The 72,089-nt window shown below is 40.9% G+C and overlaps 1 long non-coding RNA gene across 1 annotated transcript; it reads left to right on the top strand.

The window, feature by feature from the left end:
• The first annotated feature begins 16,894 nt into the window (after positions 1-16,894).
• LOC132534737 (uncharacterized) lies at positions 16,895-37,623 on the top strand. The gene is made up of 3 exons (XR_009546445.1): positions 16,895-16,952; positions 28,033-28,142; positions 37,382-37,623. It is a non-coding gene; the product is annotated as an uncharacterized LOC132534737 (long non-coding RNA).
• Positions 37,624-72,089: the final 34,466 nt, after the last annotated feature.

Here is a 72,089-nt window from a genome sequence, read left to right as displayed (position 1 = left end):
GTGCCAAATCCAAACAAAGGCAGTCTGCTGGATCAACAGAAGGTAAGCATGATTATAATATTGAAGCTGTTTTATAATCATATATGACTTAAATTACAAGTCTTTTAAGTTAACTGCCTTCATTTTTTATTCTATTTTAGGTGATAATTGTAGTACTATTGTTAACAAATATGTATGAAATAAACATTCCTTTTAGAAGACCCTGAATGACTTCAGTCAGTGACTGCCCCACCCCCAACACACACACAGGAAATACTATTCTAACAGCACAGTTTTCTATCAACTTTCATTGCTGATTAAGGGAAGTCCCTGAGAAGAATAGGAATTGATGGGAAATAGGGAAGCACTTCTATTAAGTGATTAATAAAATAGCTATGAATCTACCATTGTTTACAACCCATTTAAAGAGATAGGGAGATAGCATAGTGGTTATGGAAAAGCCTTTCATGCCTGAGGCTCTGAGGTCCCAGGTTTATCCAGCATCACCCTCAGTCAGAGCTGAGCAGTGTGCTGCTGCTTCCCTTTCTCTCTCTCTCTCTCTCTCTCTCTCTCTCTCTTTCTCTCTCTCTCTCCCTCTATCTCTCTCTTTCTCTCTCTTTCTTTCTCCCTTCCTTTATATTTCTAATTAAAATACATTAAAAACAAGGAAAGAAAGAAATAAAACAACCCAATCAAAAAAGGGGCGAAAGACCTGAACAGACAGTTGTCCGAGAAGACCTATGATGGCTAACAAAGATATAAAAAAAAAAGTTCAGTTGAAAAAAACAAGAAGAGAATGGAAAAACACAAAGTAAAACTTGGCCTGGAGTTGGTGCACTGCACCAAAGTAAAAGACTCGGATTGTGGGGAAGGTTCAGGTCCTGGAACATATGTCAGAGGAGGACCTAGTGGGGGCTGAATTGCTATGTGGAAAACTGAGAAATGTTATGCATGTACAAACTATTGTATTTTACTGTTAACTGTAAATCATTAATCCCCCAATAAAGAAATTAAAATAACTAAGGACCCCACCAATGTGTCCTGGAGCTCCGCTTCCCCAGAGACCCACCCTACTAGGGAAAGAGAGAGGCAGACTGGGAGTATGGATCGACCAGTCAATGCCCATGTTCAGTGGGGAAGCAATTACAGAAGCCAGACCTTCTACCTTCTGCAACCCACAATGACCCTGGGTCCATAATCCCAGAGGGATAAAAGTGGGAAAGCTATCAAGGGAGGGGATGGGATGTAGAGATCTGGTGGTGGAAATTGTTTGGAGTTGTACCCCTCCTATCCTACGTTTTTGTCAATGTCTCCTTTTTAAAATAAATAAATAAATGAAATTAAAATAAATAAATAAATAAAGTTAAACTTGAGAACCATGATAGTCTCATAACCCTTGAGAAAGGTCTATATCAAAAAGACTGGAAACAACAAATTTTGGCAAGCATGTGAGACAAAGGACCTTTTATACACTATTTGCAGGACTATAAGTTGGTGCATTCTCTACAAAATATTATGGAGAGGGGATTGGGCGGTAGCGCAGTGGGTTAAGCGCACGTGGCACAAAGCTCAAGGACCTGCGTAATGATCCCGGTTCAAGCCCCCGGCTCCCCACCTGTAGGAGAGTAGCTTCACAGGTGGTGAAGCAGATCTGCAGGTGTTTATCTTTCTTTCCCCCTCTCTGTCTTCCCCTCCTCTCTCCATTTCTCTCTGTCCTATCCAACAACAATGACATCAATAACAACAATAATAATAGCCACAAGAATGGTAAAACAACCAGGGTAACAAAAGGAACAAAAGGCCTCCAGGAGCAGTGGATTCGTGGTGCAGGCACTGAGCCCCAGCAATAACCCTGGAGGCAAAAAAAAAAAAAAAATCATGGAGAGTCTTTAAAAATACAAATATAGGAAGCTGGGTGGTGGTACATAATGCTAAGTGCAAGGACACATGCACAGATGTGCGTTCAAGCCCCTGGCTCCCCATAAGCAGTAAAGAAGGTCTGCAGGTGTCAGTCTTTCTCCCTCTCCTTTCTCAATTTCTCTCTGTTGTATTCAGTAAAATGGAAAAAATTCCCATCAGGAGCAGTGGATTCATTGTGCTAGTACCAAGCCCCAGAGATAACCCTGGAGGCAATAAAAAAAAAATACAACTGTAAATATCACATGATCCACCAATGTCACTCCTAAGCATTTATCTGAAGATTACAAAAACACTAATTTGAAAGAATACACATACCATTGTATGCATTGAAGCATTAGTCCCAATAGCCAAATCATAAAATCAGCCTAAATATCTATAGTCATCAGACTATTTTAAGAAGCTGTGGTATATATACACAACAAAATACTTCTCTATCATTAAAAAAAGATGAGTGGGGCCCAGCCAGTCAAGAAGCTGCCAGGCTAGTGTGAGAGCCAGGAGGAGGAGTCTGGGGGGGGGTCGTGTTGACACCCCCTCTGTGCCACCAGCTACTTGTCCTGCAACTACTCCACAATGACACGAATGATGCAAGATATCTTTGGAAAGAATCCCACCTGCTGTAAAGTCTGTCAACTCAGAGCTGGGCTGAATCTAATACCGGCACTAGGAATCCACTGCTCCCGTCCACCTTTTTTTCCCCCTTTTTTCCTTTCTGCTAGGAAACAGAATTAAAAAAAAATAATTCTTTATTGGAGGAGTCGGGCGGTAGCGCAGAGGGTTAAGCGCAGCCATGCAAAGTGTAAGGACTGGCATAAGGATCCTGGTTCGAGCCCCCGGCTCCCCACCTGCAGGGGAGTCATTTCACAGGTGGTGAAGCAGGTCTGCAGGTGTTTATCTTTCTCTTCCCCTCCTCTCTCCATTTCTCTCTGTCCTATCCAGCAACGACATCAATAACAACAACAATAATAACTACAACAATAAAACAGCAAGGGCAACAAAAGGGAATAAATAAGTAAAAATTTCTTTATTGGGGGATTAATAGTTTACAGTCAACAGTGAATATAATAGTCTTCACATGCATAACATTTCCACATAACAATACAACCCCCCACTAGGTCCTCTGACATGTTTCAGGACCTGAAACCCCCCCCCCCCAGTCTTTTACTTTGGTGCAATATACCAACTCCAGTCCAAATTCTGCTTAGAGTTTTCCCTTCTGATCTTGGTTTTCAACTTCTGTCTATGAGTGAGATCATCCCATAGTCACCCTTTTGTTTCTGATTTATCTCAACATGATATTTTCACACTCCATACAAGATGGGGTAAAGAAGGTGAATTCACCATGAACCTGAGACTTTGGGGCCACAGGAATAAGAGTCTCTTTGTATAACCACTATGCAATCTACCCCGCTTCATATTTCTCTGTTTTCCACATTTCAACAGTTTAACCCCTTTCTATTTCCTCTTCTGCCATCATGTTCCAGGACCTGAACCCTCCTCCACCCAACTCAGAGTCCTATTTTTTCTTTTTTAAATTTATTTATTGGGGGATTAATGTTTTACAGTTGACAGTAAATACAATACTTTGTACATGCTTAACATTTCTCAGTTTTCCACCCACCCCAGAGTCCTTTACTTTGGTGCAATACACCAGATCCAGTCCAAGTTTTGTTTTGTGTTTATTGTTCAACTTTTTTTTTTTGTAATTGGATTCATTTTATTGAAGATGGCTTTAAAATTTAGATGGGAAAGAGTTCTGCCAATATTTTCCTCTAAGTATTTGATAGTTTCTGGTCTAACATCCAAAGGGTGTTGAAATCCCCTACTGTTACTGTGTTGCTGTTAATATATTTCTTTAGCTATTTCAGTAGATGTTTGATATATTTGGATGGTCTCTCATTGGGTGCATAGATGTTAATAATCATTGTTGCCCTGTACTGAGACTGTACTAGTTTGTTCGGCTAGTTGTGCTCTTAGCTCAGCTATTTCAGATTTCAGTTCTCAGATTACCTGGAGGTAGTTAGTGTTTTCTTGTGGAGTTTCATTTGCTATTTCCCCATGTCTGATGATCTTACTTTCAAACTCTTTCCTCACTCCTGTGACTAATGTTTCATTCAGTGTTTGGATCTTGTCCTCAGTCTTATGTGCTTCTATCTTTTTTTTTTTTTGGGGGGGGGGTTATCTGGGCTTTTGTCCTGGTTCATTTCTCCAATCTTTCTTCTTGGTTTAATCATTATATATGTTGTTTTATGAGGCCCCTCTCTCAGTACTATTCACTTCACTAATCACACTTGTCTGGATTGACTTGTGTCTAAGTAGGGTACTTAAAGAGTTCACAATTATGAAAATTAACAGTTGTTTCAACGTTGTCAGTCCTTGAGGTGAAGCATGGTGGCTGTTAAACCCTCTTCTTTTTATAGTTTCTTTCTTGGAGAATTAAGGTCCTACATTCGACAGTAAACACAATAGTTTGTATATATATAACATTTCCCAGTTTTCTTTTTTTTTTAAGAATTTTTTTTTAAATTAAAAAAAAATTTATTTATTCCCTTTTGTTGCCCTTGTTGTTTTATTGTTGTAGTTATTATTGTTGTTGTCGTTGTTGGATAAGACAGAGAGAAATGGAGAGAGGAGGGGAAGACAGAGAGGAGGAGAGAAAGATAGACACCTGCAGACCTGCTTCACCGCTTGTGAAGCGAATCCCCTGCAGGTGGGGAGCCGGGGTTCGAACCGGGATCCTTATGCCGTTCCTTGTGCTTTGCGCCACCTGCGCTTAACCCGCTGCACTACAGCCCGACTCCCATTTCCCAGTTTTCTATATAACAATACAACCCCCACTAGGTCCTCTCTTTTCTTCTGTATCTTTTCTGTAGGCTATGGGAACCTGTGGGCTTTTTTAACTATAAGTAGATTTTTTTAACTTAATTACTCACTCCTAACCTAGAGATAAAACAGGGTGGGGGAGAGATAACACAGTGGTTATACAAAGAGACTCTCATGCCCCAAGTGTCCAAAGCCCCAGGCCCAATTCAGCTTCTCTGACAGCAGTCAGAGCCAAGAAGGGTAGCAAGCAGTACTTGGTCCTGTGAGTTTCTAAACAAATCCTGTTTGTACTCCATGAGTTCTGAGGCAATTATTCAATATGTCTCCAAATTTATTAGGAGAGCAATGTAGAAAGACTGCCACTATACAGCCCCACTTCCAGACCACTGGGAATGTATGTCTTCTCCTAAGTAGCCTAATCAGGTCTCTGCCCCTGATGTCAGCACAGGGCCTATCTGCTGCTGCTCCAGCCTCCAAGGGACAATAGCAGTGAAGAGTCACAATTGTATTCGGTAAGCCTTTAGGGGATCCTCTCCTCCTGTCAACAGTCATCTATTGATAAACCTCAATCTGGAAGTGGTGCCTCAACTGGCAAACTGCTGTAGTTACTAGTCGCTCCTGAGTAGACATGGGGTTTTAGCCCCAGGAATCTCTCTTTAGGCCCCTCTCTGTGTCTTGTCTTGTGTTCTCAGGTATTCTTCTTTGTTATTCTTAGTTGAGTGGGGAGAGGAGAGAGATGCAGCTGCTGCTTAGAAACAGCCTTTTTGAGTCCATTCAATTTGAGCCAATTCCTGAGGTCACAGAATTATGTAGACCAAGGCAGATAACTTTCTGATCCCCTATCAGGGAGACGTTGATGATTCCAGTAAAGTGGGTAGTTGAGGCAGAAAGCTCCAAGGGAACTAAAAAGTTCAGTGGCAACAGTAGAAGCAGTGGTAGCTGGGTTACCCATTAAGTAACCAAGTACAAGAATGATAAGGGGAGGATGAGTGACTGAAGTTGATCAACTCATTGACATAACTTCCTTTTAATAGTTCCTAGATGTACATTTCCCCTTGCTCGTCTCATCGTTGCATCTTTTTAAAAAAATTTTATTGGGGAGGGAGTTAATGGCTTACCGTACAGTCTTTAACACATTAGCACAACCTCTCATCTCCCCTTGATTGGTGTCTAGGAGACACCACAGAATCTCAATGTCTTTTCATCCTGTCTCTTTCCTCCTTCCTCAGAGTCCTTGTTTTGGTGTAATATGCTACTCCCAAGTTGTCTGACTGTTCTTCTTAAATTCTACACCTACAAATGAGATCATTTCTGATTGATCTTTCTCTTTCTGGCTTGTCTCATTCAACATGATGGCTTCAAGTTCTGGTTATAATATTGCAAAGGAGATGAACTCATCAGTTTAAATAGCTTCTTATTCCTTTTTTCCCTGCTACATATAGAAAACTTAATTGATTTAGCAAATTGTTGTGTAGTCCTCACTAAATGTCAGATTACAAAACAAAAACAAACATGTCTCTGTGCTAAACAGATCAGTTTATAGCTCACAGAGATATTAGTCACAAAATATAGAGTTCATAGGAACCTCCAGCCTCTCCCCACCACACACACATGGCCTTCCCTTCTGTCATAACTGTTCTAGGATAGTCTACTTGTTTAAAGTCACTGAACTTACACTGGCATTTCATTATCAACTAAAGTCCACAGTTCATGTTAGGATTCACACTTGATATACATATGATTAACTTGGACAAATATACTCCTTCTCTCTCCTCCTATGTTTCTCATTAATAAATAAATAAAATCTTAAAAAAAGAAAAAGTGGTCTGGGAGGTGGCGCAATGGACAAAGCATCAGACTCTCAAGCATGAAGTCCTGAGTTCAGTCCCCAGCAGCACATGTACCAGAGTGATGTCTGGCTCTTTCTCTCTCCTATGTTTCTCATTAATAAATAAATAAAATCTTCAAAAAAAACTTGAACAAATATGTAATAATATGTATCCAGTCATTTTATAATAGCATTTATAGTAGCTTTTCAGTCCTAGAAATTTTTTGTACTCTCAGAATCCACTCCATCCTCAACCCTTGGCAACAATTGATCTTTTCAGTTTCTACTAGTTTTGCTTTTCCAGAATGTCATAGAGTTAGAATCATATAGTGAGTGGCCCTTTTACTGGGTTTCTTTTACTTTTTATTTAGTAATATATATATACAAATATATTTAAATTTCTTTATTGGGGGATTAATGGTTTACATTCAACAGTAAATACAATAGTTTGTACATAACATTTCTCAGTTTTCCACATAACAATACAACCTCCACTAGGTACTCTGTCATCCTTTTTGGATCTGTGCTTGCCCTGTGATCCACCCTAGAGTCTTTTTAAATTTAATTTAATTCAATTTATTTATTTATTGGGAAATTAATGTTTTACATTGACAGTACATGCATAACATTTCTCAGTTTTCCGCATAACAATACAACCCCCACTAGGTCCTCTGTCATCCTTCTTGGACCTGAATTCTTCTTCGCATCCACCCCAGAGTCTTCTACTTTGGTGCAATACACCAACTCCAGCTCAGGTTCTACTTGTGTTTTCGCTTCTGATCTTGTTTTTCAACTTCTGCCTGAGAGTGACATCATTCCATATTCATCCTTCTGTTTCTGACTTATTTCACTTAACATGAATTTTTCAAGCTCCATCCAAGATGGGCTGAGAACAGTGAAGTCACCATTTTTAATAGCTGAGTAGTAGTCCACTGTGTATATAGACCACAACTTGCTCAGCCACTCATCTGTTCTTAGACACCTGGGTTTCTTCCAGGTTTTGGCTATTACAAATTGTGCTGCTATGAATATATGTATACACAAATCTTTTTGGATGGGTGTGTTGGCTTCTTTAGGATATATTCTCAGGAGAGAAATTGCAGGATTAGTAAGTAATATATTTTTAAGATTTTTATGTGATACATTTGTTTCCAAGTTTTTCTATATTTTCACTTTTTTTTTTTTTGCCACCAGGGTTATTACTTTTTCTTTCTTTTTTGTAGAAGGTAAAAGATACAAAGAGAGATAGAAAGAGAGAAAGAGACAGACAGACAGACACACACACACACACACACACAGAGAGATAAAGGATTGAAGCAGAGATAAAAAGATGGGGAGACATTTGTAGCAATGTTCCACCACATATATGGCTTCCCCCTGTGTGTGGGGGAACCAGAGGCTTAAACCCAGGTCTTCATACAAGGTAATGTGTGCACTCTAAAGGATTTTCCACCACCTAGTTTTGTTAAGTATCCATGTCTTTTCCTGGCCTGGTCATTTCTTTTGGGTTCCACATAATACCCCATAGTTAGATGTAACATAGTTATTAAACTTGTTGCTTTGAAAAGCACATTCTGTATCTATTCATCATAACTGGTGTTTTGTTTTTGACTATAATCCTCAACCTCTGCTTCTTTGGGTCTTGAGTAACATAACAAACAAGTCCTAATTGCTCATCTGAACTTCCTTCAGGCCTGGGCTTTACTGTTGACTTCATTGGCAATCCATTAGCTTCTCTGTGCTTTAAGGTCTCAATCTCTAAAGTGAAGGGTAGTGCTATCACTTTCCTTTTAAGACTTAATATTACATGAAATAATAAATACAAAGTGCTTGGCACAAGACCGACTCCAGCTTGTTAGATATGTTACCACTGATTTGCTTTTAGGAAGTCAAAAGCTGATTTTCCTTTGAGCATTAAAGGCTATTCTATATAAACAAAGTTTACAAAACTCCATGTTTCTATCTAGAAGCATTGTAATGATAGAGAACAGAATAAAAACAACCACCTATTTTGGTAGTCAAAGCATTAAATTTTGTATAGGTTAAGACGAAAATTTCATGCAAGAGCAATATTACTAATAAAAATTAATTCTTGGAAAAAGAGACTGAGCCTAAGTGCATGAAAAATGTGTCAGACTTATGTTGCACTTCAAAAACCAATTACGACCTATTTTTATGTCTTGTAGACATCGGCCAGGTGTTCACATCAAATCAATAATGAATAAATGTTGATTAGGCCTGTCAATGTCTCCCATTGGAGCTCTGATAGCACCAATTTCAAGGAAATGAGTATCCTAAAAATCTTTGCAGCTGGAACATCTCCTCAAAATATGCCTGAGCAAATGTATTTGATAACATTTCCATCGAATAAATAACTAAAAATGTTCGGTGAATGGCATGCCACTTTGAAATCACGGATTAACCCAATTAAAACATCAGCTGTGAGTCATTTGCTATCCACCTTGACAGGAAATGCAGAACTGAATGGTAATAGTCTAATTTGTTGCTATAATTATTTAAAAAAATCTCTAGGGCATTAGGATTCTGAAGTGTTAGTGAATAAAATCATCTAGTCTCTGGTGGTTCAGCAAGTATTTTATGGGCTTAGACATTAAGCACTTTCTGATTCCTTTCGACCAAGTTTGATCCATTCTCAGAGATATATTTTTTTCAAACTGCACATGAAGAAATGGAGTATATCTAGACCACTGAAAGGCATTTATCTCTTCATACAAAGGAAAATTCTTTTGTGACACTAACAAAGCTTATTGAAAGTATGTAAGTAATGTGTAAAATGTCCAGAGGGCAGAATAGACTAAAAAATATACCCTTCTGGTGAATGGATAGGGCCTCAGGGATCAGGGTAGAGTGGCAAGTGAATAGTATATTTAAAACTGGAAAAGAATTACCTAATTTTCAGTGAAATTACTGTTGGCAGGCTCAGGCTTATCTAAAGAACAAACCGCTATAGCATGATTTGAGAAAGGTGACAGCACATCCAGGAAAATGAATATTGGAATCCGCAGCATCTGGTTCACTGAGTTTCATTCTCAAAGAAGGAAACAGTGGCCCTCAGGAAATGAAATCCACTATTTTAGAGGTAATTTTGGAATCTAAAGGATAGTTGCAGCTTTAATTTAAAGGGAATTTGAGTCTTTTTTTAAAAAAAAAAATTCTGAGCCAAATATATACAGATATAGAACAGTGGTAGTCTTCATGACACAGTCATTTTATTTTATTTTTTATTTTGAGGTTAATCTTTACAGTACAATCTTTGACACATAGGCACAAACTCTTAGCTCCCCTTGATAGATATCTGGGAACCATTTTCTCGCACAACCTAGGTTCCCCTCACCCATCATATACCAGGACCCCAATTTCCCTTCATCCCATCCTTCCTCCTTCACTAGAGCCCTTTTCTTTGGTTCAATATTCCATACCCAGTCCAAGTTTTCCCTTACTGTCCTTTTTTTTTTTTTTTTTTTAAGTTCCATCTGTGACTGAGATCATTTAGTAATTTGGTTCTGATCTCATTCAACATAAGATAACTTCAAGTTTTGACCAAGCTGTTGCAAAGGAGGTGACTTCATCATTTAATTTTTTAAAATGTAATTGAATGAGGGAGAGATTCAGAGAGAAAGATACAGAGATATACATCAAAGTTCTGGATTATGGTGGCCCTGGAGATTGAACCAGAGACTTCAGAGTCTCACACATAAGATCCACCTGCATATCAGATTTCAGGCTCAGGGGGAAAAAAAAAAACTAGTATAGCCACAGGCCCTTTGGAATATAACTAAAATATGCCACTGGCTATCTACAAAACGGAGACCCCACAACTCTTTGTCTGCACTATTCCAGCCTTTAGGTTTGTGATTAATCAATAATTTGTTTGGCTTTGTCTGTTAACTCTCTTTTCAGTCACCAGGTTCCAGATGCTAGCATGATGCCAACCAGACTTCCTTGGACAGACAACCCCATCAATGTGTACTGAAGCTCCACTTCCCCAGGACCCCATCCCACTAGGAAAAGAGAGAGGCAGGCTGGGAGTATGGATAGATAGACCAGTCAACGCCCATGTTCAGCGGAGAAGCAATTACAGAAGCCGAGCTTTTCACCTTCTGCATCCCACAATGACCTTGGGTCCATACTCCCAGAGGGTTAAAGAACAGGAAAGCTATCAGGGAAGGGGATGGGATACAGAGTTCTGGTGGTGGGAATTGTGTGGAGTTGTACCCCTCTTATCCTATGGTTTTGTCAGTGTTTCCTTTTTATAAGTAAATTAAAAAAAATAATAATAAAATCATTTTTTCTACCAAATAAATATCTGCTGCGGCTTCACATGATCTTATTTCAAATAACATCTTGAGAGCATGAATCACTTACCTGTAGGTCTCACCTGTCTTCTGCGGAATTAGTTCATTTATAATTAAAACTAGCTAGTATTTCTCTAAGATAAAGTGAATCAAGACAGGATAGATTCTGTGAAGGTAAAATGGAGAACAGGAGATACTTTATGGGGCATGACAAAAACTGAAAATGAGATAGTCTTGGCAACTTACACAATGGAAATTTTAGGCCAACAGATTAGAAGATGAGGTGACACGACAGTGTAGGGATGGGAGAAAAATATCTAAGAGAATTAGTAAGAGAACTCCAGTAAGGAGATTTCTGGATGGCTTCAAAATACATAGCAATGACTTACAACTAAGTCTGTGGTTAGTTCTAAACCCACCTACCTATCTCCAGTCTCTTCCCACCTTCACTGTCTCCTCATGTTCTTTCCATTTTTATCCAATGGTTTCTAGCATTTTTCTTCTCTGCTTGTATGTAGAAAGATGGTAGGTTGGGTTGGTGGTAGAGGAAGAAACACTATGACATTGGAGAAAGATCTACTGCTATGGTCTCTCTCTCTCTGTCTCTATCTTTCCCTCTCTTTCTCATTTTGTCTCTTTGGATGAAAAATTCATCCGCAGAGCAGTGGAATTGTATGTTCATGAAGACCTGTATCCACATAAATAAAGATTCACCTGTCTGAGTGACTAGATGAATCTTACCCTACTGAATCTGGCAACCAAGCCCATTGACAAAGACACACATACACAATAGTTCACACTATTTGGAAGAAACTACGCATGCTCCGTTGTTCTACTGTGGCCATAACATAGTTTTCCTGAGGTCAGATACACTTCCATTGGCAACAAAATTATGTGCCTGGTGTGTATGTGTTTCTACTTTTCTTTCATTTCCAGCATCAAAAATATCTTTATTGGCATTACAGGTAGATGCTGACCCTCTTCTGCCTATAGTACTGCCGGATGGGACAGTAGATAATTCTATCTTTGCTCTTTTAATTTGGATGGGAAATAAAAATTTTGGCTCAAACTTTATATCTTGAATATATTGTTTAATTCATGAACATAATCACTGAGATAGTGATTATGTTTTCAGAAAAAAATTAATGTACTGTTTTAAAAATGAATGCTAGTGTTCGGTGTCTTAACAATGGTGATGATAATAAGACCATTGTGTTTTTTTAAATGTCATAAAGCCTACTCTAAAATAGCTGAAGGTATTTAATAGATTATCTTTCTTTTTACTTATTTTTATTAGTGATTTAATAATGATCATCAAGACTGTAGAACAAGAGGGGTACAATTCCACATAATTCTCACCATCAGGGTTCTGTATCTTATCCCCTATCCACTGGAAGGTTCCCTATTCTTTATCCCTCTGGGAGTATGGACCAGAGAACTTGATGGGGTGAAGACAGTAGAAGTTCTAGTTTCTGTAGCTGCTTCTCTACTGAGCATGGGCACTGGTATATTAATCCATACCCCCACCCTGTTTCTGTCTTTTCCTAATGGGATAGGGCTCTAAGGAGGTGAGGCTTGAGGACACATTGGTGATGTTGTCTGCCCAGGGAAGTCAGGATGTCATCAAAAGCACATTCAGCTCAGGTGAATAGTGCAGAGGTAGCACATACACTCAAATATAAGAAGTCTCAAGTTCGGGGGGACAGGCGGTACTGCAGCAGAGTAAGCGCACATGGCACAAAGCGCAAGGACTGGCATAAGGATCCCAGTTTGAACCCCCGGCTCCCCACCTGCAGAGCGGTCACTTCACAGGTGATGAAGCAGGTCTGCAGGTGTCTGTCTGTCTTCCTTTCTCTGTCTTCCCCATCTCTCTCGATTTCTCTCTGTCTTATCCAACAACAATGGCATCAATAACAATAACAATAATAACTGCAATAATGATAAAAGGACCAGGACAACAAAAAGGAATAAAAAAATGGCCTCCAGCAGTAGTGGATTCGTAGTACAGGCACCAAGCCCCAGCAATAACCCTGGAAGCAAAAAAATAATCTTTATCAAATTCATCTTTTTTTATCTTTCTTATTCTTGCAAATTTTTTTGTTTTGTTTTATTTTCCACTTTGCACACCTGTGTATTTGATGTACTTATTAACAAAATTAGCATGCACCTATAATTTATTCTGTTTAAGAGTATTGACATTTTGAAAGGAATGAAGATACAAGCTGGCTGGATTGTAACTATTCTAAACAACATTTCATTTTTCATGATAAGTCAACAAAATCAATAGTAGATTCTGAAATACAAAATATATATGGGGGCTAGGCAGTAGTGCACGAGGTTAAATGCAAATAGTGCAAAGCACAAGGACCTTCCCAAGGTTCTAGGTGGTCCCCACCTGCAGGAGGGGTTGCTTCATAAGTGGTGAAGCAGGTCTACAGGTGTCTATCTTGCTCTCCTCCTCTCTAGTTTCCTATCCTCTCTCAGTTTCTTTCTGTTCTGTCAAAATGGAAAAAAAAATAGCCACCAGGAGCTGTCAATTCATAGTGTCAAGCCCCATTGATAACCCTGGAGACAAAATAAAACAAAAATATGGAAACAATGGGTTGAAACATGCATAAGAATGAAACTGAATCACTGTATTTCACCAAATACAAAAGTAAATTCCAAGTGGATCAAGGACTTGGATGTTAGGCCACAAACTATCATATACTTAGAGGAAAATATTGGCAGAACTCTTTTCCGCATAAATTTTAAAGACATTTTCAATGAAGACTAAGGCAAGTATAAACCTATGGGACTACATCAAATTAAAAAGCTTCTTCACAGCAAAAGAAACCACTACCCAAACCAAGAGACCCCCTCACAGAATGGGAGAAGATCTTTACATGCCACATATCAGATAAGAGTTTAATAACCAACATATATAAAGAGCTTGCCAAACTCAACAACAAGAAAACAAATAACCCCATCCAAAAATGGGGGGAGGTCTTGGACAGAATATTCACCACAGAAGAGATCCAAAAGGCCGAGAAACACATGAAAAAACGCTCCAAGTCTCTGATTGTCAGAGAAATGCAAATAAAGACAACAATGAGATACCACTTCACTCCTGTGAGAATGTCATACATCAGAAAAGGTAACAGCAGCAAATGCTGGAGAGGGTGTGGGGTCATAGGAACCCTCTTGCACTGCTGGTGGGAATGTAAATTGGTCCAACCTCTGTGGAGAACAGTCTGGAAAACTCTCAGAAGGCTAGAAACGGACCTACCCTATGATCCTGCAATTCCTCTCCTGGGGATAGATCCTAAGGAACCCAACATATCCATCCAAAAAGATCTGTGTACACATATGTTTTTGGCAGCACAATTTGTAATAGCCAAAACCTGGAAGCAACCCAGGTGTCCAACAACAGATGAGTGGCTGAGCAAGTTGTGGTATATATACACAATGGAATACTACTCAGCTGTAAAAAATGGTGACTTCACTGTTTTCAGCCGATCTTGGATGGACCTTGAAAAATTCATGTTAAGTGAAATAAGTCAGAAATGGAAGGATCAATATGGGATGATCTCACTCTCAGGCATAAGTTGAAAAACAAGATCAGAAACGAAAACACAAGTATAACCTGAAATGTAATTGGCATATTGTACCAAAGTAAAAGATTCTGGGGTGGGTGGGTGGGGAGAATACAGGTCCATGAAGGATGATAGATGACATAGTGGGGGTTGTATTGTTAAATGGGAAACTGAGGAATGTTATGCATGTACAAACTATTGCATTTACTGTTGAATGTAAAACATTAATTCCCCAATAAAGAAATAAGTTAAAAATATATATTTCATTACCAAATAAATGTAGTTACAGAAAACCTAGCATACCTTTCCTTTTTTTTTCTTCTTCAATCATTTTGTTTCACGACCTCTACAAGTCTTTAATACATGCACTTTACTATGACTTTTCAACCTTGGTTCAGATTGTCACTTCGTTGTCTTTCCTTTCACATCTAGATGTAGTTCCTATAGTTACTTATAAGATATTTCTCATATTATCCAATTGTACATGATCCACACAAATAAATACATGAACATATTACTGGTATATTGTGACTTTTTTTTTGTATTTCTCCTGTATTTTCCATAACACCATGTAGTGCTATTTCAACAAAGATGTGGTTAACTGTTGTGTCATGCAAGTGTGCTTTTAAAGATATATCTCAAGGTTTTTTTGATTTATGCTATTGGGTTATATGGGGCTTGGTGCTTACACAATGAATCCACCCCTCTCGACATTCTCCCCAACCCCTTTCCTTTCCTTTCTTTTACTTGATAAAGACAGAGAACAATAGAGAGGGAGAGTGGAGAGAAAGAGAGACACATGCAGCACTGCTTTACCACTTGTGAAATTTCTTCCAGTGCAGGTAGAGACCAAGGATTTGACCCCAGGTCCCCTTTCACTCTACCAGATGTGTCATCACTAAGACCCAAGTTGATTTTCTTCTGAAATGAACACTTGAAAGTTAATTAATTCATATTTAAATATGTGCCCTTCAAAATATCAAATACTTTTACATTAAGAAAATATTATAAATTATTTTGATACTTACACTTTCCTGTGAAAGGTCAAATTTTCTTCTTTATATATTTCATTTATTAAGTTATTGAATAGACACAAAAACATTGAGAAGAAAGGGAGAGATAGAGACAAAGAGAGACACCTACAGCATTACTTCACCACTCATGCTTGAAACCAGGTCCTTATGCATGGTAAGCAAATGTACCTCTACTCTATTCCTGAATTTTCTTCTGCATACCAGTGTTATATGATTATTATAAAGCAACTCAGAAGGTTCACAGTGACTAGAGTGCTGGACTTGCAAGAGTGGTCTTGAATTAGGCCCCTGCATTTTCTGTGACAGAGTGATGCTCTGATTCTCTCTCTCTTCCAATCTTTCCTTCTTGTGTTTATTTATTTTTATTGCCACCAAGATTACTTTTCAGGTGTGGTTCCTGCACAAGGAATCCACTGATACCAGAGGCAATTTTTTTCCTTTCTTTTTTATGATAGAGACAGAGAAAAATTGGGAGAAGATAGGAGATACAGAAGAAAAAAGAGAGACACCTACATCACCGCTCCACCATTAGTGAATCTTCCCCTGTCAAAGTGGGGACTGGGGGCTTGAACCCAGGTCCTTGAACATGGTAATGTAAATAAATAAATAATACCTTTTTTCAAAAAAATCCAGAAACAGTAATGCCTGTTAGAGGCAAAAACAAACAAAAAAACAACAATGTTACTGTCTTAGCACAAAAGACCTTCATGCGTGAGGACTCCAAAGCCCCAAATTCAGCACTTTAACAACTCCAGTACCAGAGTTAAGCAGGGCTCTGGTTTATTCTTTATTCCCATTCTCTTTCCCTCTCTGTCTCTTTCTCATAGAAACCAATTAATACATAAATAAATTGTATCTGCAACTTTTAAATAAAGAAAGAAGTGTTATTGTAGAAATGTACTGATGGAGGGTGGGAGGAAATAGCATAATGGTTTTACAAAGAGACTCTCATGCCTGAGACTTTGAAGTCCCAGGTTTAATTCCTTGTACCACCATGAGCCAAAGCTGAGCTATGGTTAAAAAAAAAAAGTAAAGAAAAAGAAATAGAAATGTACTGATGTATGTCATTACTACACAGTTGTAATCATAGAATGGAGCATATCCTTTACCCAAAATCCTGGATGAAAAGAGAATCTGAAAAAAATACTTTGTCTAGTAGTGAAGTCATTGAATTGCCTATTCAGAATTTCATCAACTTTGATCTCGAGATAAAGGTTAGTTGGGCAAGTGTTTGTCTTGAACTTTGAGCATACCAGTTGTGAAACAACTCCTGTTTATAGGGTATGGGTTACGTGTCCCCAGATGCCCTGAGCTAATGGGAGTTCACAGTAGAAGCCAGAGGATAGGGGATTTTTTTCTAAGGTTGTATCACTTTATAGCCATGAGAGACCAAAAGGTCAGATCAATATTCTACTTCAGCTAGCTAAGAAAGTAACTCCAAGTTTGCTTGAGAAGATGGTCCCAGAAACTCTGAATGGTAAAGTACCCTAAGTGCTTTTTCCTGGAAAGATTTAAAATTATTGAGATGGTAAAATAATTCAAACTCAGTGAGCTAGTATATTAGAGAAATTTATGAGTAATTTATAATTTATGCTGGCTTGTTAACATTTCAAAATTTTTTTCTGCTTCCAGGGTTATTGCTGGGACTTGGTCCCAGCACTACGAGTCCACTGATCTCGGCAACCATTTTTTTTATAGGATAAAACAGAGATAAATTGAGAAGGAAGAGGAGATACAGAGGGAGAGACAGAAAGACACCTGCAGACTGGCTTTACTGCTCGTGAAGTGTTCTCCCTGCAGGTGGGGAGTGGGGGCTCAAATCCAAATCCTTGTGTGGGTCCTTGCATTTTGTACTATGTGTGCTTAACCTGGTGTGCCACTGGTTGGCCTCACATTTCACTTTTTTAAGACTATTTTTAGATAGAAAGAGAGACACAAATATGTGTGTGGTAAGTGAAGGAAAGGAGAAACCACAGTACCAGGCTGACAAAATGATTCAAAATAACTTACTTGCATAGTGCTCTGCTTTGCCATGTGTGTTCTGGTTTAGAACCTGACCCCCCACTGCACTGAAGGAAGCTAGATAATATGACCTTTCTCTCTCTCTCTCTCTCTCTCTCTCTCTCTCACCTCTCCTCCCTCCTTCTCTGAAAAAAAAGTCACCCCAGAGTGGTGAAGCCCTACTTATGACAGGATAAAAGAAAAGGAAAAGGAAAAAAGAAAGAAGGAAAAGAAAAAGAGAAATGGGAAGCCACAGCACGGAAGCATCAAAGTGGTGATGTCAAACATGGCAAAGCGAATTTAATTTCCAGTGATTTGAGTGTATCAGTTTCCTATTGCCATTTCAACATACTGAAACACATTTAGTCATTTAAAACAGCATGAAACTACTATCTCACATTTTATATAGGTCAGACATCTGATATTAACCTCACCTGGCTGAAATAAATATACATTTTAGGAAAAATAACGGAATGCAATTAGTAGGGATGCAAGTTTGCATGTCATATGTGACGTTAAAAAAAGACATATGCAGTGTGATATTGAGAGGAATCTTTTTGTTCAGAATGATCTCTGAGAGTAATGCTGCAGACAGGCTGTTAAGTTCCCAATATTGTAGAAAGAGCTCCTGCTAGTGGAGGTGGTGTTCACAAGCCACAGAACCAGCCTCTAGTCAGCTGCCTCCAGAAGACAAAAAGGAGAGGTTTATGAAGAGGAAGAATCAGGCTGTTGCTCAGAGCCTCCAGTAAGACACACCTGCTGCATTTCTTACTATATCATTCTGTCCTAAGTTGAAATCGCAGTCTGATTAGTTCATAAGAAGGAGAGAAAATATACCTAGAAATGTGCTTACAGATGTTGACAACTGCTATCTGACTTTACTACACACTGTGGGTACTGTCTGGACCATACTAATAATTTCTTAGCATTATTTTTTCCTCTTTGTAAAAATCACAAAAATATCATTGACTTCATAGAACATTGTGAAGTAGAGAATAAATAATATGTGCCTAAAACTTTTTGTCTTAATCCTGTCAAACATCTGATCAATAAATATGTGTCCCTTCAATTAAATAGAAGTTCTTATTATTAGCAACTGGGCCTCCCCCCCAAGTTCATTGCGATTTTCATACAGTAAAAGTCCAGCGATTCATTCCAATAAAAGGAAATATGCCAAGCATTTCTAACAATAATAGAATCTTAAAGCTTTTGAAATTGCCCTGAGCTGAAAATAAAGCCCGCAGGATAAGTTTTTGAATATATAATTAAATGGCTCTGTAGAGGAAAAGGCAGTGGACTTCACTGATTCTTATTTAGCAGAGCTGGGTTTCAATAAAAAGGCTAAGCTGCTTAAGAAGCATATCTGTTTAACTCTATTAGAAATTTTAACTTTATTGTAGGTTAATGGGCCATTTTCTGCACTGTTTTACTGCTAATGAAGCTTCCCCTTGCACATGGGAACTGGGGACTTGAACCTGGGTCTTTGCACATTGAAATATGTGCATACAACCAAGTGCACTACCAGCCAGCCTGAATGGGTCATTTTCTCTTACTACTTTTTTTTTTTTTACATTCTCTTTTATCTTTCTATTCTAATTCCACTCTGCTTTTAGGCCTGACTTATATGTCACTCTGTGGAAGTCACCATCAGTAGCAATCTCTCCCCTAATAAGAGGGGCTGGTATTAAGCATCTGTGTCAGAAACCGAGCAGCAATTATCTTCAATAGGAAATGGTAAGATCAGCTGTCTTGCATTGGTGTAAACAGAGTAATTTCATGACTGTAATGTGTGAGGTCATCATTACTTCTCCACTTCACCTGAGAACTTGATTGACAGAAAGAGCTACTGTGGGATGGAGCAGTGGTGTACACATTACCATGCTCAAGGACCCAGGTTCAAGCTCCCAGTTCTCACTTGTAGTGGGGAAGTTTCTTGAGCAGTGAAGCAGTGCTGCAGGTGTCTCTCTTGCTCTCTCCTTCTCTATCTTCCCTTTCCCTCTAAATTTCTTTCTCTAACAGAAAAATAAAATTAAAAAAGGCCACCAGATGCGGTGGTTTCCGTAGTAGTAACTCAGTAATAGCAGAAACAGAACCATTCCAGTGTTTTTGACATGTTGGATTATGTTCAACTGTCTCCAGACTATAGACAGAGGTTTAGAGAAGAAGATATTCCAAGAATACCGTTACATTTAATTGGATGCTAGATGAAACCCTAAAGGCCATCTTTTCTGAACAGCCCTGAGGCATTTCTCACTGACATCACATCTATTTTAAATATTTTCCAACAATCAGGCAAAATTCACTTATTCTCAGAAGGTAATTAAATATACAGAACTAGGAGGTATCAGCTTGAGGGACTCATGGACAGGATGGGGTGATAGGAGGAGCAGGAGGAATAGGTGGAGGTGAAGGGGTAAGTGGAGGAGGAGGAGGAACAGGAGAAGGAAGAGGGCATGCTGCCAATTAAGTTGAACAAAAGCTCAGACCTGTTTTCAGCACATCAGTTTTCTCAAACTTCATATTATTTCCAACTACAAGTTTTTCTAGCCTATAATTTAACTAGTGATCCCTCACACTCTTTGGTTCATAATTAAGTGAGGTTACAGATCATAGAGATGAATGAAAGTGTTTATTTCCTGGGTGGATAGATTACATTCTTCAAGCATTTAGCAAAGTGGATGTAAAATTATTCCCTGCTTTGTCAAGGATCTACCAATAACTTCAAAGCCAGAATCCTAGTGTTCTATGATATTATTTTGTTATCTGCCATTTAAACTACCAGGCATACTGACTAGAACAGAGATTACCTCATCCACCCTACCTGGGAGTTCCTGGATGCCTGAGAAACTTAGTTAACCATCCTATTACATGAATTATAAGTAATCATAGTCTGTGTCTTTAATTTATTCAGGGTTCTGTAATAATAATTAAAAAAACAGAGTGAGTGGCTTAAACAATAGGAATTTATTTATTACAGCTTTGAAGGCATAGAGCCTAAGATCAAGGAACCAGGTGATTTACTGTCTAGTGAGGGCCGTGTACCTGCTTTGTAGATCAGCCTCTTCCTCTTATATCCACACATGAAAGAAGGGTCAAGGCAATTCTCCAGCTTTTTAAATTTCCCATAAAAGTACTAATTCCTCTCATGGAATTTGTCTCATCTTCATGCCCTATCTTCCACAAGTTCTGCCTACAGATACCATTGCACTGGGAATTCAATCTCAAAATGAACTAAAAGACACAAATAGGGAATCGGGCTGTAGCGCAGCGGGTTAAGCGCAGGTGGTGCAAAGCACAAGGACTGGCATAAGGATCCCGGTTCGAACCCTGGCTCCCCACCTGCAGGGGAGTCGCTTCACAGGTGGTGAAGCAGGTCTGCAGGTGTCTATCTTTCTCTCCTCTTCTCTGTCTTCCCCTCCTCTCTCCATTTCTCTCTGTCCTATCCAACAACGACAACAACAATAATAACTACAACAATAAAACAACAAGGGCAACAAAAGGGAATAAATAAATAAAATAAATATTAAAAAAAGACACAAATATCCAGTGTGTAACAATAGGTTAATACATATGACTAGAAAGAGTAACATTTTCTAGTCACTTTGTCTTGGAAGCCTGGAAATCAGCTGTCAGCATCTGTTAGACTAAGGACTGGTAGACTAATAAATGCTATAGGTATTTTATTTGTTTTGTTTTGTTTTTATTGCCACCAGGGTCATTGCTGGAGCTCCATGCCAGCGCTAAGAATCCACTGCTCCTTGGGGGTCGGGCGGTAGCACAGTGGGTTAAGTACACGTGGCACAAAGCACAAGGACCTGCATAAGGATTCCGGTTAGGCCTGGGCTCCCCATCTGCAGGGGAGTCACTTCACAGGCGGTGAAGCAGGTCTGCCCGTGTGTGTCTTTCTCTCCCCTTCTCTGTCTTCCCCTCCTCTCTCCATTTCTCTCTGTCCTACCCAATAATAATGACATCAGTAACAATGATAATAATAACTACAACAATGGTAAAACAATCAGGGTAACAAAAGGAAAAAAAATAGCCTCCAGGAGCAGTGGATTCATGGTGTAGGCACTGAGCTTTGGCAATAACCCTGGAGGCAAAATAATAATAATAATAATAATAAGCAAAAAATCCACTGCTCCTGGTGGCCATTTTTTTTCCTTTTATTTATCTTTTTTTCCAAATTTTCATTAGATAGGAAGAGAGAAATTGAGAGGGGACAGGGAGATAGAGAGAGGAAGGATAGACACCTGCAGAACCGCTTCACCACTCATAAAGTGTACTCCTTGCAAGTGGGAAGCAGGGGCTAGAACCTAGGTTATTATTCTTGGTAATATTACTCTTCTTGCCTCCTGTGAATTCTCTTGACTGGGAAGACAGATCTTGAAGTCTCTATTTGATAGTCCTCAATAATTGCAGGACTTCCAGGGCAGAGGAAATAATTTCCAGGGCAGAGGAAAATAGAAGTGGATATTGACCTGGTTTTTCTAGAGCCTCATTGGAGTGGGAATGCCTTTTTTAATCCACCAATTCCTTACTTTCTGAGTGATATTTTTTAGATGTGTAGACCTAAAGGGAAGTTAAACCTGTAAAACAAGTGAAGTTTTAAAAATATTCATTTATTTTGCATGGAGACAGACGAGTTGAGAGATGAACGTGAAAATAGAGAAAGAGGGGGGCAGGTGGTGGCACACCTGGTTAAGCGCATGCATTTCAGTGTGTAATGACCTGGGTTCAAGCCCACAGTCCCCACCTTCATAGGTGATGCTTCATAGGTGATGCAGGTTGCTCTGTCTCTTTCCTATTCTTCTCTCAATTTCTGGCTGTCTCTACCCATCAAATATAGTTTATAAGGTATATACATGACCAGAAGTTGGGCAGTAGCGCAGTAAGTTAAGCACAGGTGGTGCAAAGCGCAAGGACTGGTGTAAGGATCTCAGTTTGAGTCCCCAGCTCCCCAACTGCAAGGGAGTCGCTTCACAAGCAGTGAAGCGGGTCTGCAGGTGTCTATCCTTCTCTCTCCCCCTTCTGTCTTACCTTCCTGTCTCCACTTTTCTCTGTCCTATCCAATAACGATGACATCAGTAACAATAATAATAATTACAACAATAAAACAACAAGGACAACAAAAGGGAATAAATAAATATTTTAAAAACATATACATGACCCAAAAGTCATTTCACAATATGAAAAGACTCAGCATTTTTAGACTCCTATTGTGTCAAGTTCCTAGGTTTTTCTAGGAACAATGTTCCTTATTCTTTTGGGAACTGTACTCACCTGGTTAACTAACATTGTTCTTATTTATTGCTGATTAGACCAGAGATGAGCATTTGACTCATGCTGGGTTAATCATACCTCTTTTTCAGGAAACTGTTCTGTGATGAAAGTTAATTTGTCTCCAAGTTCTAACAATAAAACACCTGGTTTCCTCCTTCCTCCTTATCCCACATTCAATCAACAAAGCCTAAAAAGTCCATCTCTAAAAGATGTTCTCTTTGCATATCCAACCCAATCCTCATCAATACTCCATCATTCCCTCAACTGGATAGCAATGCTTGGATCCTTCCTAACTGGTAATAGGTGCCACTCTGAAGCATGCCTCTTTGGTTGAAGATCATTTTGAATTGATTGGCAGACAAGGAGAATCTCTGAAAACAGAGTAGAAGTCATGTTAATTTATAGGAGAGATTTATATTACAAAGTCAGCTTGTTCAGGAAGAGCGTTATTGTCAGAGATACATTTTTAATCTTTTTATTGCTACCAGGGTTATCACGAGGACACTATGAATCTACCACTGATGGTGGTCAGTTTTTCATTTCTCTTTTTCTTTCTATTTTATTTGATAGGGCAGAGCATTGCTCTACTTTGGCTTATCGTGGTGAGTGATGAGGGTGCGATTTAAATATGGGACTTTGGAGCCTCAGGCATGAGAGTCGCTTTGCAAAACCATTATGTTATCTCCTCTACTCTGAATTTTACATTATTTATTCTCAAAAATATCACTAAAGTACATATAGGTGGTTGGTGATGAAAAGGGGAGAGAACTAACCAAGTGCTCTCTACCAGGCACAGTGCTCAAAGTTTAAGCCATTGTTTAATAAATACCTCTAGTTACTTATTACCATCTCTACAAGTAAAGAAATTGTAACAACAACAACAAAGAATACGTAGGACCAATGTTCAATAGCATTTACTTTAAGATTTATTCTTAAATTTCAAGTCTTCAGGTGACATATTTGTCTTTAATTCATCCTGAGAGAATTGTATATGCATGTGTTTATTCTGATCATTTTATAGATCTACATAATTGATTTCCTTCAGGAACCATGTTGTTTTCATTATAATTCAATTTCCAAAAGTGTATCATTTTAAAGACTTCTTCAATGAAATGAATCCAATTATAAAGAAGAATAAGGCAAGCATAAACCTATGGGACTACATCAAATTAAAAAAAGCTTCTGCACAGCAAAAGAAACCACTACCCAAACCAAGAGACCCCTCACAGAATGGGAGAAGACTTTTACATTGAATACATCAGACAAGAGTTTAATAACCAAAATATATAAAGAGATTGTCAAACTCAACAACAAGAAAACAAATGACCCCATCTAAAAATGGAAAGAAGACATGGACAGAATATTTACCACAGCAGAGATCCAAAAGGCCGAGAAAGACATGAAAAAATGCTCCAAGTCTTTGATTGTCAGAGAAATGCAAATAAAGACAACAATGAGATACCACTTCACTCCTGTGAGAATGTCATACATCAGAAAAGGTAACAGCAGCAAATGCTGGAGAGGGTGTGGGGTCATAGGAACCCTCCTGCACTGCTGGTGGGAATGTCAATTGGTCCAACCTCTGTGGAGAACAGTCTGGAGAACTCTCAGAAGGCTAGAAAGGGACCTACCCTATGACCCTGCAATTCCTCTCCTGGGGATAGATCCTAAGGAACCCAACACAGCCATCCAAAAAGATTTCTGTATACCTATGTTCTTAGCAGCACAATTTGTAATAGCCAAAACCTGGAAGCAACCCAGGTGTCCAACAACAGATGAGTGGCTGAGCAAGTTGTGGTATATGTACACAATGGACAACTACTCAGCTATTAAAAACGGTGACTTCACTGTTTTCAGCACATCTTGGAAGAAACTTGAAGAATTCATGTTAAGTGAAATAAGTCAGAAGCAGAAGGATGGATATGAGATGATATTACTCTCAGGCAGAAATTAAAAAATAACATCAGAAGAGAAAACACAAGTGGAACCTGAACTGGAGGTGTATTGCACCAAAGTAAAAGATTCTGGGGTTGGGGGGGGCAGAGAATACAGGTCCAAAAAGGATGACAGAGGACCTAATGGGGGTTGTATTGTTATGTGGAAAACTAAGAAATGTTATGCATGTACAAACTAATGTATTTACTGTTGAATGTAAACCATTAATCCCCCAATAAAGGAATTTAAAAATATATTGTAATGTATGTTTTTAGAATAAAAATAAAGAACAGGTCTCTCTGTCTCTTTCCCTCTCTATCTCCCCTTCTCTCTCAATTTCTCACTTTCTTTATCCAACAATAAATAAATAAATGTTTAATAAAAAGAGAAAATAAAAAAGAATATTTAAAAAGGAAGAAAATAATGAACACTACTACATTTAATTATATTACCTACAGTCCATCCCATTTAAGATAAAGAATTGATTAATCCACAAGCTTTTCTCTTTTGTGGTGTATAGGTCTTTATAATTTTTTTTTAATTTCCCAGAGCTCTACTCAGCTCTGGATTATGATGGTGTGGGGGATTGAACCTGTGTTCAATGGTGTGCATTATGCATGTGAGTCTTTTTGCATAACCATTATGCCATCTACCCCCACCCTAGACTTTTATCATTTTATACTTTTATTTTCTCAATTTGTTTCCTTCAATTTCTTTTTATGGGCTTGTTTTTAATGCCATAGGAATTGTTTTATTATGAATCTCAGTTATGAGCATTCATTTATGAAAAATAAGCTAGTTATTTGAAAAGAGAGAAAGATAGAGAGAGAAAAATTCTTTTCCTGCACAAAGAAATAGAGTATAGAAATGGAGATCTTCTGGTAAGAATGCTCTGCAGGGTTTCTTAAGCTGGCTGCCATTACAGAAAGAACCATCTTCAGTGGGTCTGCCAGGTAATTATTAATATATATTAATATATATTAATATATATTAATTAATATTAATATATATTAATTAATATTAATATATTAATATTAATATATTAATTAATATAATATATTAATATATATTAATATATTAATATATATTAATATATATGACATGTGTTCATGAAGGAAAGGTTATAAAAATATTTTAATACATATTAAGAAGTTGGAAAATTCAATGTGCTTCATGGCACATTACTATTTTATACCGCACATAATTTAATATGCTTGGATAGCTACTGTCTATAAGCATAAACTTATGAGAATTGTTTTAAGGCCTTCAGCAAATCAGTATCCTCCATGCTCTCAGTAGGAAGCACAATCATCTTCACATGTGTCAGAAATCAGAGATTGATGCGAGGAAGGAAACCGATAAACAGTAGGAATGTTTGCCAGAGGATTCCACTGCATCATATAGTGGACATTCATCGGGACTCATCTGAACTAGGTGGCACTGGTGTCTCTGACAGATTAACTAAGCTACACATGTCGGGGGACAGACAGTGATGCATCCAGTTAAGAGCACCAAAGTAAAGGATGCTGAGGCAGGTGGTGGTGGTGGTGGTGATGGGGGGGTGGCGTTCAGGTCCTGGAACATGATGGCAGAGGAGGACCAAGGGGAGGGTTTACAGTGTTATGTGGAAAACAGAGAAATATAACATATGTATCAACTAATGCACTTTACTGTCAACTGTAAATCACCAGTCCTCCCAATAAAGAAAAAAAAATCGTGATAGCAAGCAATGGAGAGGTCAAGAAGCAAACAGACAAACACAAGCAAACAACAGGCATCTACTAGGTGAGCCTAAATTCTCACCAATGTTTTGAGATTTTATAAGATTTAAAAAATATATAAATGGAAACAAAGAGAGACAACCCTGAGATCACAGTACTAGTTCAAACAGTCAACAAGGGAATAACAAACACCCCAAATACTAATTACTTAGCTAAAAAAAAAAGTTTGTGTGTGTCCTACCACTATGCTTAGTTAGAGCAGAGAATTATCAAATGAGGAATGAACAGAATGACGCTGTAAATTACTCTTACTTTTATCCAAACAGACTACAGAGATTTTTAGTGTTTTTGTAGATGTTCAAATGCCATTGGGGTTTTGTAGCAAAGTGATTGTTACAGCTACCGGGTATCCATTTGGTTTTAATTTCCAGAGAACTCTTCTATAAAGAGCCTCTCCCAATGTTCTTTCTTTCTTTTTTAATATTTATTTTTTCCCTTTGTTGCCCTTGTTGTTTTTTGTTGTTGTTATTATTGTTGTTATTGCTGTTGTTGTTGGATAGGACAGAGAGAAATGGAGAGAGGAGGGGTAGACAGAGAAGGGGAGAGAAAGATAGACACCTGCAGACCTGCTTCACTGCCTATGAAGCGACTCCCCTGCAGGTGAGGATCCGGGGCTCGAACTGGGATCCTTATGCTGGTCGTTGTGCTTTGCGCAACATGCACTTAACCCACTGCGCTACTGCCCGACTCCCTCCCAATGTTCTAAAAGAAATACCATTGACATATTTAGAGTGGAAAATTACATTTTCTCAATAATAGCCTGAGGACAATCTGAAGTTTTCTTCATTTATTTCCCCAGGTTAAGTTCTTTGGGCTGAGAAATTAGTTTTCTAATTGTGCTAATTACTATTTCTCAAATTAATTCCTCTATGAATTTTTATAGAAGTCATTAACAGATAAAAGCATGAAAAAATGAAGTCATAAAAATCAGTGGTTAAATGTAAACACATCACTTTATTACTTTAGATTCTGTGGAAACTACTTTTCTGAATTAAGAAGCTGGACTTTCATAAACTAAAGAAATCTCCCTCAAAGTTATGGATTTTCTGAATACATTAAGTGGAGTTTCTGAGCAGATGTAGATGTTATTTCTGCTCCTGTTATTTGAGTGCACATGTTAAAATGTGCAAGGACCCAGGTTCAAGCCCTGGGTCCCCACCTGTAGGGAGGAAGCTTCTCAAGCTATAAAGAAGTGCTGTAGATACAGTTCTTTTCTCTCCCATCTCTCTCTGATCAGCTCTAGCTTATGGTGGTGTATGGGATTGAACCTGGGACTTTGGAGCTTCAGGCATGACAATCGTTTGTATAGCCATTATGCAATCTACCCCTGCCCTCTTTCCTTCCCTTTTCCCCCCTCTGCTCAATTTCTTTCCATCTCTACCAACAAATAAGTAAATATATGTACTTAAATAAATCTTTAATAAAAAATTATAAAGCTTACCAGTAAGAGGTGAATAACAAGGTCTTCAGATACTAAGCAGTTGACATAGCTGAAAGAGCTGACCCCGATTCATCCTGTTTGCTTCGGATCGAATGAGCTGCTTTCTCTCTCCTACTCAGTGAAAGGAGAGCTCCGGCCGCAAATGTCCTCACCACTAGATAAGAAGACCCTCTCCGCAGGGCGGCAGAGTGCACCCCACAGACCTTCTGTGGGTAATGGGAGGATTGAGGTGAGTATCCTGCCTTTTCTCCTGTAGATTAACCTTGACTTCTGTGTAAATTTTCCTAGAGAATTCTATTATTTATGTCTCCTAGTGGTACTGTACAATTCATCCCACACTCTAGTGATGGAAACCCAGTTAGGATGTACTTGTTCAGAGTTAGAAACCTCGAAGAGACTCACTTGGTAGGGCATTCACCAAAACCAAAATCAGGAAAGACAAACAAACAAGCAACCTACTAATGATGGAGATAAGACTACTAAGAAAAAAAAAGTGCGAAAATACATTGAGAATGAAACGGGGGTCATAGTTATTGATATGGAGAGTGTATTTATACCAAGAAACACTTAAGTTTAAACAGGGTAAAATTTTTGAAATATGAAAACCATAGTTTGTCTGTGTACTGGTTAGAGACTGACATAGTATCCATGCTTTGTCTGGGAATTTCTGAAAAATCATCATTGAAATATATAAATGTTGAATATACTGTATATATGGTCCAGTAGAGAGCATAGCATCAATGTGTTTAAATATGGACATATTGAACATTAGGCTAACTATAGCTGCTGGTTCAAATGTGATGAGTGCTATAGGTACCTGGTGACAAAAAGATGGTATGGCTAGAATATAAAAGAGAGACAGAAAACTGTGCTCACTGTGTATCGTGAACTAAGTAAATGGAAGATGAAATTACACCACTATGTCTTAACCTGAAACTTCAACGTATAGCATCAATTTGAAAGTAATTGAATAAGGTCCTACAGAGCTGCTGTTATGGGGGACAGGAGGTAGACTTCTCTGCACTAGAATTAGACTTAGAATTCTAGATTGCCATCCTAATCCATTCAGCCCTGACCTGGCTTCAGATATAAGTTGTGATTATTCCCACCTTTCGGTCTGTGCTGCCTTCTACTTGCCATTGACCTAGGCAAGACTTCAGTGGTTTGGGACAGAGAGAGGAAATGTTTTTGAACCAGTGGAGCAAGAGCTGGGGGAGACGGCCCATTTGCAAAAGCTGGTGCAGAAAAGGACAAACAGTTCCCAAAGTTAAACAATATAGACATCATAAGAGCAGGGAGTTTTTAACTTTCTTGTTTACTGCTGTGTCTCTAAACTCTACAGTAGTATCTGACGCACAGTAGACATATACTAAATACTTCTCTGAATAATTTCTCATTCTGGAGTGCATGGTAGACAAAGGAGTAGGAGTCATAGAAGTCTGCAGGATCTCACAGAGGAATATTTACCTTCAAAAGAATCAAGCTGAGATCGGGTGGTAGCTCAGCGAGTTAAGCCCAGGTGGCCCAAAGCTCAAGGACCTACAGAAAGATCCCAGTTCAAGCCCAGGCTCCCCACCTGCAGGGGGTCACTTCACAAGTGGTGAAGTAGGTCTGCAGGTATCTCTCTCTCTCTCTCTCTCTCCCCCATCTCTGTCTTGCCCTCCTCTCTCCATTTCTCTCTGTCCTATCCAACAACAACGACATCAATAATAACAGCAGTGGTAGCAATAACCACAACAAGGGCAACAAAAGGGAGAAAAATAGCTTCCAGGAGCAGTGGATTCATGGTGCAGGCACTGAGCCCCAGCAATAACCCTGGAGGCAAAAAAAAAAAAAAAAAAGAAAGAAAAGAAAAAGAAAGAAAGAAAGAACCAATCACTGAGCACTCCCCTCAGTCAAAGAAAAGCTCAGATGTGAATTAGACCTAGTCTTATGGAATTCTATTGAATTAAAAGCATATATTTACTTTAAATAAAATCTTATAGACTCCTATCTACATCTACAAAATTAAAAAGAGGTTTACTGACATCTCCACAGTGTGCATTGCCTTAAGGCCATGACAGTTATGCTTACAGCAGGTTTTCTTTTTTTTTAATTTTTATTGGGGAATTAATGTTTTACATTCGACAGTACAATAGTTTGTACATGTATAACATTTCCCAGTTTTCCATATAACAATACAACCCTTGCTAGGTCCTTTGTCATCCTTTTTGGACCTGTATTGTCCCCCACGCCTCCAACCACCGCAGAGTCTTTTACTTTGGTGCAATACACCAATTCCAGTTCAGGTTCTACTTGTGCTTTCTCTTCTGATCTTGTTTTTCAACTTCTACAGCAGGTTTTCTTAGTCTCAGCACTACTGACATAGTGTGTGCCTATAGAATATTTAGCAACCTCCCTACCTTTTACCACTAGGTGGCAGTAGCACCATTCCAAGTTGTAGCCCCCAGTCTGGTCACCAAGTGTTGTCATGTGTTTGCAGAAGAGAAAGTTTACTTGTCCCCTGTAGAGAAATTAAGAATAGAGGAAAAAAAAGTAAAATAAGATGCAGTTAACCTGGTTGCCACTTATATGTAAAAACACTACATATAGTATAGGGGGAGACGGGACTCTAGTGGTTGAAATGATAAAGAATTATCTACCTATTATCTTATAATTTTGTAAATTAGTATTAAATCACTCATAAAAAATTTAAAAAGAAGGGGCCAGATGGTGGCGCACCTGATTAAGCCTTCACATCACAGTGCACAAGGACCCAGGTTCAAGCCCCTGGTCCCCACTTGCATGGGGGAAGCTTCACAAGTGGTGAAGCAGGGCTGCAGGTGTCTCTCTATCTCCTCCCCCTCTCTCAATTTTTCTCTGCTTCTATCCAATAATAAATAAATAAAAATATTTTTAAAAAATTAAAAAAGATAGAAAACAAGGGCTTGAACTTGGGGGGGGGAGTTCGTCCTTGCAGGCTCAACCTTTGGTCTGCCAGTCTCCCCGCTGTTGGGAGACGTAGGTCAAGAGTGCCCCTGTGGGTCCTGGAGCAGCTCAGCGTGTTGAGGGCAACGTGCACAGGGAGACAAATAACTCAGTCAGCCCTGGGAAAAGCCTTGGAGGGGGCAGTTCACTTATTTGAGAGAGAAAGCAAGTACATATAACCATTGCCCGGGTAGAAGGTCAAGGTCATCATTAACCCAAGCACAGAGCTACACAATGCATAGCCCCATGTTGACCTATAAACTATTTGGTCATAAATGAAGAATTACCATACAAGGTTTGATCACAAGCTTAACAATGCATATTTACCCCGGGGGTAAATTACAGGCACCTCAGGGTAAAATTACAGGCACTTCAGAGGAAGGGGGGGGAGGAGGGGGCAGTTGAGCAAGAATGTATGTGTTGGCTTCCATGTTAGGCCAAACACAATGTACAGTAATTCATGGCCTTTGTTTTGAGAGGACAGGCATGTGCAGAAAGATAGCCCGCTTTCCAGAGAAGCCATCCATCATTAGTTAAAGAGGTCAGGGGGACCTGCCCTTGTCTCAACCTAAAGGGACAGTAGCTTGGACTTCCCGGGACAGTGGGCCCTATTCTCCAACACATCCTGTCTGAGGACCTATCAGCATGGAAAGGCCTCAAAGACCACAGGTTTAATCCAGGCAGAGATAAACTGTCCTCTGCTTTCCTCTTTTTCTTGTCCTCTCCTTCAAAACAGTAAATAAATAAATAGTATTTTAGGAAAAGATTAGAAGGACTTTTACTGGTTAGAAAACAACGAAAGTCGGAAAACTTTCACAGCCAGCATAGGCTGTAGAGCCAACTTCAGGAAGAAGTGACTGAGGCTGGAGCATGGTTCATCTGAGAGGGTGTGTGCCTTGCCTTGTGTGCTGCCCAGGTTCAATTCCCAGTAATGCATGCTAAGTGCCCCAGCACTAGGGGAAGTTCTGGCATCAATCTCTTTCTTTCTCTCTCTTTTCATTTTCTTTCTGTCTCTATTCAAAATAAAAAAGAATGAAAAAAAAAATCAAGCCCAGAAGCAGTGAAATTATACTTGCCCAAGGCCCTCTTACTATTGGGGCATGGAGGCAGGGGAGGAGGGGGAGGATCAGGGTTTGGTTTTATACCAAACTGAGAGTGATGGCCACCCATTATATATATCTATTAAGTAGTGTCCTGAGGAAGCTATGCAGAGAAGCTATGTGTTGAGAAACATAGCTGAGCATACATAAGAGAATGGTGGCGTAACTGTATAGGGTCCGATGGTAGAGTAACTTTATAGGGTGTGACTAGTATGGTAATGAGGAAAGAGAACTATGAGAGTAGTAAGTTAAGGAGGAGTCCACTCTACAACCTCGGCTGATAAATTCTGACCAGACTGCAGGACTTACCAGTAGAAAAGTACTCTATGCGCCCCCCCCAAAATGTTTCAGGGGGTGGGTGGGTATCAGATAATCCAAACTGCCAACTCCAGTCAGTGTGTGTTTGTTTCTTTTTGCCTTCTTAATCCAACAGAGTCTGTAGAGACTGTCTCAGTTTTGACAAGGTGGAAAGGGTGTGTGAAAGGGACATACACACCCCTGTGTTTACAGCTGCGCTACTCACAGTAACCAAAGAGTGGAATCACCCTAAATGTCAGAGGACTGAATAAAGAAGTTATATAATCCATGGGATACTCCTCTGAAATAATAATAATAATAGTAATAATAATAATGTCTGTGAGATGGTGCAGTGGATAAAACATTGGACTCTCAAGTATGAGGTACCAAGTTCAATTCCCAGCAGCATATACAACAGAGTGATGTCTGATTCTTTCTCTCTCCTCCTATATTTCTAATAAATAAAATTAAAAAAATGATAATATATCTTTTGGGACAAAATGATGCTACTGGAGGTGATTAGTAGGAGTAGAACAATAACAGGTTTGTATAGAAAATTTGGATTGAAAAAAAAAGAAAATTTGAATTGAGAAGGTACCATGCATTGTTAGAAGGGAATAGCAAACATCCCACAATTATAAGAACACTAGGAAGAAGACACTTTAAAGAAATTTACCTGGGGAAATTAAAAATTGCCACAGATAAGCAAATATAATAATCTTGGCTCTTCATAAAGTAAGAATTACCTACTTGTAATATTACACATACTGGCATATGAATTCCAAGATTATGTATGTGGGACCTTATATAAGAATGTTAAATTGGGGTGGGGGTCAGGCGGTGGCGCATCGGGTTAAGCGCACTTGGCACAAAGCGCAAGGACCCCCGGTTCGAGTCTCCGGCTCCCCACCTGCAGGGGAGTAGCTTCACAGGTGGTGAAGCAAGTCTGCAGGTGTCTATCTTTCTCTCCCCCTCTCTGTCTTCCCCTCCACTCTCCATTGCTCTCTGTCCTGCCCAACAACAATCACATCAATAACAACAATAGTAACTACAACAATAAAACAAGGACAACAAAAGGGAATAAATGAATAAATATTTTAAAAGAATGTTAAATCTGGATAGGGCAATGGTACAGCTGATCTAACACACACATTACCATTTACAAGGACTTGCGTTCAAGCCCCAGGCCCCTACCTGTAGGGAGGAAGCTTCCTGAGTGATTAAAGCAATACTACAGGTGTCTTTCTTTATCATTCGTTATCCCACACCCCTTTTAATTTCTCTGTTTCTGTCAAAAAGAAAGATGAAAGAAAGAAAATGGGAAAGAAGGGAAGGAGGAAGAAGCAAAGAAAGAGGATGCCAGAAACTTTGGATTCCTCATGTGGGCACCAAGCCCAGCAATAACCCTGGTGGTAATTAAAATAAAGAAAGAATAAAAGGGGGATATTGACAGCTATTAAAGTAATTTAAGACAGGAGTGTGAGCTGACAAGCATCATTTTAGTCAATGAAAAAGCTACAGAGTTATGATATGGGACAACTAGGTGGACCTATGATTCACTAATATTAAAAACTCAAATAAATCCTCCTCTGCCATTCTGGGCTGAATCTCTGATGCCCACTCAGTCCTCTCCTGCCCCACCAAATCCTTGACTTTGGTAAAGGTGATTAGATACAACCAATTCACATGTAATCATATAAGTATTTCCCTTTTTAAAAAAATCTGCTTTTTCCATTCTTTTATAAGTGAGATCCACCAGTATTTGTATTTCTTTTTCTGGATTATCTCATTTAACACGATACCTTCACGTTCCATCCAGCCTGGGGCAAAGATAATGATTTCATCATTCCTTACAGAGGAATATGGGGTAGGAAGACAGTTGGGTTTTAAGCACAGATATACAGCTCTCTTAACCATTCATTCGTCCTTGGGCATCTACGTTCATGTGAGAACTCTGAATGCCCTTGCTCACATAGTGGAAATGAAGAAAGCAAGGGAATCAGTAAATGAAGACCAGCCTTTGTTTTTACACTGCAGAACTGAGGTTATCCAACTGGCAAAACAGCTCACACGTGGTGATAAATTTTACATCATTTTCAAATCTTGGCTACTGTGATGCTTCCATACAAGTATATGTAGATATGCAGTTTTCATTCTGAGTTAATTTCCTTTGCATACAGTACCCACAAGTGAGAGTTCTGTACCATGAGTTGAGTCTATTTTTAATTTGTTGATGACTCTCCACACTATTTTTCATAGTGGCTGTATCGATTTATATTCTAACATTACATCACACCTCTTTTTAATAGGGGACTAAAAATTCAATCAATTATTCATCTTATAATAGAATTGAAATTGGGACATATGAAAAATCGATATAAAATATAGCTAGCAAAATTGCATTTCCAAAGAGGCTTGCTAATTAAATTAATTCTATGCTTACATTTTATTTTAACTTGTGAAGCAACTTGATTAAAACTACAGGCTTTCTAAGATAGGTGTGTATTTGTTTTTTTTTAAATATTTTATTTATTTATTGATGAGAAAGATAGGAGGAAAGAACCAGACATCACTCTGGTACTTGTGCTGCGGGGAATTGAACTCAGGACCTCATGCTCGAGAGTCAAGTGTTTTATCTGCTGCACCACCTCCCCAACCACAATAGGTGTGTATTTGAACCCTACCCCCCGTCAAAGATTCAGTAATTCACTTTCTCTGCCTGGGTAATGTGAGATGAAAACCCTTAAGAGTATAGTAAATGTAGTAAGTGATAACAATTCCTAGAAACACTATTTTTGTGAAGAAAAATAACACTAATTTTCTCAAGAAAGATCACATACACACACACACACACACACACACACACACACACACACACACACACACACACACTAGGAAACCTTCTGCTCACCACAAGAACCACAAAAATCTAGAAAAGCCTAGGACACTAGCTGAACACTGCTCAAAATTGTGATTTACAGAAACACCAGTGATTGTGCAAGAAGAGGCAGAACCACACCATTTGTAGAGACGGGGGTGCTTAGTGGTAGAAAATATCCTTTGAGCAGGAAAGAGGTGCTTTTAGCCACCCAGACTAATTTCTCCACAAATAAACCAGCTAAGTGTCTGCAGCTCTCGGGCCCAGTGCGCCACCCTGTGGCAATTTAGCGACTCAGTACTGCTCTGACTGCCTCCTCTGCATTGCAAGCCACTCGCTGTGCTGGTTAACAGTCTCTGCTGGTGGTGGCCAGAGGGACCAGAAAGAGAGAGGCCTGGATGAAGTGACTGCGACTCTAACAGCTGAGCTACCACACAGCTGCGTGGGCAGGAGGTCTAGTGACCTTTGCACAGGGGCTGCAGGAGGGTAGGAGTCACAGCTCCTTCCGCAGGGCAGGGATCCTGGCCACGTCCCTTGCCAGCATCCTTGCCACACCACTGGGACCAGGCCTGGCAGGGGCTCTGACTTAGGGGACAGGGCTGCAGAGATGAGGATCTGAGACAGACTTTCTAGGTGTCAGTAGGAGGGGATATGTGAAAGTAGGTGCCATCCCACCCAAACCGACCACCTCACCCCCAAAATTTGCACCCACCAACTGACCTGGAGTGCCTCCCCAGCTTGCTCTCCCCCAAAACACTCTCAGGACTCAGACCCCCAGGGAGCAGAGGCCAATATTCCAACCCTTCTCACCTCAAACCCAAGCTCCAGCCTCAGGTGTGCCCCAGGGCTGGAGAGAGGGCCCCAAGACTCTTCTAGGCACCCCTCTTCCTATTGGCTAATTCTCAACAAACCATGATCAGAAACACTAGACACAGGACAGGTGCTTCCCATTCTGGGGAGGTGAGGAGACCCTTGCTCCAGCCCTGGCTCCTTTGACCCTGGCTGCTCTGGAGCTGGCCTGCCCAGCCCAGCTGCACCCAACAAACTGCCTCGAAGCTCAGCAAGGCTGCTGCTGCTCCTGCCTCAGCTCACAGCACCCATGGCCCTTAGGTGCTGTTGAAGGACAGGCACTGAATTTTAACAGTGTTAAGGTCCTGGGAGCTCATTTCAGCTTAACCCTTGGTATTTATGTAGTCCTTATACATGTTGATTTTATAGGCCTCTATATTACTTATTAAAGTGTTATAGACTATTATTAATTTAAAATCTGTAACTATTACTTTTTCCTTTCTTTTTTCCTTTATTATTTTTATTATATTTATTTATTTATTGGATAGAGAGATCCAGAAATCGAGATGGAAGGGGGTGATAGACAGGGTGAGAGACAGAGACACACCTACAACATAGCATCACTACTTGCAAAGCTTTCTCCCTGCAGGTGGGGACTGGGGGCTCGAAACTAGGTCCTTGCACATTGTAACTTGTGTGCTCATCCAGGTGCACCACCGCGAGGCCCCTCTTCTTTCTTCTTGTTTACTTCTCCCTGTGGTTAGCACTAAGCAGCCTGGTAGTAGGATTTGAACAGTGGGTAAAGTGGCTTCATATAATCAGCATCGCTGTCATTGTTAGTTTTCCCATTTGTTAGACATGGTTAGTGCTGGTGGTCAGCTCTGATTAGAGCATGGTCAAACAGCCATCAAATAGGAAGTTGCAGCCACTTCTGTGCCCAAGGAGAGCAGCTTCCACAAGCATATCCTCAGGCAAAGAAGAGCAGAGGGGCCTTGGCCAAAGCCAAGTTGGTGTCATGTCACTTCAGTAGCCCAGAGGTCACCATGGAAACCACAGAGAAGAGGAGCTGTCCAGGCTCCAGGCTCCACATCAGCAAAGGAACTGGGGGGGAATCTTAGACCACCCATCACTTCACCACTGTCACTTTGCATGAGGTGACCACAAAGAACATCTGACCATCCCACATCTGGACCATTCCAGTGGGAGACCTCTTTGGACCCTTGGCGAGCAAAGTCCCTAGTAGGAAGAGCAGGTCCCCCAGAAGTCCTGCAAGCTTCCCTGGGGAGTCCTTCCATGACAAAATCATCGCCCTCAGGGACCTGAAGCCTGAGAACATCCTGCCGGTGACAAGCACACTCTCAAGCTGACAGACTCAGTGAGGCTTCTGTGGGCCAGTTTCTGAGCACATGTGTGACAGGCCCTTTCTTGTTGTCCTAGAATCCCCACTGGTGGCACCAGAGGGTGTGTGAAGCCTATGGATGTGTATGTCATGTTACTGGGACCTGCCTCTGGAGGGGGGAGGACAGTACTTGCTTTTGAATTTGAAACATTTAAAGACAGTGACAAACCACGGCCACACCCTCCAAAAGAAGACAATGGACAAACATGAAGCATCTGTGTCAGCTTGGCCATGAAAGGACTCAGATTCTAGAAGGAGCTGACCCCTGGCCCTGACCTCAGCGGCCCTAGCCAGTCCTAGCCTGAAGGCTATGCTGAGGGGCTGTGGGGCTGTTAGGACTTGCCCTGTCAGGTTGCCAGTCCCTTCCGCTCCTGAAAGGCTGAAAATGGCCAAATGGAGAAGCCTCAGGAGCCAGGGCCCAAATCTCCCACAGGATCTGACAGTTGGGTCCCAACCTTGAGTTCAGCACTGTCACCCACAACCCAGCCCCAGCATGGCCCTGGGACCTGCCCCACACCCACAGCTCCAACAGCAATAGAGCAGCCTCAGAGCTCAGCTAAGGATCCCAGCAGAGTTCCCTGCCCCCTCGTGACCTCGTGACCTGTGCATCACCTCTTCCTCTGGCAACAGCCAGGCCAGAGGGGTGTGTCTAGGAGGCGGCTCGCCTTCCCCTGACTGTGCTCTGAATATCACACACAAAGGATTCCTCCAAAGAAATTGCATCCCTCCATGGAGTGAGGACTGCGCATGGGCACTGCAGCTTTATGAAGGGTCACCACCTCTACCAAGACACAGACAAACTGGAGGTGGTTGCAATGAAAACAGAGTCCTGTGTGTCTGCTCTGAGGTGAAAACACAAGGATATATAGTCCCTGGAAAATGTGCAATCTGCTTTTGAGTCCCCCATCTGGACACCTTGAAGACCTTCCAAAGCAGCATTCCTATTAGGACCTGGTGAGTAGAGCCTAGACTCTTTGGAGTCTTGGGGGGACAAGAGAACCTCCTTCCTGTGGGTGGTAGTCACCTTCCATGCCCAGGGGGAAACCTTGGATTCTTCACTCTTCTCCTGGGACTTTCTCCCAACCCTGCACTTTGTTTCTCCTTCCATCCCTGTGGGGACAGAGGATACTCTTAGGAAGTAGTTGAATCTTCTGGACCTTTGAGTCCTACTGACACTAGAGAAATGTAGCCCTGAGATGTTCTGTGTGCAGACTCAGTCATGTCCACTGATATGCCCACTCAAGCTTTGCTCTTCCCCAGATGGAATTACACAAAAATATACCGCGGTAGTACCCAGGTGGCATACACTCACCATCCCAGTGATCACTGGGGATATCTTTGTGAAATTCCCTGACTGCTATTTGATTCTTGGGTGCTTTCCTCATCACACACCTTTGTCTCATGAGCAGCGACTTCAGAGGGCAGGAGAGAATTAATGATTAAAGAGGACCACTGGTTCGGGAAGTGGTGCAGTGATAAAGCTTTGGACTCTCAAGCATGAGGTCCTGAGTTTGATCCTTGGCAGTACACGTGCCAGAGTGATGTCTGGTTCTTTCTCCTCCTATCTTTCTCATAAATAAATAAAATATTTAAAAAAATAAAATAAAGAGAACCAGTGAGTCAAGAGTCACAGGCAACAGGTGAAAGAGCTGGGCTTTGAACCCATGGCTTCTGCTTCTGTATCCTACTTCCTATGCAGTGCGACCCTGTACCCTGCTGGAGGAACCTGCAAGCGATCCAGGATACCCAGAAAACAGCATAGATGGTGAGATTATACGGTTAATCTTTACATCCGAGTGGTGTGTTATTCTTATTTAATGTGATAAGGAAGACTGAACCCAGATCCAGGGGAATGTCTGATACTACTGAATTCCTACCTATCCAGATTTATTTTCTTTCCATTTTAGGCAGGGAGGGGAAGTGGAGATATAGAGACAAAAAGAGGGGAGAGATGACACATCACTTCTTCACTGTCCATGGTGCTCCCACTTGGTGCTGGGGTTTGAACCCAGAGTCTCACACACAGCAGGTGAGCTATCTTCCAAAATCTAAGTGGTATTTTCCTCACCTGTAGCAAGTCTAACCTGACTGATCCCATTTAAAAACCCAAGTGCAGTTCCAGGTTGAAAATCGGGCATCCACAGTGCTAGCGGCAGCTCCAGAAAGAAAGTCCTGGAGTGGGGAGTCGGGTTCCAAATGGGACATCAGCACAAACACAGAGCCCAGCCAACAGCCTTGTGAGAGGCCACACAAAGATGGCAAAGATCCTCCCTTTGCCCAGAGTCCTGGGGACAACAGAATGGAAAGAGTCAAAGGTGAAAAGCCTTTGGTTTCACTGATGAATTTTACTCAACTTTTGTTACACTTTTCTCCTTCCTCTAAAATCATTGAGTTTTAAATGGAATGCCAAGACCCAGATGCCCTGCAACAATTATTATTTCCTTCTAGATTATCCTGAATAGAGTGTGTATGTGTGTGGGGGGATATATGAGGAGAATGATAAACTGAAAAAAAAAAGATCAGCAAGAATGAGAACACAGAAAACACATTTTTGCCGTATCCAATTCCATCATTATTATCATTTGGAGAATTTTCTAAAGGCTAGAACCTGCACTCACGGGTGATTTACTGGGTTCCTGTGGTCATTATAGTCCTGTCTTGTTTTCGGTCCGGGTGGTCTCCTTTGGTATTCCTAGTTGATCCGGGAGAGGAGAGGAGAGGAGAGGAGAGAAAGCGATCTGCTGCTCGTAGCTCCGCCTCCGGAAGTCGAATCCCCATTTTGGGTTTCTAAAGGGAAGACTTGACCACCATGTTAACAGTATCAACAGCACTCCCTGGAAAATAAATCTTATTTTGTTATAAGTATAACCCTGCTGTGTTCATCAGAATTAGAAAGAGTTGGGCAGGTGTAGTTAACAATGGTTATGCAAAAAGACTCTCAGGCTTGAGGCTCCAAGGTCCCAGGTTCAATCCCCCACACCACCATAGGCCAGAAATGATTAGTGCTCTGGTAAAAAAAAAAAAAAAAAAGCAAAGACTGTGGACCCCAAAACACGTGTAGTTGCAAAACCTTGGAGAAAGTCCGGGGGTTACCAGAGTGTGGCATAGGTAAAGTGGTCTCTCTGGTGTGATGCTTCTAGAGCTGGGCCTAATTTGAGCTTTTGGATAAACAAGGTAACCATGAAATGAGGAATAAAAACAATGTTCAGGGTTCAGGCAGTAGTGCAGCGGGTTACATGCATGTCACACAAAGCGCAAGGACCTGCGTAAGGATCCTGGTTCGAGCCCCGGCTCCCTACCCACATGGTAGTCTCCTCACAAGTAGTGAAGCAGGTCTGCAGTTGTTTATCTTTCTCTCCCCCTCTCTGTCTTCTCCTCCTCTCTCCATTTCTCTCTGTCCTATGTAACAACAATGACAACAATAATAACTACAACAACAAGGGCAACAAAAGGGAATCAATAAATAAATATTAAAAAAACAATGTTATCTGTATTTTTGAAATCCATTGATTTTAAAAGTCATCTCTTACCATCAATTCTTTACAAATTTTATTTCCTAAGGAATTAATCACTTATATATACATTTTTATCAGAAAAAAATGTTTGTCTGTAAGATATAAACATGTCAGCATGTACAAATTTCCTCATAACCAGTTACTTCTGAGTGAGTTTTTTTTGTTGTTGTTGTTGTTGTTGTTTCTGCCTCCAGGGTTATTGCTGGGCTGGGTACCTGCCCTATGAATCCACTGCTCCTGTGGCCATTTTAAAAATTTTATTATTACTATTTTTGATAGGATAGAGAGAAATTGAGAGGGGTGGGGGAGATAGGGAGAGAGACATAGAGACACCTGCAGATCTGCTTCATTGCTTGTGAAGCACCTCGCTGCAGGTGGAGAGGCAGGGGCTCTTGCTCAGATAGTTGTCCTTCACTTCATACTATGTGTGTTCACCTGACTCTTGAGCATGAGTCCTAAGTTCAACTTTTGGCATCATACATGTCAAAGTGATGTTCTAGTTCTCTCTCCAATCCTCTCACTAATAAGTGAATTAAAAAAAAAAACACAAAAAACTGTCAACACAGTATGTAAAATGTCTGCCAATTTAAAGGGGTTAATACCGCATGACGATGATTTTCACAAATACTTGTTCATAGTTATGACAATTTGCCTACAGAAGTTCATGAAGAAACAAACACTAAGGTAGTGACATTTAATTTCAGTAGGGAAGCTTTATTCCTGTACTATTCCTGTTGTGTGATTTAGAACCTTAGGTCTAAATGGTGATTTCCATTTTGCTCTTTGAAACTTTTTTGTTTTATTGTAGTCTTATCCATTTAATAGTACATAAGCTTGGTGTATTGCACCAAAGTAAGACTCTGGGGTGGGTAGGGGGCAGTGTTCACCTGAGTTGTGCCTGTGATGACCATTATGTTATCTACCCCTGCCCTCTTTTTCAGTATGCCTTTATCTTCTGCTCAGCTCTGGTTTATTATGGTGGTATGGGGGATTGAACCTGGGACATCGGAGCCTCAGGCATGAATGTCTCTTTGCATAAACATTATGCTATCTATTCCCTCCCAAGAAAAGAGTCTTAAATAGTCCATGTATAGTTGAAAATTGGTGTCTTTTAAATTATTTTATTTCATTTGACATTATCACCTGAACTTCACCATTCTTGGAATGTCAGTTTTCCCCCCAGATAGCTGCAGGGGCAGACAGGTGCGGGGGGTTGGGGGGCAGGGGAGGATCTTGATTAGATGTGAAGCAGTGCTGCAGGTCTCTCTCTCCCTTATCTGTCAATTTCTCTTTGTCTCTATCCTAAATAAATTAAAAAATAAGGAAAGTTTATTTTGAGACTTCCCTTTTAGGTACATAATCATTTAAGAAAATCAAGAGCTGGTGAAGGCAGATAGCATAATGGTTATGAAAAGAGACTCTCATGCTTCAGGCTTCAAAATCCCAGGTTCAATTCCCTGCACCACCATAAACCAGAGCTGAACAGTGCTCTGGTAAGAAAAAAAATAAGCAGGGACAAAGCAGATAAGATTAGGGATTTTAGGATGGAAGAAAGCTAGGAAGTCCATTTTAGAGGGAGCCGGGCGGTAGCGCAGCGGGTTAAGCGCAGGTGGTGCTAAGCGCAAGGACCGGCATGAGGATCCCGGTTCCAGCCCCCGGCTCCCCACCTGCAGGGGAGTCGCTTCACAGGCGGTGAAGCAGGTCTGCAGGTGTCTGTCTTTCTCTCCTCCTCTCTGTCTTCCCCTCCTCTCTCCATTTCTCTCTGTCCTATCCAACAACGACGACATCAACCACAACAACAATAAAAAGATATAAAGACAACAAGGGCAACACAAGGGAAGATAAATAAATAAATAAAAATGTTTCGAGAGACCCATGACTATGGTAGTTTTTTGCTTGAGTTTCATAGATAACATGGAGTTAGACAAAAATATTGTCTGAGAAAATAGTGTCACAGTAGAGAAAAGGGCTAGGAGCTAGGAGTAGCTCCCATTATTGGAAAAAAATAACTATGAATAAAATTAACTCTTTACCCCATTCACTGGACCCAGGCACATATATCTAGAGCCTGTGTCACATCTGAATGCCTATTGGCCTGAGCTTTCTTCATCTACATCTTCTCTGCAACTGTCTGTCCACATTTATACATAGTTTCCCCTTCTTTTTCTGATTCAATCCTCTTTTCCCTCTAAGTCACTCATAACATCATAACTACCTCCATATGTCCCTCTCCTTTTCCTTCTCTCTCTCTGGGTGCTGACTGAGCTAGAGTTCTGAACCCTCTTATCTTCATCCTATCACTTCTCCACTGCTGGGAGTATGGATCAAGGTTGTTTATGGGGAGCAGAAGGTTCTGGCTTCTGTAGCTGCGGTTCTACTTAGCATGGGCATGAACAGGTCGATCCATACCCCCAGCCTGTTTCTATTTTTCCCTAGTGGACCAGAGCTCTGGAGTTGGGCATGTCTAGGACACATTGGTGAAATCATCTGCCCAGAGAAGTTGGGCTGGTGTCAGATCCCATGTAGCATCTGTAACTTGGCGTCTGGAAGATGACATGAGTTAAGTTGAGACAAGATGATTAATGAACAAGAACCAGGATAGAACAAGAACAGGGTAGAAGAAATCTAGAAAAACCATTTTAGGCATGTTCCTGGGAACATACAACTATGGTAGTTTTGCTTAAGTTTGCTAGCTAGTCTGAGGTTGGATAAGAATATTGTCTGATGGTAGCACAACAATTAAATAGACACAGAGGCTACCCTAGCCCTTTAAATTGCGACCATGATCTCTGATGACTTTTAATAGCTAATGTGTTTGAATTATCTGCACAGTGGCACAATGAAAAGATGTGTAACTGGCAGACTTGTCTCTCTCCTGTCTTTGCATTGACGGAATCTTTTAATTTTAGCCTTTTTGTTCAATTTGGATAGACTGAATATCCACTGGAACAATGAAATCTTTTTTTATAAGTTTTATTTATGAAATGGAAATGTTGACAAGCCCATAGAATGAGAGGGCTACACTTCCATACAATTCCCACCACAGAACTCCATATCCCATCCCCTCCCTTGATAGCATTCCTATTCTTTATCCCTCTGGGAGTATGGACCAGGATCATTATGGGGTGCAGAAGGTGGAAGGTCTGGCTTCTGTAATTACTTCTCCACTGACCTTGGGTATTGGCAGGTCGATCCATATAGTCCATACTCCCAACCTCTCTCTCTTTCTCTAGTGGGGCAGCACTCTGAGGCTCCAGGACACATTGGTGGGGTCGTCTGCTCAGGGAAATCCAGCCCTTGAACCTCTAGGGTGGAACTTACTTTGCTGCATGATTCTCTAAATTCATACCAACTGATTCTGTATCTGTTGATCCCAACCTAATCAATGCAACCAGTACCACATCAGCATATTTCACTTCAGACTGTGTCCAGAGGTGGCAGGCATGGAATATCAGCCCTTCAGCTTCATTACTCTGGTGAGACATTTCCTAGCTCATAGGAATCCTTGGTTCCATTTCAGGTGGTGCACTTCTTAACAAAACATCAAAATCTAGATATGGACCAGGGCCCATAAGATAGAGCATATGTACACATGTATCCACAAGTTGGGGGAAAATATATACCTTAAAGCAAAAAGGCAGAAAAGTTTCCAGTGAGTCAATAAATGAAATCTGCTTCTTCTTTGTTTAACAGACACACCAACTTTGCTCAACACTCATGTGGAGGAAAAAGGCCCCAAGTTGTACATATGAGGAAGCAAATGAGGCTGGTTGAAAGCTGGAGATAAATTTTCAGGTACAAGAAGATAGCTTGAAATATCCCTGGGCAACTATGAAGATTACAGACTGTGAGAAGAGTTGATCTGGATCCAGTCTGACTTTCTTGAGAGAAAATTAATGTTCCCCACAATTATTCATTTTACTGCTGTCCCAGTATAAGTGGTGTTAATGGGCATTGAGGGAATTAAGGAGGAATGTGAATATGACCATGAGATTGTGTAGATCTCCACTGCTCCAGGGTAGCCTGATGCCATTAAGGGATATGAATCCCTCCCAAAACAGAGCTCACAATTTTCTTAGCCACAGGCCAGCCCCACCCTGCCCTAGGTGGAGTCAGTAGTCACTGAAGGTGGGTCTCAAAGTTCCACCCACTTTATGTCACATAAATACTCTGGTCATATCAGAGAACACACTTCTGTTCCAGACTGCTTCTACCCTCTTGGTAGAACACACAGCTCAGGAGCCTTGAAGAGTGCACTCACCATTCAGGTAAGATGGCAATGGGGGTGTTTTAAGTCCAGGCTTTACCAGGACAAAATGATGCCCAGGGTGTATGATATCAAAACAAAACAAAAACAGAACTTAAAATAGTGTCTATCAATGACTTTCTGGCCCTGCGCTTTATGTTCCAGGTCAATTTTTTCAGGTAGAAAGTCAGAAAAAAAGACTGAGAAGAAGACACCAAAGTGTGGAAGAGGTAGGGTTTTGCCTGTGACAAATCAAACCTATTATGGAACGAGTTAAAAATAGCTCATCCCAATTCTTCCCTGTGTATTCAGATGAATCTGGAGTCACAAAACACACTTTGCTTATGCTCTACGGGTCTTTTCAGTATGCCTTTATTCCAGTTCTTTTCTACTTGCTTCCTCAGATATTCAAGAGAAGAGTCTTCCCCATCATATGAAAATGTTAAAGAACTTGCAAAACATAGACTTGTATGCATAGAGGAAATATAGCAAAGGACACAATTCCTACTGTAGTGGTTAAATGAGTATTTTACAGACTCCAACCAGGTAATCACATGAAAACTTAATTATTTTTTAAGATTTATTTTGTGTTATTTTTGTTTGTTTATTTATTTTTTAATTTTTATATTTATTTATTTTCCTTTTTGATGCCTTTGTTTTTCATTGTTGTAGTTATTATTGTTGTTATTGATGTCATTGTTGTATAGGACAGAGAGAAATGTAGAGAAGAGGGGAAGACAGAGAGGGAGAGAGAAAGATAGATACCTGCAGACCTGCTTCACCACCTGTGAAACAACTCCTCTGCAGGTGGAGAGCCGGGGGCTCAAACTGGGATCCTACACTGGTCCTTGCGCTTTGCGCCACGTGCGCTTAACCCGCTACGCTACTGCCTGACTCCCTGTTTATTTCATTTTTAAAATTATCTTTATTGGATAGAGATAGCCAGAAATTCAGAAGGGGGAGGATAGAGAAGAAGGGAGAGAGAGAGAGACACTTGTAGCCCTGCTGTGTCAGCACTGTCAAAGCTTTCCACCTGTGGGTGGGGAGCCGGGCCTCAAGCTCATCCTTGTGCATTGTAACATGTGCATTCAACCAGGTGCACTACCATCTGGCCCTCATATTCTATTTGTTAATGATATCAGAGAGAGAAGGAACTAGATCAGGCTGGGGTACATAGAATACAAAGAACCAAAGTGGAAAAGTCATGCTCCAAAGTTGAATAGGTTTTGCAAGGTCTTTGGCCATACACACATACTGAAAAAAGTTATTGGCCATTTTAAAATGCCATTCCACAAAAAGAAACCTTTAAAAAATATGAAGGAAACAAAAACTCTATTCAGTGTTTAGATATCCATTTTATTTTATTAACTTTCATAGGATTCAGATATAGTTACTAGTCCAATTGCAAGATAGTAGATAGCCCCGATGTCAATTTCAGTTAATTCTCTGCAAAAATGAGATGTAAGAGACCAGAAGGATTAAGAAAAGATTGGCATTTCATTATGTAATTGATCCATTCTCCTCTGATCTTCCTCCCAACCCCAGGCCATTTTCTCCCTAGTTTGTGGGTGGAGCCACACGCTTTGAAGGATGCCTCTAACAGCTCCACCCTCTTAGTGATTCATAAAAGTCCTGGTGTGGAGACTGCACTTGCACCAGCTCTCTGCAGAGAACCACTTCAAGCTCAGCTTCAGGGATCCACCCCACAGATCTGCCTTGAACACAACAGAATCCCTGGCTTAGGTAAGTGAGGGTGTGGGGCTGTGTGGGCACTGGAGGCCAGAGCCTGCTGGTTCCCAGGTGTTCCTGGAGTGTCTCTGCAGGCAAGATATCAGCTACTGGAGACAGCCAACCATTTTTTTTTTAATCAGACCCAGGATTTTAGCTGCTATCTTTTGATTTGAGGGCAAATGTTTTCCCACAACACTGCTTCCTTTTGACTATAGTTATCTGAGGGGTTGAGGATGTGGGTGTGTGCCTCACTCAATTATTGGAGCTGTGGTTCCAGGTCACTGTTCATAATCCCTTAAGTCCTTCCTGATGTTGGTGTGGGTGGAGGTGGGTTTTGGCAGAAGAACCACTGGTTGCCTTAAATGACGAGGTGGCCAGGGTCCTAATTGTCATCAGCTTTATGAACTAATAGGATATTTTCTCTCCCCCCAGGTGGAATGGAGACCTCTTTTTCTTGTGACCAGGAGAAAGAACTAATTAGCTGACTTATCCTTTCAACTATCTGGACCATCACTCCTATTCTGAGCTGTAAGGTGACTGTGCTTCATTCCCAGGGATCCTCGGTGTGATCAAACAGGGAGCCAGAGGAGTGAGGGAGTGTTTCTCATTGGCAAGAAATCTGAGAGCTGAACCTTCTGAGGAAACCCTGTTTGACCTAGCCCTTCCCACTTAGTGCAATGGAGGCCTCAGCAGTCCTGGAAGCAATGCTGGAGGAGACCAGATGCGCCATCTGTTTGGAATGCATGAGAGAACCTGTCACCATTGACTGCGGGCACAACTTCTGCGGCTCCTGCATCCAACAGTGCTTGAATGACCTCTGGTGTAGATTCGCTTGCCCTTTGTGCAGGTACTCTTGTAAAGGGTGGCACTTGAATGTCAACAGCCCACTGGCAAGAATAATTGACATCACCCAGCTCCACCACAGCAGGCAAAAGGAGCTGAGGCAGAAGGAGGAGTGCCTGTGTGAGAGACACTCCAAGGGCCTGAGTCTCTTCTGTGAACAGGACCTGGGTGTGCTGTGTCCCCAGTACACTCAGCCCCCTAATCACCAAGGCCACCATGTGAGGTATGTGGGTGAGACTGCCTTCCATCACAGAGAAAGGCTCAGTGGCTATATTGAAACACTGAAGAAGCAGGTGGCAGAGGTGCAGAATCTTTTAGCCACACAGGACAGATACCTCAGAGAAATGAGTGAAGTGAAGGACCTGTATGGAATTGGGGACAGCAAACAATAGGCAAGTCTCCTAGCTAGCTGAGGAATATTCAGCAGACACTTAGCCAATGTACTGCCTACCGCCTTTTCTGATTCCCACTCCACCCCTGACACTCTGCTCCAGGAGATGACAAAGATGACTGTGATGTCAGAACTAGACTTGCTGAGTGACTTCAGGAGTATCCAGCACAGGACTGAGAGTTGGAGCCCCCAACCTTGTGCTCCTTCCCATAAAGGCGGGCTGCAGGCATCCTCCATTCAGACCAACCTGGACCAGATTAGAGACATTAAGAGAGCATTCAATTTGACTCAGCAATGTTCTTGTTAGTTTGTGACATTGAGAAAGAACAGTGTTAGGTCCTCTAGAGACTACGAAGAATTCTAGTGGGTCTTTGATCCTGGGCTCTGAAATTTTCCACTGTGGCCACTATTACTGTGAAGTACTGGAGTGCTGGTGGAGGACAAACTTAACTGGGGGCTTTCACCAGCTTTTCTTTTTTTTTTTTTTCTGTGTAGAAGATCAGAGCCTCTTAACCTTCATACCCTGGAAGCTTATTAAGGGTGAACTCTGACTTTGTTTGCTTCTTGTAATGTATGGATATCAGGCTGAAAATTTGAAGATTCTCAATGTTTCTCCATGAACTTTGGAAATAAATTATTTGACATTAATACACTCAGAGTATTTTTGCATTTTTCTTTCTGTGTTACTTTCAGTATGTTCATAGATGTTTATGTGAATAACAAATTTGATTTATTTTTTATTAAAACATTGGCTGTCTTATAATCAAACAGCAAACAATCTTGGCTCAACAAACTTGTCCCCAATGTAGAACACATGGCATTTCTGTACCAGGATGCCCCTGGGTTTTAAGGACACTGAAGGGTCCTTCTGGGCCTGGTGCCTAGATGAGGGCTGTGTGAGAACCCTATTCTGGCCCTTTAAGAAAGGGCTGTAACTCTAGGAGTGAAGACTTTGAGCTCTTGGAATCTCTGGGAGAGCAAATGCAGCTGAGTTTGGGAGAGTGGACTAAACTCTCCTCAGCTGCAGGTGTCTAGTCACAGGAGCCAGTGAAACTTAAAAAAAGGAATCTGTTGGAGGGGGAAATGGCATAATAGTTAATTAAAAATACTTTCATGCCTGAGTCTTCAAATCCCAGTTTTAATCCCCTGTACCACCATAAACCAGAGATGAGCAGAGCTCTGGTTAAAAAAAAAAAAAGTAAAAAATTAAATAAATTTTAAATGAAATTTGAGTTCTCTTATCTCTTTCTACTTTTTCAAATTAGAAATTATGATTTATTCCCTTAATGAGACATCAATTAAAATCATAATGATAGGGTGGGGGAGATAGCATAATGGTTATGCAAACAGACTCTCATGCCTGAGGCTCCAAAGTCCCAAGTTCAATCCCCCATACCATCATAAGCCAGAGCTGAGCAGTGCTCTGGTGTTTCTCTCTGTGTCTCTCTCTGTCTGCATCTCTCTCAAAAATAAAGTAAATTAAAAAAATCCAAATGATAGTATCTGTAGAAATATAGTAAAATATTTTTTAAAATTTTTATTTATAAAATGGAAACACTGACAAAACCATAGGATAACAGGGGTACAATTCCCAACACCAGAATTCCGTATCCCATCCCCTCCCTTGATAGCATTCCTTTTCTTTAACCCTCTGGGACCCTCAGAACCCAGGGTTGTTATGTGGTGTAGAAGGTGGAAGGTCTGGCTTCTATAATTGCTTCCCCACTGAACATGGGTGTTGGCAGGTCAATCCATACTCCCAGTCTATATTTTTATTTATTCATTTATTCATTGGGGAAATGTCTTACAGTTAAAAATTAATATAATACTTTGTACATGCATAACATTTCTCAGTTTCCCACATAACAATGCAACTCCCTCTATGTCTTCTGTCATCATGTTCCAGGAACAAAACTCTCCTGGAGTAAAATCTTTTTAATCACAATTGGAAAATGATTTCCAAATTGCAAACACAAGGTAGTTGCTATTAGTCAAAACTTATTAGCTCATTAGGGAAAGGAAATTGCAGGGTAGTGCGCTCAGGGTTCCCCACCTCACAGGCCATTGCTTGATGGAGGGTCAGAGCACCACCACCCCCAGGGGGTGGCTCAGGGCAGCTCAATGTGTCAAGGTCATGTGCGCAGGAAGACAAAGTCAGCTCTGGGAAAAGCCTTGGAGGGCAAATCATTTATTTGAGAGAGAAAGCAAGTATATATACCCATGTTTCTACCTTTGGGAGGCTTTTAGCTGTAGGTTGGTCCTGATTCATCTCTCCAATGGTTCTTCTTGGTTTAACCATTATTATAGTGTGTTATGAGGCCTTATTTCAGCACTTTTCAGTCCACTGATCACTCCTGCCTGGATTGACTTGTGTCTAAGTAAGGTACTTTAAGAGTTCACAGTTGTGGAAATTAACAGTTGTTTCAATGTTATCTCAATCCCTGAGTTGAAGCACAATGACTGTTAAGCCCCTTTTGTTCTTTCTCTTCCCTGTAGGCTATGGTAACCTGAGGGCTTTTTACCTATAAGTAGGTTTTTTTTTTTTTTAGCTTAATCCCTCACTCCTGACCAAGAGATAAAGCAGGGTGAGGGGGGGAGATAGCAAAGTGGTTATGCAGAGACTCCCTCACCCCAAGGACCCAACACTCTAGGCTCAATTCAGCTTCTCTGCCAAGCCAGGCAGCACTGCTGGCTCTGTGAGTTTCTAAACAAGTCCCATTTATAGTCTGTAGGTTCTGAGGCAATTACCATGTTCTCATCAGGAGAAAAATGTGGAAAGGCTCCCACCACACCGCCCCACTGCTAGACCACCAGGGTGTCGATCTTCTCCTGAGTTTCTTGGTCAATTCTCTGCTCCCCTTTTGTCAGTACAGGGCCTCCCCACTGTAGCTCTAGCCTCTGAGGGCAGTAGCAATGGAGACTCACAGTTGTGTTTGGTGAGTCTTAGGGAAGTCCTCTCCTCCCTTCAGCATTTTTTGTTGTTGCTGATAAAACAGATTGGAGGTGGCTCCTCAAGTGGCAAAATGTCAGACTGTTACCAAGCTAAGGAGTAGGTATGGGCTTTAGCCCCAGGAATCTCTCCTTAGGCTCCTCTCTGTCCATGAGCCACATGTTTTTGCATTCACTGGTAACTTGGTGGGTGCCCAAAGTAGTCCCAGTCTCATCTTGTTGCAGTCTCAGGTGATCTTTGATATTCCTTTTTCTTTAGAGAAGTTTCTCAACTGGGTAGATTGGAGTTCTTAGCACAGTTTTGGTTTCTGGATGCTCTGGTAATTTGATGTGCTCCCAAAGTAGTTCTAGTCCTGTCTTGTTTCAGTCCCAGGTGGTTTCCTTTGATATTCCTAGCTGACTGAGGAGAGGAAAGAAACGTAGCTGCTGAACCCCCACACCTATGGACATTTAATCTTTGACAAAGGGGCCCAGACTATTAAATGGGGAAAGCAGAGTCTCTTCAACAAATGGTGTTAGAAACAATGGGTTGGAACATGCAGAAGAATGAAACTGAATCACTGTATTTCACCAAATCAAAAGTAAATTCCAAGTGGATCAAGGGCATAGATGTTAGACCAGAAACTATTCGATACTTAGAGGAAAATATTGGCAGAATTCTTTTCTGCATAAATTTTAAAGACATCTTCAATTAAATGAATGCAATTACAAAGAAGACTAAGGCAAGCATGAACCTCTGGGACTACATCAAATTAAAAAGCTTCTTCACAGCAAAAGAAACCACTACGCAAACCAAGAGACCCCTCACAGAATGGGAGAAGATCTTTACATGCCATACATCAGACAAGAGTTTAATAACCAACATATATAAAGAGCTTGCCAGACTCAACAACAAGACAACAAATAACCCCATCCAAAAATGGGGGGAGGACATGGACAGAAATTTCACCACAGAAGAGATCCAAAAGGCCGAGAAACACATAAAAAAAAAAAAATGCTCCAAGCAATTACAGAAGCCAGACCTTCCACCTTCTGCAACCCACAACGACCCTGGTTCCATTCTCCCAGAGGGATAGAGAATGGGAAAGCTATCAGGGGAGGGGTGGGCCATGGATATTGGGTGGTGGGAATTGTGTGGAGTTGTACCCCTCCTACCCTATGGTTTTGTTAATTTATCCTTTCTTAAATAAATAAATAAATAATTTTAAAAAAGAAAAAAGAAAAGAAAAAATGCTCCAAGTCTTTGATTGTCAGAGAAATGCAAATAAAGACAACAATGAGATACCACTTCACTCCTGTGAGAATGTCATACATCAGAAAAGATAACAGCAGCAAATGCTGGAGAGGGTGTGGGGTCAAAGGAACCCTCCTGCACTGCTGGTGGGAATATCAATTGGTCCAACCTCTGTGGAGAACAGTCTGGAGAACTCTCAGAAGGCTAGAAATAGACCTACCCTATGATCCTGCAATTCCTCTCCTGGGGATATATCCTAAGGAACCCAACACATCGATCCAAAAAGATCTGTGTACACATATGTTCTTGGAAGCACAATTTGTAATAGCCAAAACCTGGAAGCAACCCAGGTGTCCAACAACAGATGAGTGGCTGAGCAAGTTGTGGTATATATACACAATGGAATACTACTCAGCTGTAAAAAATGATGACTTCACCATTTTCAGCTGATCTTGGATGGACCTTGAAAAATTCATGTTAAGTGAAATAAGTCAGAAACAGAAGGATGAATATGGGATGATCTCACTCTCAGGCAGAAGTTGAAAAACAAGATCAGGAAAAAAAAAAAAAAACACAAGTAGAACCTGAAATGGAATTGGCATATCCCACCAAAATAAAAGACTCTGCGGTGGGTGGGTGGGGAGAATACAGGTCCCAGAAGGATGACAGAGGACCTAGTGGGGGTTGTATTGTTATATGGGAAACTGGGGGACATTATGCATGTACAAACTATTGTATTTACTATTGAATATAAAACATTAATTCCCCAATAAAGAAAGAAAAAAAAGAAACGCAGCAGCTGCTACTCTCCCCTACATTAGTTTTTCAACTAGCATCTGGTTCTAAACAGTGAACTATCTCTAGGATTCACCAACAAGATGTTATAAATCTTTATATCTTCCCAGGAGGACACATGCCCTCTGTTCTTCTGTGCTAGGAATGACTTACATGCCTTATGAACAACAAACTTCATCACTTCTGTTTATTTCCTAGTGTTCTTCAGACCACTTGGAGACTTTGAGCTACAACATCACTTGGTTTATATTTTCATGAAGGCTGAAGTTATTTCCTCACCTTTTCTGCAAATATTAATGTCTTTATATCTAAATCTTAGGGGCAGTAAAATAGGTCACTAGGATAGAATGCATGCTTCACCATGTATTGAACCAGGGTTCAAGCTGGTGTCTGTCTCACTGCAGTGCCAAAATCATCGGTGCCTTAGTACTGTTCCCTTGACTCCTGCTTGTCTCTCTCTGATTGTCTGATTGAAAATGCCATCCTGGAGTGACGATTCCCACAGAACAGATAAATACTTACTTATTCATGCAGATATCAATATGAGGAAAGGGTATTCCCTCTTGCATCACTTTTTTAAACAAAATGTTTTATATAACATTTGGGAAATTGTTAAATTAAATATAAATTGTTTTATAATTCGGGAAAATATGAAAAAGATACCTTCTGACAATAAAAATCTTGCACATCAACATTACTGCATTAAAGCAATAGCAAGCAGAAAAAGAATTTATTTAGTGTAGTAAAATGTCATTGCAGAGCTGGGGACATAACATAATGGTTATGCGAAAAGACTCTAATGCTTGAGGCCCTGATGTCTCATGTCTCAGGTTTGATCTCCAGCCCCACCATAAGCCAGAGCTATGTAGTCTCTGATAATGTAGCTAAACCATTACATTTTATTTCTATGTTAGAATACAATATTTTCCTTCTATAGAAATTGAGTTTATTATGTATAGCATATTGACAATTCTTCATTTTTCTTATCTGAAAATCTTTTCCCTTTTAATAGTTATTTAAGAGAAGAAAAAGGAGGAAGATAAATAGTAGTAGTAGGAGGACAGACCCAGAAAATTACTCTGCCCTATGTAATGCCAAGATTGAATTTAAGACACTTGCTTGAAATTCCGACACTGTATCTACTATAACACCTCCCATACCACATTATTTGTATAGCAATTGGCTCATTAGCATAACATTTAGAAAAATATAGATATTACAAGTGTTTGGCTTTAGAGCTAGCATCCTACAACTACTTTTACATTTGTCCTGTATGTTCCCCTTTTCAAATGATTTTACTTAATGATTTCTCTTACACTCGTTAGGTGTCCATCTTTGTGACCCACTGTAGAAGTACTTGTTTGGCTGTGTACATGAAGTAATATAACACAGATAGGGTTAGGAATCCTTCATGATATGTTTTTATTTCTTCATATACTTTGCTTCTAAAGCTGTTAATACTCCGATTATGTACAAAAGTATTGTTAACATTTCTCCCTTAACTAACCACTTTTGTATATGTTGTGTGGGAAACAGAACTCAGAACCTCACTTATAGGAGTGAGTCATGTTTTTTTTTAATATTTATTTATTTATCCACTTTTGTTGCCCTTGTTGTTTTATTGTTGTAGTTATTATTGTTGTTGTCATGGTTGGATAGGACAGAGAGAAGTGGAGAGAGGAGGGGAAGACAGAGAGGGGGAGGGAAAGAGAGACACCTGTAGACCTGCTTCACCACCTGTGAAATGACTCCCTTGCAGGTGGGGAGCCAGGGGCTCAAACCAGGATCCTTAAAATGGTCCTTGTGCTTTGTGCCACGTGCACTTAATCCACTACGCTACCGCCCGACTATCTCTTTTTTTTTTATTTAAGGCTTTATTTATTTATTCCTGAGAAAGGAGGAGAGAGAGAAAGAACCAGACATCACTCTGGTTCATGTGCTGCTGGTGATTGAGCTTGGTACCTCACGCTTAAGAGTCCAATGCTTTATCCACTGTGCCACCTCCTGGGTGACAAGTCATGTGATCATATGATGAGCTACCTCCTTAACTCAACTTTAAAAATAATTTAAAAATTATATATTAACATTAGAGAAGCAGAAAGAGAGAGAGAGAATAGAAGAACCAGAGCATCACTCTGTCACCGGTGATACTGAGATTGAACTCAGATCCTGCTTTTACATCCAATATTGTCACCATGGTGCTGACTTCTATTCTTCCTTACTTGTGATTTTATATCAGAGATAAATGTAGAGGTTAAAACCTCCAGATGAGACAGAACATCATTCCTGACTTGAGTTGTTTTTGTCCTTGTTGCCTTCATTCGTACGTGTTGCCAGCTCTCACACACAAAGCTTGAAGCATTCCTGCATGTGCTCTGTCTTGTGTGGTGCTGGAAATTGAACCTGGGAACTCAGGGCTTCAGGCATAAACATCATTTTCATAAACCTTATGCTATCTCTCCAGCCCAGGGATCAATTATCTTTCAAAGTGATTAAGAAAAATTGAGTTTATTTTTTATTTTGCATTTATGAAAATGAAACACTGACAAAACCATAGAGTAAGAGGGGTACAACTCCACACAATTCCCACCACCAGAATTCAGTATCCCATCCCCTCCCCTGATAGCTTTCCTATTCTTTATCCCTCTGGGAGTATGGACCTAAGGTCGTTATGGGGTGCAGAAGGTGGAAGGTCTGCATTTGTAATTGCTTCCCCACTGAACATGGTGTTGACAGGTAGATCCATACTCCCAGTCTGTCTCTCTCTTTCCCTAATGTGTGTGTGTGTGTGTGTGTGTGTAAGGTGGGGTGGGTCTGGAGATGCGGGGCTCCAAGACACATTGGTGGGGTCATCTGCCTAGGGAAGTTTGGTTTGGCATCATATTAGCATATGGGATGCATTAGATCGACCTTCTCATGGTGCATCCCGTGAGTACCCATTCATTGGGGAAACTGATGATCCTTCCTAGCCAACTGAATCCACATGGATCCCAGTCACTTTCAAAGCCAGCAACAAGCAGCTCCTGACAGCTTTCAACCTGATGCTGTTGACTGGCTACGTAAGAAGGGCAAACGCTAGAAGAAGAAGAATTAGCATATGGAACCTGGTGGCTGAAAGAAGAGTTAACATATAACACCAAACAAAATGTTGAGTTATCATTAACTTAAAGGCTGATATAGTGCAGATGAAGAGTTGAAGGGTTTCCATTTTGTAGATAGCTAGTAGGCCTATTTTAGTTATATTCCAAAGGGTCTGTGACTATCCTAGTTTTTTTATTTGTTTTCCTGAACCTGACATTTGATATGCAGGTGTATTCAAGTTGTTGTCTGGGGAGATGATATCATGGCTGGAAAAAGGACTAGAAAGCTGCATCAGGGAAGAGAGTAGCTCCCAAATATGGGAAAGGTGTATAAATATTGTTGATTGTAAACCCCACCAATTTGTGTGATCTGGGGCCCATATTCAGCTTAGAAGCTGATGTGACCTCTGCATCCCTGTAGATCTGAGCTCACATTCTGTGGTCATGTGTAGGAATGATCCAGGCTGCCCCAATATCAGGACCCATCTTCCTCAGGTGGAAGATAGAGTATGTTGTCCAGCTTCCCTTCAAAGAATGGGACTTTCTCTACTGTTGATCCACATCCTATGGGGGCCCACAAAGGGTTCTATTGTGTTGTTCCTGATAGAGATGACTGGTAACAATGGAGAGAGGGATCTATTTGAGGTCTAGGCCCATCATGTCTGTTTGGGAATCTCAGGACTCCCTGATTAGGGCCCCAGCTGATGGGGTGGCCTGATAGTGACTAAAAGGTCATCATTAAAGTATGCCAGTCTCTTGCCCTTATTCAGCTTTTACAGTCCTTACTTTGATAAGGTTAGCTTTGGAGTGACTGAGGGAAGTGTAATAGGAAGTAGGTGAGTAGGGTATCTAGGTCCAAATAGAAACTATTTCATTAGGAACTTTTTGGTGTCTTTCTAGGTCTTTCTACTTGCTTGCTGCATATACTGACTCACTGTAGGATATTGTGCACTTTTGCTTTCAGGTATATATGTTGCTTTAAATTATGGATACATGTGAACATGTGTTTTATCTCATGGGACCTAGTCTATATCTAGGTTTTGGGACTTTCTTAGGAAGTGATCTACCTGAAATGGAATTAAAGAATACTATGAAAGGAACCTGAGTAATGAGGCTGAAGGGTTGGCATTCCATGTCTGACGTCTCTGGACAAAGTCTAAAGTGAGGCATGCCGAGGTGGTACTTTTTGCGTGATTAGTTTGGGATCAGCAGACGTAGTATCATTTGGTATGAATTGAGAGAAGCATGTAGGAAAGTGAGCCCCACCTTAAAGTTTCCAGGATTTGGGGAAATATAGTCTCTATAGAAGAAGTGGGAGGTTCCTGCTGTCTTAGGCTTTAAGAAGGCACTAGATAGAACCCACCTTCTCTGATTCATCTTGGATGGAGATAGAAGGAATCATGTTAGCATATGAGTGAGCTAAGTCATAAAGACAAATAAGAGTTTTTTCCCTTTTAATTTGTTTCAGGTTACTAAGCACTTTATTGGCCTAGAAATTCATTTCCTTAGTACCTTATTGATTCAACTATAAAAATGTGTTCTAGCCTGAAATTAATTTTACAGTATTTGCTTGAAAATATTTTCTTCCAGTTTTAAGAAAAACTATTAACCAAATAATTAAAGATATCTACTTCAATTTTTGTATTTTATACCTGAGATCCCAATATTTTGGAGCTTATAAAATTCTTTTTTATTAATTAATTAATTAAAAAATTTATTTATTTACTTATCACTGGTTAGAGACAGAAGTTGAGAGGGACAGGGGAGATAGAGGGAATGAGAAAGGAGACAACTCCCACCTCCATTCTTTCCAGGAGACATTTTCCCACTCACTGAAGCCTTATTTCTGTGTGGGACTAGATTCAAGTCCTCTTTCCCTCTGTGGAGTAGGCGGTTATCAAGAATGAACTGTGACAATGCCTTGTTTCCTGCCCGTGATTATGAATGACCTTTAGAATGCTGTACAATAATTTTATGTTATTTTCTAACGTTTTGAAAGGACTCATCTATAAAAACTGAGTTTCCTGCCTTGCTTGCATGAAAATTTACAACTATGTACAGTAAAATTTCCTTGCTGAAACCTACAATCAACCTACATAGTGCTCTCTGCTCTCTCTTTCGAGATCATATCACTAAGGAATGTAAAATCAATTAGCAATTCATATTTATTTAAGTATCCAGGAAATTTTGTTTTTCTTTTACATTTTCACTTTCTTTCATTGTGACTAGTGTTGTATGTAGTTTTGTAACAGGAATTTGCTTATAGCCTCTCAGCTGGGAAGGTAAAGAAACCACATTTTTGGGCCCCACCATTGAATGTATGAGCCTGATTATTATTTTTTGATGACTACAAATTAATAGGAGTATACACAAACACCACTCCCACCACCAAAAGACTGTGTCCCAGGTAGTGGGGGTGTATGTGGCATGGGACACAGTCTTTTGGTGAGCCTGATTCTATAGTTTCAACTCTCTTATCATTCCTAAATAAAATAAAGTGGGAATAAAAGGAAGTGAAGAAATTATCTAATGTCCATATATAAAATCACCATTTCATGACTAGGGTGGTTCTTGTGTTCCCTACACCCTCCTTCTTTTTATAAAAAATTCTGTTTTGTAAGTGATTTATATCTTCCAGGTGGGAGCAAAGGGAAAAGTTCACACAGCTCATGGAGGGGTCTCTCACACCTCCCAAAGGATTAGGAGGAAGACACTGATCCCCTCAGATTATGAACCCAGTTCTTTGTAGTGGGTATAGCCTTGAAGAGAGTGGGAGAGCTATGCAGGCCCAGTATCTGTTTGTTGTTCATGATAGAATCAAATAAAAACTTTTTTGAGGGCTGAGAAGATTGCAGAGTGGTTATGCCTGAGGCTCCAAGTGTCCATTTTGATTCTCAACACCACCATAAGCAGAGCTGAGCAGTGGCCTGGTGAAAATTAAGAATATAAATAAGTAATAATTTTTAAAAGGTGGGGGTGTGTATCATAATAATTATACAGATATTCTTATGCCAGAGGCTCAAAAGTCTCCCATGTTTAATCCTCCAAACAAAAGTAAGTTAGAGCTGTGTCCTACTATGGTAAAACATACCAAAATAAAAAAAATAAATAAAATAAAAACAAAAGCTAAAACTTTCTAAGATGAATTATTTAGTTCTTGCTGACAACCTATTGAGTATACTAAAATACTTTCTTTCTTGAAACTAAGATGAGGGTGAGCATCATTAGCAAAATAATTACACAAAGAGACTCTCATGCCTAAGGTTCAAAGCCACTAGTTCATCCTCTGCACCAAAGTAAGCAAGAGCTGAGACATTAGAAAGAAAAGAAAAAGAAAGAAAAGAAAGAAAGAAAGAAAGAAAGAAAGAAAGGAAACGGATTGCATTGCTAAATAAAACATAATTTTTTACATAAGATGAATTGGACACTTAGACATGATACACTAGTTCTTCAGTCTCTTTTATGTTATTTCTTCATCATCTATTGTTTGTTTATTTTTGTCATCAGCATTGTCTCTGGGCCATCAGGCCTGCATTAAGAATCTAGGTGTTGCAGGAGTGGCCTTTTCTTTTTTTTTAATTTTCTGGCTGAATGACTAGGGAATTAAGAAAAATCACCTGTAAGCCAAAAAGGGGTTAGTAGCATAAAAATACCTGAAAACAGGAAAACAAAATAAACAATCTCTCCTTTTTCTTAATCTCTTTCAAAGAGAATTGAACCCCGGGGCTGGAGAGATAGCATCATGTTTATGTGAATGACTTTCATGCCTGAGGCCCTGAGTTTCCAGGTTCAATCCCCAGCACCACCAGAAGCCAGAGCATGTGCCTGATTGCTCCAAGCTTAGTATGTGGGAGCTGGTACCACATGTGGAAGAGGCACAGACAAAAATACATTGAATTCATAGAGTTATGCTTAGGTGTTGGCGTTTTTCATTGTCTCTGATAGAAAATCACAGTTGAGGGGCTGGGTGGTAGCACACCTGGTTGATTGCACAACTTACCATGCACAAGGACCTGGATTCAAGCCCTCAGTTCCCATATGAAAGAGAAAAGCTTCCCAAGTGGTGAAGCAGTGCTGCAGGTGTTTCTCTGTGGCTCACCCTTTCTATCCCTTCCTCTCAATTTCTGACTGTCTCTTATCAAATAAAGATAATAATAATAAAAATAGTAAAAAAAAAATCACAGTTAAGGATGAATGGAGTGTGGAGGTAGATAGCGTAATGGTTATGCAAAAAGACTCTCATGCTGAGACTCTGAAATCCCAGGTTCAATCCCCTACACCACCATAAGCCAAAGCTAAGCTGTGATCTGGTGTTTCTCGGTGTCTTTCTCTCTCTGCATCTCTGTCAAAAATAAAAAATAAATAAATAAAATACTTAAAAATAAATTGCGAGAGGCTGGGCAGTAGCATACCTGGTTGATTGCACATGTTACAGTGTGCAAGGACCTTGGTTTGAGTCCCTGGCCCCCATCTGCAATGGAAGAGCTTCACAATTTGTGAAGCAGTGCTGCAGGTGTCTCTCTGTCTCTCTACCTCTCTATATCCCCTGTCCTGTCAGTATCTGACTGTCTCTGTCTTTATCCAATAAGCAAATAAAGATAAAGGGAGGGGGGCAGAGGAAAGTTGGTGCCATGGATGTGAAAACATTGCATGTGAAAACATTGGATGTGAAGCAGGTTTCTGAGTTCAATCCCAGTGTCACATGTGCCAGAGTGATGCTCTGGTTCTTTCAATCTCTCTATTTCCCTGGTGTTAATATACAGTTTTAAAATCATTTTGAAAGTTGAGACAAGGAGGTAGCTCAGCAGAAGAGCACATGACTCACTCCCATGCATGAGTTTCAGAGTTCTATCTCCCACCAACATACATATTTAAAAAAGGGACTACTTAAGGGAGAAATCTTAATAGTATTTTTTTAAACAGAATTCAGTACAAACAGTTTTGGAAATAAAATATTTGAGGAAATAAAATTATATTGTTGTAAGTTTCATACCCTGATATGTGCTATATTGCTTCATGTAAACAGTAGAAAGTTAAAGAGAAATACCAGAAGCCTGACAAGCACGACTTGAGTCTGTCACAGAGAAGGGCACCTGACGAGTGTAAGAGAAATAATAAGATAAACTAGATCCATTTGGAAAGGAGAATATACAGGGAAAATATAAAAGAATTCCGAAGATGGTAGGTCTGAAAACAAACGTGGGGCCAGGTGGTGGTGAACCTGGATGAACACACATGTTACAATGTGTAAGGACCTGGGTTCAAGCCCCCAATCCCCACCTGTGGGGGGAAGCTTAACAAGTAGTGAAGCAGGGCTGCAGGTGTCTCTCTATCTCCACATTCCTCTCAATTTCTGGTTGTCTCTATCAGTATATAAATAAAGATAATATAAAAAATAAAAATAAACACATGTACTATCTCTATTTCCTTAGGGGATGCTAATGAAGCAATAGGAAAATAATGAGTTCTGGGAGGTGGCATAGGGGATTAGATGTTGGAATTTCAAGCAGATTTCCTAAATTCAGTCCACAGCACTACATGGGGCAGAGTGATGTCCTGGGTACCTCTTCATTCCCTTCCTCCTCCACCTCCTCCTTTCTCTTCCTATCTCCACAGTGTCTCTTATCCAAATGAAGATCCACTCCACTCTACTCTCACGAGTAAATAAGATTTATTATATATAGCATACAGACACTGTTCTTCACTTTTCTTATCTGAAAATCTTTTCCCTTTTAACAAAGATTTATTTACTTATAGAAATAAAGGAGGGAGGGGCTAGGCAGTGACACACTTGATTAAGTGCACATGTTACAGTGCACAAGAACCTGGGTTCAAGCGCCTGGTCCCTCCCTATCTGCAAGGCGAAGCTTCACCAGTGGTGAAGCCGGGCTGTTGGTGTCTCTCTGTCTCTCTCCTTCTCTACCTCCTCTTCCCTCTAAATTTCTCTCTGTCTCTATCTAATAATAATAATAATAATAAAGAAATAAAAGAGGGATTGGAAGAGGGAGAGAAAGAGTAGTTGCAGGAAGACGATAGACCCAAAAAATTACTCTGCCCCATGTAATGCTGGGATTGAACTCAAGACACTTGCGTGAAATTCCAGTACTGTATCCCAGGCCACATAACTTGCCTCTTGATTGATTCATTAGCATCCCTTTAGTAAAATAATACTATGACAAGTGTTTGGCTTTAGACCTTCATCTTAGTGCTGCGTTTATATTGACCCTGAATGTTCTCCTTCTCAAATGGATTGATTTGATTTATTTCTCCTAGACTCATTAGGTGTTCATCTTTGTGACACACTCCAGAAGTACTTGTTAGGCTTATGGCATTTCTCTTCAACTATTTACTGTTTACATGAAGTAATATAACACAGGGTAAGAATCCTATGATGGGGCTGGGTGGTGATACACCTGGTTGAGCACACATGTCACAATATGCAAGGACCCAGGTTTGAGCCCCAGTCCCTACCTGCAGGGGGAAAGCAGTGTTGCAGGTTTCTCTTTGTCTCTCTCCCTCTCTATTATCCCCTTTCCTCTTGATTTCTGGCTGTTCTATCCAATAAATAAAATAAAGATAATTAAAAAAACTGAAAAAAAAAACCCTGCTATAATGTAATTTTATTTTCTCATGTGCTTTGCTTCTCAGTTGTTAGTACTCAATACTGTACAAAAGTATTGTTAACATTTCTCCCTTAACTCACCGTTTCTGTATATGTTATGTGGGAAACAGAACTCAGAATCTCATTTGTAGGAGGGAGTCATGTTTTTTAATTATTTTTTCCTGCCTCCAGGGTTATTGCTGGGGTTCAGTGCCTGCATTATGAATTCATCACACCTGTGGCCATTTTCTCCATTTAGTGCTCTTATAGGACAGAGAGGAATTCAAAGAGGAGAGGAACACAGAGAAGCGGAGAGAAAGCTAGACACCTGCAGACCTGCATCACCACTTGTGAAGTGACTCCCCTGCAAGTGGGGAGCCAGTGGCTTGAACCCGGATCCTTATGCTAGCCCTTTTGCGCTGCGTCATGTGTGCTTAACCGGCTGCCACCTGGCTGCCATGTCATATGTTTTTAAGCTGATATACTTCTTTAATTCAATTAAAAAGATAATTTCAAGATTATATATTCACTATGGGATGATCTCACTCTCAGGAAGAAGTTGAAAGACAAGATCAGAAGAGAAAACACAAGTGGAACCTGAACTGGAATTAAAAGTAAAAAGTAAAAGACTCCGGGGGTGGGAGGGAACAGGTCAAAAAGGGTGACAGAGGACCTAGTGGGGGTTGTATTATATGGAAAACTGGGAAAATAGAAATAACCTTGGAGGCAAAAAAAATAAGATTAAATATTCACGAGAAAGAGAGAGAGAGAGACACCATCAATCTGGTACATGTGCTTGAGTTTGATCAAACTCAAGACCTCATGCGTTAGAGTCTAATGCCGCAGCCACGGCACCACCTTCCGATCACCATAATTAATCCTTTAAATATAGTTGATAGACACAAATATATATGACCTAAATTTTTATTAAAAATTATCATGGGGGCGGGGCTGGGTGGTGGTCCACTGGTGAAGCGCACATAGTTTGAAGAGTAAGGAGCGCTGAAGTGATCCAGGGTCGACTCCCCAGCACCTCACCTGCAGGAGGAAACACTTGTAAGCAGTGAAGAAGGTCTGCAAGTGTCTCTTTCTCTCTCCCTCTCTGCTTCCTATCCCATCTCATTTTTCTCTGTCCTATCTAATAAAATGGAAAATATGGCTGCCAGGAGCCAGATTAGTAATGCCGGCTCAGAGTCCCAGAGATAGACCTGGGAAGAAAGAAGCAAGCCAACCAACCAACAAACAAACAAACAAAATAGTCACCTTACCATTCTTGCTATTTCCAATACAACATAAAACACCAGAATAGGGAGTTAGGCGGTAGTAGCACAGTGGGTTAAACTCACGTGCCACAAAGCCTAAGGACAGGTGTAAGGATCGCAGTTTGAGCCCACAGCTCCTCACCTGCAGGGAAGTCGCTTTACAGGAGGTGAAGCAGATCTGCAGGTGTCTATCTTTCTCTCCCCCTCTCTGTCTTCCTCTCCTCTTTCCATTGCTCTCTGTCCTATCCAACAACAATGACATCAATAACAACAATAATAGTAACCACAACAATGACAAAACAAGGGCAACGAAAGGAGAAATAAATAAATATAACACTAGAATAAAATGTAACTCACTAGAGTTCAAGTGCATATGCACTGGGAACAAAGGTGAATAACAATTTAAGTACAATTATATAGACACAGAGGGCATTCTAGCAGGCACAGACTAAACTGAGACCCTGACATCTGATGGCTTTTTAAAAAAATATTCTATTTATTTATTTATTTATTTATTTATTTATTTATTTATTAATGAGAAGTATTGGAGGAGAGAGAGAAAGAACCAGACATCATTCTGGTACATGTGCTGCTGGGGCTCAAACTCAGTACCTCACGCTTGAGAGTCAAAAGCTTTATCCACTGCGCCACCTCTAGGACCACCACACTATCCGATGATTATATATGTTTGAATGATCTAGACAGTGGCCTCCAGTTCTTCAGCACAAGGAAAATATGTGTCGCTAACAGACTTGATTCTCTGGTGTCTTTTCATTGAGGGACTCCGCCCCCCCTACCCAATAGACATAGTTTCCTCTTAAACAGTGAAATTTGGTTTCTCCTTGTTTAACTGATCCCCTAACTTCACTCACTCTCACATGTTACAAAACATTAAAAAAATAGAGATCAAGTTGAAGCTGAAGTACATGAGGCTGAGGGGAACATGGACATAAATTTTCAGATAAAAGAAGATTGCTTGCAAGACCTCTGGGCAACGGTGCAGAATCCAGACTGTGAGTAGAGCCACATTTCATGCAGTCAGACTTTCTGGGGAGAAAATTAACTCACCAGACAGGTGTTCCTTTCACTACTATCCCAGCAGAGGTAGTGTTAAGGGCACTGACAGGATAAGGAGGAATGAATGAAAAGCAGTGAGATCGCCACATATCCTTGGGCTCCTAATTCCAATAAAAGGAATGAATCCCTCCCACAGACATAGCTCATAATCTGCTCAGTCCCAGGGTAACCATACACACCCTTATGCTGAACGAATAGTTACTGAAGGTGGGTGTCAACCTCTACCCACCTGGAGACACATACATAGTCTGGTCACATCAGAAGAGAGCACACTTCAGTGCCAGACTGCCTCACAACTCCTGCTTGTGGGAACACAGCGCAGAGGCCAGCAAAACACTTGCCTTGAAGAGAGAAAAGTCACTAGCGCAAGTAAGGAATCTGTGGGGACCTTGGAGGCCCATCATTTCCCCAGGACTCTAGGGTGTCCAGGATGTAGATTCCCATGGGAGATTTTATTGTAATTTTACAAATTAAAGACGTAGCACAGTGTGGCTGTGCTTGGCTTTAAAACAATCAAGGTTGTTACATGTTGGTTTATGGCGTGGCTTGGCAAGGGTTAAAGACAATTTAAGTTTTATTATGGCAGTGCAGTAGTATGGAAAGATGCATTTTAGGCACAGCAAAGAGTATGACAGGCACATGAGTCATAGCTTAGTGACTACAAGTTCAACTCCAAGTACTCAGTTTCTCTGGTCGGAAGCAGCATAGTGGGTCCTGGGTAGAAAACCAGGATCCATCTGACCAGGAGAAGGACCAGGGGTAAAGAGATTCATTTCCTGCCATTTTTACTTAAGTCTGTTATGATGCACTCACAATCCCTTGTGGTTTGAGTGAAGTCAAGTTCATACTGTGCACCATAGGATGCCATCAGCTAATTGCTAATTACAGCCCCTGCTAATTACATCCCATAGTCTTTCCTAACAACAGATTTTACTTAGCCACTGGGGATCATGTATTATATTATATTATATTATATTATATTATATTATATTATATTATATTATATTATATTATATTATTTTTGGATACAGACAGAAAGTGATCCAGAAGGAAGGGGAGACAGGGAGGGAGAGAAGACGAGAAAGACATCTGCAGCTCTGCTTCACCAAGACTTGGGAAGCTTTCCCCCTGCAGTTGGGCGCCGGGGGCTAGAACCTGGATCCTTGCACATTGTTACATGTGCTCAGTCAGGTGCATTACCACCTGGCTCCAAAGCTCATTTACTTTCCACAGACCTAGTCACTTCTGGTGTAGTCGATGTGGGTGGAGATGGCTTGGGAGCAGGAGAGAAGCTTCACTGGTTTCTATCAATGGAGAATGAGTAGGGTCTGAAACAAACCCTGAGTATCTTCAAATCTTCCTACAGTCAGAATTGCTAAACTGAGCTTAATAGTCTGCCAGCTATCTGAGGCAGCAAAGTCATTAAAACTAAGCTTCAAATGTTGAGTCAAATCTGTGGCACCAAGCTCTGTACAAGCTCTAGTTTTCCCATGTTTCAACAGTGGCTGTGTTTCCCTCCCAGGAGTGCTGTGCACAGAGGCCTGAGGCTGTGTCTTCCTACTCAAGTGAAACCTCAGACCCAAAGTTTCGGAGGAAAACCAGTGTGTCCCTCTCACCCAATGGAGGCATCAGGAGTCTTGTCAGTCCTGCAATCAGAGTTCAATTGCCCCATCTGCTTGACCTGCATGAGAGCCTGTCACCATTGACTGTGGACACAACTTCCGTCAATCCTGCTTCCAACAGTGCTGGGAGGAACCTCAGAATAAATTCTCTTGCCTTGTGTGTCAGCACCCATGTCAGAAGAGGCACTGGGTTTCGCAGCAGCCTCTCCCACCGGCCTGATGAGGGGCAGCCGCTCTGGCGCGGACCCGAGACAGCAATGATCTCAGCCCCAGGCCTGGAGTCCGTGGTCTGGACTCCCACCACACTGCCTTCCAGCCCCACTGCAGAGAACAAGGCTGGAGCTGCGGAGGGGGGCTCGAGACCTGTGGAGGTGCAGGCCAGGGAGCTGATGGAGCAGTGTGGGGTGGCTTTGGTGATTGAGGGTGGCAAGGCGCCCCCCGAGGGGGCCTTGTCTAAGGGCAACAACGACCTGCTGAAGTCAACACGAAGCCTGTGGTGTCCAGTGCTCTGTTGGTGGACTTCTTGATGCAGCTAGACGACTACACGCCTACGATCCCAGATGGAGTGACCGGCTACTACTTGAACTGCACAGGCTTTGAGGCTTCAGACCCACGCATAATATGCTCATCTCCCTAGCTGCCCAGAAATTCATCTCAGATATTGCCAATGATGCCCTTCAGCACTGCAAAATGAAGTGTACAGCCTCTGGCAGCTCTGGAAGCAAAAGCAAGGACCACAAGTACACTCTAACCATGGAGGACTTGCCCTCTGCCCTCAGCGAGTATGGGATCAATGTGAAGAAACCGCACTACTTCACCTAAGCCACCCATTCGAACTGTACTTGTCCCCTTGTCCCAACACCAGCCTGTTTTCATAATAAACTTTATTGTGACAATAAAAGAAGAAGAAGAAGAAGAAGAAGAAGAAGAAGAAGAAGAAGAAGAAGGAGAAGGAGAAGGAGAAGGAGAAGAAGAAGAGGCACTGGACTGACAATAGGCAGCTAGCAAGGATAATTGATATCACTGAACTCATCGACATTAGCAGCAAGGAGGTGAGTCAACAAGAGGAGAACCTGTGTGAGGGCCACAACCAGGTGCTGAGTGTCTTCTGTGAGGAGGACCTGGAGGTGCTCTATCCTGGCTGTGTTCAGCTCCATGACCACCAGGGCCACCATGTGAGGTCTCTGGAAGAGGCTGCTACCTATTACAGAGACAATATAAAGGGCTATGTCACACTTTTAACAAAGCGCTTAGGGGAATTAAAAGTGGAAGAGAGGCAAGCCATAAAGTTCCAGGAAGGGAGAGAGAAAAAAAAAACAACAGAAGTCTAAGTTGGCCTCTAAGAGCACTTAAATGAATTTATGAACACAGAGAAAGAGGCAGCTCTCTCCACACTAGCTCAAGAAAAGAATGACATTCTGCAGAGAATGGAAATGAATGTCACTGCCTTTAAAAACCACATCTCCACGACGAAGGCTCTGCTCCAGGAAGTTTCAGAGAGAAGTGTGATGCCAGACATGAACATTCTGAGTGAGGGCAAGAAGTTTGATGAAAGCTATGAGAGCCAGGAGATCTCAGCTGTGTGCTTCTCCCAGCTAAGGAGGGAGGTATATAGTCTTCCTCCACTGTATTCAGCCCTAGAGAAGATTCAACAGAAATTCAGAGCAGAGGTGACTCTGGATCCACATACTGCCCATCCTCATCTCTGTGTTGTCCAAGGACATGCAATCTATGACACTGAGGGAGACAAGGAGTACAGTTCTCCAGAGACAGCAGACTAATCCATTTAATCTTGAAGTCTTGGGTTCTGAAGTGTTTCATGCTGGCCGCCATTACTGGGAGGTGCAGGTGAATGACAAGTCCAGCTGGGCCATAGGGCTGTGTAGCCACTCCCTGTCCAGCAGGGGGCAGCAGCAGCCAAGGTCTGGTCTGAACAGGCGCTGGACCATTCACCTGCAAGATGGAGACTATGTGGCAGGAGGTGCCCGTCCTGTTGTTCTGACTTTGAAGAGAAAGCCCAGAGGCATTGGAGTTTACCTGGACTGGGAGCTGGGGCAGATTTCCTTCTACAACTTGAGTGACAACTCCCACCTCCATTCTTTCCAGGAGACATTTTCCCACTCACTGAAGCCTTATTTCTGTGTGGGGCAAGATTCCATTCCTCTCTCCCTCTGTGGACTAGCTGATCTTTAGAATGCTGTACTATGGGGTTTCGATTCTTTTCCTGAAAATTTCAAATGTCTCATCTAGAAAAACTGAGTCTCCTGCCTTGCCAGTATGAAAACTTACAGTTCTGTACCGGAAAATTGCACATGCTGAAAACTACAGTCAATCACACCGTGCTTTGTGCTAATAATAAAAAATTATGTGTTATGCATGTACAAACTATTGTATTTTACTGTGGACTGTAAACCATTTATTCCCCAATAAAGGAATTAAAATAAAGACAATTAACATTTATGTAATGATCCAGTAAGTTTTTGTTTTTCTGTTTGGTTTTCATTTTTCTTCATTGTGACTAGTGTTGTATATAAGGTTTTATAACAGTGAGGTGCTTACAGCCTCTCAGCAGGCAAAGTGGAGAAACCCCTTGCTTCATCAGCACTGGCTACTGAGTTTGGGCCCCACCATTGCATGTATGAATCTGGTTCTCCGGTTTTATCTCCCTTATCACTAGTAAATAAAACAAACTGGAAGGAAGGGAAATTGAAAGTATTTTAGATATGCACTTATGTGAGTATGTACAATTGACATTCCATGACTAGAGTGGTTTTCCTTTATCTTACACACTCACTCTTTTTATACATGCTCCTGATTTGTAAGTAATTGATATCTCCCTGGTGGACAGCAAAGTGAAAATTTCACACAGAGTTCTTACGGTTCTTTCACACCTCTCTATGGTGTAGAAGAGTACTGTGCATTTCCCCAGATTAAGCCTTCATTTGATGGTAGTGTGAGTGGAAGTGAGTGAGAGGCTTATGCAGGCCAAGTGCATGTTTGTTGTCCACAATAGAATCAAATAAAAACTTTTTCCCAGATGTAACTAACATATGCCTACTCGCTATCTATAAAATGGAGGTCCCCCCAACTCTTCATCTGCACTATTCCAGCCTTTAAGTCCATGACTGGTCGACAATTTGTTTGGCTTTGTATGTTAACTCTCTTGTCAACCACCAGGTTTCAGATGCTAGCATGATGCTGACTAGACTTCCCTGGATAGACAACCCCACCAATGAGTCCTAGAGCTCCACTTCCCAGAGCCCCATCCTACTAGGAAAAGAGAGACAGGCTGAGAGTATGGATTGACCTGTCAATGCCCATGTTCAGTGGGGAAGCAGTTACAGAAGCAATTACAGACCTTCAACCTTCTGTATCCCACAATGACCTTGGGTCCATACTCCCAGAGTTTTAAAGACTAGGAAAGCTATCAGGGGAGGTGATGGGATACAGCGTTCTGATGGTGGCAGTTGTGTGAAGTTGTACCCCTCGTATCCTAAACTTTAGTCAATGTTTCCTTTTTATAAATTGAAAAATTAAAAAAAAATTTCCAGGACTGGGGAAATAGAGTGGTTATGCAAATAAACTTTCATGCCTGAGGCTCCAGGATCTATTCTGACCACCTGTTCCACCATAAGCCAGAAATTAGCAGTGCCCTGGTACAAAATAGGAATATACAGTGGGCTAAGGCATGTTCTGCGAAGTGCAAGGATCCCGGTTCAAGCCCCTGGCTTCCCACCTACAGGGGAGTGCCTTCACAGGCGATGATGCAGGTCTGCAGGTGTCTATCCTTCTCTCACCCTCTCTCTTTCCCTCCTCCATTTCTCTCTGTCCTATCTAACAAGTCATCAATAACAACTACAACAATAAAATATAGGAATATAAATAATGATTTTTTAAAAGTAGATAATGTAGTGGTTATGCTGAGATTCTCATACGTGAGTCTCCAAAGTCTCAGGTTTAATCATCCACACAATAGTAAGAAAGAGTTGAGTAGTACTTTAGTTAAAAAAAAAAAAAGAGCCCAGGTCAAGTCACTGGCTCCCACATGTAGGGGGGTCGCTTCATGAGCTGTGAAGCAGAGCTGCAGGTGTCTGTCTTCCCCTCCTCTCTCATTTTCTTTCTGGCCTATCCAACAACAACAAAAGCAATGGCAACAATAACAACAAAAGGTAGAAGATGGCCTCCAGGAGCAGTGGATTTGTAGTGTAGGCACCAAGCCCCTGTCATAACCCCGGAGGCAGAAAAAGAAAATGAATAAATAAAAGAGAAAAATGATAAATAAATATCATTCTGGGATGAATGATTTAGTCCTTGCTGAATAGTCTTTTTACTAAAATGAACTCTTAAAAAACTGAGCTGATGGTGGGGGTAGATAGCATCATGGTTATGCAAAGAGGCTCCTGCCTGAGGCTCCAAAGTCCCAGGTTCAATCCCCTGCACTGCCATAAGCCAGAGCTGAGCAGTGCTCTGGTGGAATTAATAAAAAAAGAAAGAAAGAAAAGAAACTAAGTTGAGTGTAATCATGTTAAGTAAAATTTTAATTTGGGCACATAGAAATGATACACAAGCTCTTCAGTCCTTTTATGTCATTTCTTCATCTTTTATTTATTTTTTTTGCCATCATTATGCAAACGAACTGTCATGCCTAAGTCTCTGGAAGTCCCTCGTTTAATCGGCACACTACCATTAACCAGAGCTGACGAGTGCTCTGGTTAAAAAACAAACAAAAAAAGGAATCTAACAGTCCTACTCCAGGTGATGCAGCAGTGGCCATTTTGTCTACTTTTCACGTCTCAGCCTCAAAGAGAAGCTTACAGTGCTGAAGAAGGCATTTTGCACAGCTGTAGTTTGGATTAGAAAGATAAATTACTTGAATGCTAGTTTTTTTTTCTTTTCAACTGATTCTCATGACAAGAATTTACAAGAATCAGTAGTGACTTCATTTCAGATTTCCTTTCACCAGAACTCATAGAAACAGACTGCTCCCCCACCTCCGTTCACCCCAGCCCCATGGAATTGTGGGAGATTGTTAGGTCTTCTCTTCACAAGAACATGAATAGGACAACTTTTTAGTATGAAAATTCTTTTTATAAATTGTTATCTATGAGCACCTGTGGCCAGTAGCTTTTGTAGTCTTCAGGTCAGCTCCTTGCAGTGCTTACTAATCCTCTAGCAGAGACTTTCAGACTCCCTTCCTCTTTTCCTTATTTAGGCAACAGGGAGACTGTGAGCTTTGAAGCCCAGCCCAGGGGTGAAGGAGACAGTTCTGAGTCTGGTATAAAAGATGGGAGAGGGAGTTGGGCGGTAGCACAGCAGCAGGTTACGTGCACATGGCGAAAAGCTCAAGGACCAGCATAAGGATCCCGGTTCGAGCCCCCGGCTCCCCACCTGCAGGGGAAT

This window comes from Erinaceus europaeus, chromosome 19, assembly GCF_950295315.1.
Source record: "Erinaceus europaeus chromosome 19, mEriEur2.1, whole genome shotgun sequence".
NCBI lineage: Eukaryota > Metazoa > Chordata > Mammalia > Eulipotyphla > Erinaceidae > Erinaceus > Erinaceus europaeus.
This window is presented reverse-complemented; position numbering and strand designations above follow the sequence as displayed.